The sequence below is a fragment of the Zea mays genome, chromosome 4 (genome assembly GCF_902167145.1).
Source record: "Zea mays cultivar B73 chromosome 4, Zm-B73-REFERENCE-NAM-5.0, whole genome shotgun sequence".
NCBI lineage: Eukaryota > Viridiplantae > Streptophyta > Magnoliopsida > Poales > Poaceae > Zea > Zea mays.
In genome coordinates this window covers 152,107,867-152,179,955 of record NC_050099.1, presented here as the reverse complement: position 1 = coordinate 152,179,955, position 72,089 = coordinate 152,107,867, and the positions used below count along the sequence as shown (strand labels likewise).

The 72,089-nt window shown below is 44.1% G+C and overlaps 1 protein-coding gene and 1 long non-coding RNA gene across 4 annotated transcripts; both read right to left on the bottom strand.

Moving 5' to 3' along the window:
* Positions 1-26,982: 26,982 nt before the first annotated feature.
* On the bottom strand, positions 26,983-34,528 carry LOC100192866 (uncharacterized). Of its 3 annotated transcripts, none has more exons than XM_020551269.2 (11): positions 34,059-34,452; positions 31,772-32,443; positions 31,657-31,682; positions 30,171-30,245; positions 29,440-29,716; positions 28,688-28,773; positions 28,547-28,603; positions 28,216-28,283; positions 28,011-28,117; positions 27,860-27,930; positions 26,983-27,347 (listed from the first exon to the last, which is right to left on the bottom strand). In XM_020551269.2, the coding sequence occupies exons 1-11, from the start codon at positions 34,084-34,086 to the stop codon at positions 27,243-27,245; spliced, it is 1,572 nt and encodes a 523-aa protein (XP_020406858.1). In that variant the 5' UTR covers positions 34,087-34,452; the 3' UTR covers positions 26,983-27,242. The 3 variants fall into 3 exon arrangements, with proteins under 3 accessions (XP_020406858.1, XP_035822535.1, NP_001345523.1); XM_035966642.1 differs by having other exon boundaries at positions 32,660-34,076; NM_001358594.1 differs by having other exon boundaries at positions 27,011-27,347; positions 34,200-34,528.
* Positions 34,529-34,804: 276 nt separating this feature from the next.
* Positions 34,805-36,279, bottom strand: LOC103653834 (uncharacterized). Its single transcript, XR_565747.1, has 2 exons — positions 35,135-36,279; positions 34,805-35,004 (listed from the first exon to the last, which is right to left on the bottom strand). It is a non-coding gene; the product is annotated as an uncharacterized lncRNA (long non-coding RNA).
* Between the last annotated feature and the right edge of the window lie 35,810 nt (positions 36,280-72,089).

Below are 72,089 nucleotides of genomic sequence, written 5' to 3'. Positions count from 1 at the left end.
TGTTTTCTCTGCTTCCTTTTCCTACACATGTTTAAAAGAACTTTGGTATTAGATAAAAACTATAGAAGAAGAAGGAAAATAAATAAATTACAAATTTTGATTATCTAACCTTTTTTGGTGCCATTTAAGTGACACTTCGAACTATTCTTCCTATGACCTAGCTCTCCACAGTTGGGGCATTTGTACTTTCCACGTATCATTTGCCTATATTTGTGATGTGTTCCATTTTGTTTCTTTGTTTGTCCACCTTCAAGGCAGCTCTTAATTCTATTCTTTCGCTGACGACCAACACATGTCTTGCCCAAAGGAGCACTAACATACTTTGCAAAGTCCACAAAAGTCCAAGACAATTTGTCTCTGAGTTGCTCAATTGAACCTTCATATGTTGCTTTGAATCTTTGTACGGAGTAGATCTCATCAACAAACTCCTCCGTTGAAACATTTCTACATTGTTGCGCTATGAGCACCAAAAAAACTCCTCCACTGAAACATTTCTACATTGTTGCGCTATGATCACCAAAAGGCCATGCTGACATGGCTTTCCTATATGGTCCCACTCAAGACCCGAGTAGTACCTCTCTTTGTCCTTCACAATGTGTCTTGTGTGTACATCATTGTGGTCTATGACTTCTGCATTGTAGTGGTCTCCTTTAACTTGTGATAAGTGGCCCAACCCTCTAGTTCTAGCATTCAAAATTTTCATCACATTAGGAAGTATTTTGCCTTGCATTTTATCTGCGATCCTCCTCCACCTAAAAAACAATCACATGAGATGTTGCCTAATCTTGTCAGCTATCTCGCATACAAGAAGGTCCTTATAATCTTTCACCCATTTGTTGAAAACTTCTGCTATATTATTTGTGATATAATCACATTTTATAGTAGGATTGCAAGCACTTCTGTACTATAGCAAAGGATGGTACATTGCAAACCAATTTGCACTTGCAGGAACACATCTGACTCTATCAAAGTGATGATCAAACACCTCTTTCATATAGGCTCTAGCTGCAGGAAATAAGTGCTCACGACCTACATGCCTTTTTACAAAATTTTGCACCAAGTGCCTAAAACATTCTCTCTTTCTCAGCATGTGGAAAAACTTTACTCACTACATTTAGTAATCCTTTGCTTGTGTCTGAACAAATTGCTAGAACAGGGAGGTGACTATTGCCTTATGTAGTTGCTCGAAGAACCATGTCCAATTGTCCTCAGTCTTAGAATAAAAAAAATACAAAGGCAATAGGAAACATCCAATTATGCCCATCCACTCCTGTAACAGATGGTAAATGTCCACTCCATCTACCATTTAGGGCTACTGAGTCCACACTCAGATAAGGCCTGCACCCTTACAGAAAACCCCTAATACAAGGCCCAAAAGCACAAAAAATCTGCTTAAGTACACCTTCCCTCCATCCTCCCTTACATCAATCTTGATCACACTATCTAGCATTTTCTCAAGAATAGCCTCCTTTCAACTAAAAAGCCTTCTAAAACTATCCTCCCATGTACCATGCATTTCAAGCAAAGCTTTCTTTCTACCCTTCCACATAGTATCATATGAAATGGTCATGCTAAATGTATTCTCCAACCGTTTCTGCAATAATCTTGCACCCATATTTGGTTTGGACATTAAGATAGGTAGGGTAAGACTTGCAACTAGTGAACTAGTTGGGGTTGCTGTCCTTCTCCTAGAGCTCGAGGTGCATGTATGAACATCAGTCATGGTTGTTACCTGCAAAACAAATCAAAATGATTTTTTTTCAAAACACAAATTAGGATGTAAAAAAACAAATTTGGATGTCAAAAAACAATTTTGGAAAAATAAACAGACATACAATGATAGTCGGTAATCCTTTCACATTGACACGTGCATGTATTTTCTAGGGACACTAATCTCCATGACAGAAACCTCTATACCGAGTAGTGTTAGTTGCTTCTATGCCTAGCTCAAACTCCTTGTTAATTGCATATTATCTCATGGCAAGCCTAAACTTTTAGGATGTAAAATACAAATTTGGATGTCAAAAACAATTTTGGAAAAATAAATAGACATACAATGATAGTCAGCGATCCTTTCACATTGACATGTGCATGTATTTTCCAGGGACACTGATCTCCATGACATAAACCTCTATACCAAGTAGTGTTAGTTGCTTCTCTGCCTAGCTCAAACTCCTTGTTAATTGCATATTGTCTCATGGCAAGCCTAAACTCTTTCATGTTAGGATACAAACTGCCAACTCTCATAACAGGATTCAGCTTATCATACATGACCAAAGTGTCTTCAGGAATGAACTCAGTATCATGCAAAGCAAACAACTCATGAGTAAGCATCATTACCACTACCATCATGCAATGCAGCCTGACTAACATTCTCCGACAGCAGCCCAAGTTTTAGGTATAAAACTTCCTCATTTGGTATTTTCTGCGTTTGTTCCTCCTCTCATCTATTTTTTAACTCAATGCTATCCCAATCAAGATCACTTGTTCCAGACAAAGCTAACACCAATTCCTATAGAGATGGTGACCATTTAATCAAACTGTCATCAGATACAAATGTTAATCATTCATCCATCCAATGAGTACAAAAATAGAGAATAAGGAAAACTTACATTGCAGCAAGAAGGATCAAGGGAACCTAACCCCACTGTTGGAGAACCATCACAAGCTCTTATAGCTGGCAGATCTACTTCACCACGCTCGACATCGTGCAAGGGGAGACCGACCTTGTAGCTAGAGAAACATCGGGTCGTCATCTACCGGGACGCCCGCAAGAGGAACGTCGTCGACAACGTCTTCATCACGGTCACCTCCTCGCTTGTCGAGGGCATTACCTGCTACGCCCAACATCATGACAATGGAGTTTTGGGGTAGGCGGCAACGGTCACAAACATGAGAAGGAGAACGGCGAGTGTGGGCAGGGCAGGGCAGGGGCAACTAAGAGCACCTAAAGGGGGCGAATAGGTGATCCTGCAATAATCAACTCTAAACAAGACAAACTTGGTTTATAATAAGTGTTAGTAGAACCTCAAAGTCGCCTAGAGGGGGGTGAATAGGCGGAAACTGAAATTTACAAACTTTAAGCACAACTACAAGCCGGGGTTAGCGTTAGAAATAAAACTGATTCCGAAAGAGAGGGCAAAAACAAATCAACCAAAAAATAAAGCGAATGGCACGGTGATTTGGTTTACCGAGGTTCGGTTCTTGTAAACCTAGTCCCCGTTGAGGTGGTCACAAAGACCAGGTCTCTTTCAACCCTTTCCCTCTCTCAAATGGTCACTTAGACCGAGTGAGCTTTCTCCTTAATCAAACGAGTCACTTAGACCCCTACAAGGACCACCACAACTTGGTGTCTCTTGCTTTGATTACAAGTGTCTTGAGAACAATAAAGAGGAAGAAGAAAGCGATCCAAGAACAAGAGCTCAAAGAACACGAGCAAAACTCTCTCTCTAGTCACTATTTGTTTGGAGTGGATTTGGGACTTGGAGAGGCTTTGATTCTATTGAATTGTGTCTTGTATTGCTTGCACTAGATCTTGTATTGAATGTGAAGTCTGAAAAACTTGGATCCTTGGAGTGGTGGTGGTTGGGGGGTATTTATAGCCCCAACCATCAAACCAACCGTTGGGGAGGTTGTCTGTCGATGGGCGCACCAGACACTGTCCGGTGCGCCAGCCACGTCACCCAACCGTTAGGGTTCTGACGGTTTCTATCGTTGGAGCTCTGACATCTTGGGGCACCGGACAGTCTGGTGCTGCACCGGACATGCACTGTTCATTGTCCGGTGCGCCTTCTGGCGCTGCTCTGATTCTGCGCAAACTGTCTGCGCACTGTAGCGCTTTTGCAGGTGTCCGTTGGAGTCGACTGTTGCGCTGGAGTCGTTGCTCCGCTGACGCACCAGACAGTCCGGTGAATTATAGCGGAGAGGCTCTCCAGAAACTCGAAGGTGAAGAGTACAGCCTGTACGGTCCCTGGGGCACCGGACACTGTCCAGTGCGCCAGACCAGGGTTCTCTTCAGTTTCTTTTGCTCCTTTCTTTTGAACCCTAACTTTGATCTTTTTATTGGTTTGTGTTGAACCTTTGGCACCTGTAGAATATATAATCTAGAGCAAACTAGTTAGTCCAATAATTTGTGTTGGGCATTTCAACCACCAAAATCATATAGGAAAAGGTTTGACCCTATTTCCCTTTCAATCTCCCCTTTTTCGTGATTGATACCAACACAAACCAAAGCAAATGTATAAGTGCAGAATTGAACTAGTTTGCATAAGGCAAGTGCAAAGGTTGCTTGGATTTAAACCAATTTATACTTTTACTAGATATGCATGGATTGCTTTCTTTCTTTTACCATTTTGGACCACATTTGCACCACTAGTTTTGTTTTTGCAAATTTTTGGAAAAATCTTTTCAAAGTCCTTTTGCAAAATAGTCAAAGGTATATGAATAAGATTTCAAGAAGCATTTTCAAGATATGAAATTTGCTCCCCCTGTTTCAAATGCTTTTTCCTTTGACTTAAACAAAACTTCCCCTGGATGAAAATCTCCTCTTAGTGTTTAAGAGGGTTTTACCAATTGAAAGAAGACCAAAAAAATTTTTAGATACCAATTTGAAAAATCCTCTTTTAAATATTTCATCAATTGAAAACTTCTTTTTAAACTTTGAAATTGGTGGTGGTGCGGTCCTTTTGCTTTGGGCTATATTTCTCCCCCTTTGGCATTAATCGCCAAAAACGGAGTCTTTTGAGAGCCCTTTTACTTTCTCCTCAATGGTATAAGTGATAAGAGTGAAGATTATACCAAAGTGGAGAGCGGTGCGGAGTGACGGCGAAGGGTAAATAATACTGATAGAGTGGAGTGGAAGCTTTGTCTTCGCTAAAGACTCCATTTCCCTTTCAATCTATGACTTAGTAGAAATTCACTTGAAAACACATTAGTCATAGACATAAAAGAGATATGGTCAAAGGTATATAAATGAGCTATGTGTGCAAAGTATCAATCAAAGTTCCAAGAATCAAGAATGTTTAGCTCATTCCTAAGTTTGGTAAAAGTTTTCTCATCTAATGGTTTGGTGAAGATATCGACTAATTGTTCTTTGGTGCTAACATAAGCAATCTCGATATCCCCCCTTTGTTGGTGATCCCTCAAAAAGTGATACCGAATGGCTATGTGCTTAATGCGGTTGTGTTCAACGGGATTATCCGCCATGCGGATTGCACTCTCATTATCACATAGGAGAGGGACTTTGCTCAATTTGTAGCCATAGTACCTGAGGGTTTGCCTCATCCAAAGCAATTGCGCGCAACAATGGCCTGCGGCAATATACTCGGCTTCGGCGGTAGAAAGAGCTACTGAGTTTTGTTTCTTTGAAGCCCAAGACACCAGGGATCTTCCCAAAAACTGATAAGTCCCTGATGTGCTCTTCCTATCAATTTTACACCCTGCCCAATCAGCATCTGAATAACCTATTAAATGAAAGGTGGATCCCTTGGGGTACCAAAGACCAAACTTAGGTGTATGAACTAAATATCTCATGATTCTTTTCACGGCCCTAAGGTGAACTTCCTTAGGATCGGCTTGGAATCTTGCACACATGCATACGGAAAGCATAATATCTGGTCGAGATGCACATAAATAGAGTTGAGATCCTATCATCGACCGGTATACCTTTTGATCTACGGATTTACCTCCCGTGTCGAGGTCGAGATGCCCATTGGTTCCCATGGGTGTCTTGATGGGCTTGGCATCCTTCATTCCAAACTTGGTAAGTATATCTTGAATGTACTTGGTTTGGCTGATGAAGGTGCCCTCTTGGAGTTGCTTTACTTGAAATCCTAGGAAATACTTCAACTCCCCCATCATAGACATCTCGAATTTTTGAATCATTATCCTACTAAACTCTTCACAAGTAGATTTGTTAGTAGACCCAAATATGATATCATCAACGTAAATTTGGCATACAAACAAATCATTTGCAATAGTTTTAGTAAAAAGTGTAGGATCAGCTTTGCCGACTTTGAAGCCATTAGTGATAAGAAAATCTCTTAGGCATTGATACCATGCTCTTGGGGCTTTCTTGAGCCCATAAAGCGCCTTAGAGAGTTTATACACATGGTTAGGGTACTCACTATCTTCAAAGCCGGGAGGTTGCTCAACATAGACTTCTTTGATTGGTCCATTCAGGAAGGCACTTTTCATGTCCATTTGATAGAGCTTAAAGCCATGGTAAGTAGCATAGGCAAGTAATATACGAATTGACTCAAGCCTAGCTATGGGTGCATAGGTTTCACCGAAATCCAAACCTTCGACTTATGAATATCCCTTGGCCACAAGTCGGGCTTTGTTCCTTGTCACCACACCATGCTCATCTTGCTTGTTGCGGAATACTGAAAGGGAATTAGGCTTACACCTAGTTCCTATATAATTTTGGTGGTTGAATTGCCCAACACAAGTCTTTGGACTAACTAGTTTGCCCAAGTGTATAGATTATACAGGTGTAAAAGGCTCACACTCAGCCAATAAAAAGACCAAGTTTTGGATTCAATAAAGGAGCAAAGGGGCAACCGAGGGCACCCCTGGTCTGGCGCACCGGACTGTCCGGTGTGCCACCGGACAGTGAACAGTACCTGTCCGGTGCACCAGGGGACTTAGACTCCAATTCTTCACTCTCGGGAATTCTCGGAAGCCGGCGCGCTATAATTCACCGGACTGTCCGGTGTGCACCGGACATGTCCGGTGCTCCAAGGAAAGCTCGGCCTCCTGAACTCACCAGCCTCGGGTTCGCGCGACAGCCGCTCCGCTATAATTCACCGGACTGTCCGGTGTGCACCGGACTGTCCGGTGTGCCAGCGGAGCAACGGCTCTCTGCGGCGCCAACGGCTCTCTGCGCAGCATTAAATGCGCGCGCAGCGCGCGCAGACGTCAGGGCTGCCCATACCGGTGCACCGGACATCAAACAGTGCATGTCCGGTGTGCACCGGACACCCAGGCGGGCCCACAAGTCAGAAGCTCCAACGGCTAGAATCCAACGGCATTGGTGACGTGGCAGGGGCACCGGACTGTCCGGTGTGCACCGGACTGTCCGGTGCGCCATCGAACAGAGAGCTCCCAGCAACGGCCACATTTGGTGGTTGGGGCTATAAATACCCCAACCACCCCACATTCATTGCCATCCAAGTTTTCCCACTTCTCAACCACTTACAAGAGCTAGGCATTCAATTCTAGACACATACAAAGAGATCAAATCCTCTCCAATTCCACTCAAGCCTTTAGTGACTAGCGAGAGAGATTTGCCGTGTTCTTTTGAGCTCTTGCGCTTGGATCACATTCTTTCTTTCTCTTGTGCTCTTGTGATCAACACTCGATTGTAACCGAGGCAAGAGGCACCAATTGTGTGGTGGCCCTTGCGGGGAAGTTTTGTTCCCGGTTGATTGAGAAGAAGGAAAGCTCACTCGGTCCGAGGGACCGTTTGAGAGAGGGAAGGGTTGAAAGAGACCCGGCCTTTGTGGCCTCCTCAACGGGGAGTAGGTTTGCGAGAACCGAACCTCGGTAAAACAAATCCACGTGTCACTCTCCTTATTTGCTTGCGATTTGTTTTGCGCCCTCTCTCGCGGACTCGTTGATATTTCTAACGCTAACCCGGCTTGTAGTTGTGATTATTTTTGTAAATTTCAGTTTCGCCCTATTCACCCCCCCCCCTCTAGGCGACTATCAATTGGTATCAAAGCCCGGTGCTTCATTAGAGCCTAACCGCTCGAAGTGATGTCGGGAGATCACGCCAAGAAGGAGATGGAGACCGGCGACAAGCCCACTACAAGCCAAGGGAGCACCTCATCGGAAGAGTCCCGCACCAAGAAAAGGGAGAAGAAGAAGAACTCCTCCAAGCGGAAGGAGAAAAGATCTTCCTCTTCTCACCACAAGGAGAAGAAGGAAAAATCTTCTTCTCACAAGCCACATCGGAGTGGGGACAAGCACAAGAGGATGAGGAAGGTGGTCTACTACGAGACCGACACTTCATCGACATCTACCTCCGGCTCCGACGCGGCGTCCGTCACTTCTAAACGCCAAGAGCGTAAGAAGTATAGTAAGATTCCCCTACGCTATCCTCGTGTTCCTAAACATACACCTCTACTTTCCGTCCCATTAGGTAAACCACCAACTTTTAATGGTGAAGATTATGCTATGTGGAGTAATTTAATGCGATTTCATCTAACCTCTCTCCACAAAAGAATATGGGATGTTGTTGAGTATGGTGTACAGGTACCATCAATAGGGGATGAGGACTATGACACGGACGAAGTGGCCCAAATCGAGCACTTCAACTCCCAAGCCGCAACCATCCTCCTTGCCTCCCTAAGCAAGGAGGAATACAACAAAGTACAAGGATTGAAGAACGCCAAGGAGATTTGGGACCTACTCAAGACGGCGCACGAGGGTGATGAACTCACCAAGATCACCAAGCGGGAAACGATCGAGGGGGAGCTCGGTCGCTTCCGTCTTCGCCAAGGGGAGGAGCCACAAGACATGTACAACCGGCTCAAGACCTTGGTGAACCAAGTGCGCAACCTCGGGAGCACAAAATGGGATGACCACGAAGTGGTTAAGGTTATTCTAAGAGCTCTTATTTTCCTTAACCCCACTCAAGTACAATTAATTCGTGGGAATCCTAGATATCCACTAATGACCCCCGAGGAAGTCATCGGGAATTTTGTTAGTTTTGAATGCATGATTAAGGGCTCCAAGAAGATCAACGAGCTTGACGAGCCCTCCACATCCGAGGCGCAACCGGTGGCCTTTAAGGCAACGGAGGAGAAGAAGGAGGAGTCTACACCAAGTAGACAACCAATTGACGCCTCCAAGCTCGACAATGAGGAGATGGCCCTAATCATCAAAAGCTTTAGGCAAATCCTCAAGCAACGGAAAGGGAAGGACTACAAACCTCGTTCCAAGAAGGTTTGCTACAAGTGTGGTAAGCCCGGTCACTTCATTGCAAAATGTCCTATGTCTAGTGACAGTGACAGGGGCGACGACAAGAAGGGAAGAAGAAAGGAGAAGAAGAAATACTACAAGAAGAAGGGCGGCGATGCCCATGTTTGTCGGGAGTGGGACTCCGACGAAAGCTCAAGCGACTCCTCCGACGACGAGGACGCCGCCAACATCGCCGTCACCAAGGGCCTTCTCTTCCCCAACGTCGGCCACAAGTGTCTCATGGCCAAGGACGGCAAAAAGAAGGTAAAATCAAGGTCCTCCACCAAATATGAAACATCTAGTGATGAGGATGATGATAAAAATGAGGAGGATAACTTGCGCATTCTTTTTGCTAACCTTAACATGGAACAAAAGGAAAAATTAAATGAACTAATTAGTGCCATCCATGAAAAGGATGATCTCTTGGACTCCCAAGAGGACTTCCTAATCAAGGAGAATAAGAAACATGTTAAGGTTAAAAATGCTTACGCTCTACAAGTTGAAAAATGTGAAAAATTGTCTAGTGAGCTAAGCACTTGCCGTGAGATGATTGACAACCTTAGAAATGAAAATGCTATTTTAAATGCTAAGGTTGATTCACATGTTTGTAATGTTTCAATTCCCAATCTTAAAAATGATAACGTTGACTTGCTTGCTAAGATTGATGAATTGAATGCATCTCTTGCTAGCCTTAGATTAGAGAATGAAAATTTAATTGCTAAGGCTAAAAATTTTGATGTTTGCAATGCTACTATTTCCGACCTTAGAACTAAGAATGAAATGTTGCATGCTAAGGTTGTAGAACTTAAATCTTGCAAACCCTCTACATCTAATGTTGAGCATGTTTCTATTTGCACTAGATGTAGAGATATTAATATTGAGGCTATCCACGATCACCTAGCCTTAATTAAAACACAAAATGATCATATAGCTAAACTAGATGCTAAAATTGCCGAGCACAACTTAGAAAATGAGAAATTTAAATTTGCTCGTAGCATGCTTTATAATGGGAGACGCCCTGGCATCAAGGATGGCATTGGCTTCCAAAGGGGAGACAATGTCAAACTTAATGCCCCTCCTAAGAACTTGTCTAACTTTGTTAAGGGCAAAGCTCCCATGCCTCAGGATAACGAGGGTTACATTTTATACCCTGCAGGCTATCCTGAGAGCAAAATTAGGAAGATTCATTCTAGGAAGTCTCACTCTGGCCCTAACCATGCTTTCATGTATAAGGGTGAGACATCTAGTTCTAGGCAACCAACCCGTGCCAAGTTGCCTAAGAAGAAAATTCCTAATGCATCAAATGATCATGCCATTTCATTTAAAACTTTTGATGCATCTTATGTGCTTACTAGCAAATCCGGCAAAGTAGTTGCCAAATTTGTTGGGGGCAAACACAAGGATTCCAAGACTTGTGTTTGGGTACCCAAAGTTCTTGTATCTAATGCCAAAGGACCCAAAACAGTTTGGGTACCTAAAGTCAAGAACTAAATTTGTTTTGTAGGTTTATGCATCCGGGGGCTCAAGTTGGATACTCGACAGCGGGTGCACAAACCACATGACCGGGGAGAAAAGGATGTTCTCCTCATATGAGAAAAACAAAGATCCCCAACGAGCTATCACGTTTGGGGATGGAAATCAAGGGTTGGTCAAAGGTTTGGGTAAAATTGCTATTTCACATGACCATTCCATTTCCAATGTTTTTCTTGTTGATTCATTAGATTACAATTTGCTTTCCGTATCCCAATTATGTAAAATGGGCTACAACTGTCTTTTTACTGATACTGGTGTTACTGTCTTTAGAAGAAGTGACGATTCAATAGCTTTTAAGGGAGTGCTAGAGGGTCAGCTATACTTGGTAGATTTTGAAAGAGCTGAACTCGACACTTGCTTAGTTGCTAAGACTAACTTGGGTTGGCTTTGGCACCGCCGACTAGCCCATGTTGGAATGAAGAATCTTCACAAGCTTCTAAAGGGAGAACACATTTTGGGACTAACCAATATTCATTTTGAGAAAGACAGGATTTGTAGCGCATGCCAAGCTGGGAAGCAAGTTGGCATCCATCATCCACACAAAAATGTCATGACTACCGACAGGCCGCTGGAGCTACTACACATGGACTTATTCGGCCCGATCGCTTACATAAGCATCGGCGGTAGTAAGTATTGCCTTGTAATTGTGGATGATTATTCTCGCTTCACTTGGGTATTCTTTTTACAGGAAAAATCTCAAACCCAAGAGACCTTAAAGGGATTCTTGAGACGAGCTCAAAATGAGTTCGGCTTAAGGATCAAGAAGATAAGAAGCGACAACGGGACGGAGTTCAAGAACTCTCAAATTGAAGGCTTCCTTGAGGAGGAAGGCATCAAGCATGAGTTCTCCTCTCCCTACACGCCCCAACAAAATGGTGTAGTAGAAAGGAAGAATCGAACTCTATTGGACATGGCAAGAACCATGCTTGATGAGTACAAGACACCGGACCGGTTTTGGGCCGAAGCCGTCAACACCGCCTGCTACGCCATCAACCGGTTATATCTTCACCGAATCCTCAAGAAGACATCATATGAACTCCTAACCGGTAAAAAGCCCAACATTTCATATTTTAGAGTTTTTGGTAGCAAATGCTTCATTCTTATTAAAAGAGGTAGAAAATCTAAATTTGCTCCTAAAACTGTAGAAGGCTTTTTACTTGGTTATGACTCAAACACAAGGGCATATAGGGTCTTTAACAAGTCCACTGGACTAGTTGAAGTCTCTTGTGACGTTGTGTTTGATGAAACTAACGGCTCACAAGTAGAGCAAGTTGATCTTGATGAGATAGGTGAAGAACAGGCTCCATGCATCGCGCTAAGGAACATGTCCATCGGGGATGTGTGTCCTAAGGAATCCGAAGAGCCTCCAAGTACACAAGATCAACCATCCTCCTCCATGCAAGCATCTCCACCAACTCAAAATGAGGATGAGGCTCAAAATGATGAAGAGCAAAATCAAGAAGACGAAGCACCTCAAGATGATAGCAATGATCAAGGGGGAGATACAAATGATCAAGAAAAGGAGGATGAGGAAGAACCAAGACCGCCACACCCAAGAGTCCACCAAGCAATCCAACGAGATCACCCCGTCGACACCATCCTCGGCGACATTCATAAGGGGGTAACTACTCGATCTCGGGTTGCTCATTTTTGTGAACATTACTCTTTTGTTTCCTCTATTGAGCCACACAGGGTAGAGGAAGCTCTCCAAGATTCGGATTGGGTGGTGGCAATGGAAGAGGAGCTCAACAATTTCACGAGGAATGAGGTCTGGCATTTAGTTCCACGTCCTAACCAAAATGTTGTAGGAACCAAATGGGTCTTCCGCAACAAGCAAGATGAGCATGGTGTGGTGACAAGGAACAAAGCTCGACTCGTAGCCAAAGGGTATTCACAAGTCGAAGGTTTGGATTTCGGTGAAACCTATGCACCCGTAGCTAGGCTTGAGTCAATTCGCATATTATTAGCCTATGCTACTTACCATGGCTTCAAGCTTTATCAAATGGACGTGAAGAGTGCCTTCCTCAATGGACCAATCAAGGAAGAGGTCTATGTTGAGCAACCTCCCGGCTTTGAAGACAGTGAGTATCCTAACCATGTTTATAGGCTCTCTAAGGCGCTTTATGGGCTCAAGCAAGCCCCAAGAGCATGGTATGAATGCCTTAGAGATTTCCTTATTGCTAATGGCTTCAAAGTCGGCAAGGCCGATCCTACACTCTTTACTAAAACTCTTGAAAATGACTTGTTTGTATGCCAAATTTATGTTGATGATATTATATTTGGGTCTACTAACGAGTCTACATGTGAAGAGTTTAGTAGGATCATGACACAGAAATTCGAGATGTCGATGATGGGGGAGTTGAAGTATTTTCTAGGATTCCAAGTCAAGCAACTCCAAGAGGGCACCTTCATTAGCCAAACGAAGTACACTCAAGACATTCTTGCTAAGTTTGGGATGAAGGATGCCAAACCCATCAAGACACCCATGGGAACTAATGGGCATCTCGACCTCGACACGGGAGGTAAGTCCGTAGATCAAAAGGTATACCGGTCGATGATTGGTTCATTGCTTTATTTATGTGCATCTCGACCGGACATTATGCTTTCCGTTTGCATGTGTGCAAGATTCCAATCCGACCCTAAGGAATCACACCTTACGGCCGTAAAACGAATCTTGAGATATTTGGCTTATACCCCTAAGTTTGGGCTTTGGTACCCTCGGGGATCCACATTTGATTTACTTGGTTATTCGGATGCCGATTGGGCGGGGTGCAAAATCAATAGGAAGAGCACATCGGGGACTTGCCAGTTCTTGGGAAGATCCTTGGTGTCTTGGGCTTCAAAGAAGCAAAATTCGGTCGCTCTTTCCACCGCCGAAGCCGAGTACATTGCTGCAGGACATTGTTGCGCGCAATTGCTTTGGATGAGGCAAACCCTGCGGGACTACGGCTACAAATTAACCAAAGTCCCTTTGCTATGTGATAATGAGAGTGCAATTAAAATGGCCGACAATCCCGTCGAGCATAGCCGCACTAAGCACATAGCCATTCGGTATCATTTTCTTAGGGATCACCAACAAAAGGGGGATATCGAGATTTCTTACATTAATACTAAAGATCAATTAGCCGATATCTTTACCAAGCCACTTGATGAACAATCTTTTACCAGACTTAGGCATGAGCTCAATATTCTTGATTCTAGAAATTTCTTTTGCTAAGCTTGCACACATAGCTCTTTTGAATACCTTTGATCATATCTCCTTTATATGCTATGACTAATGTGTTTTCAAGTCGATTTCAAACCAAGTCATAGGTATATTGAAAGGAAATTGGAGTCTTCGGCGAAGACAAAGGCTTCCACTCCGTAACTCATGCTTCGCCATCACTCCGAGCAACTCTCTCGTCTTTGGGGGAGAAATGAGCATCAAGGAAAAGGACTTCATCCTTGGGGGAGAGAGTAAAAGCTCAAACGCAAAAGGACTTCGTCTTTGGTATAATCTTAACTCACTTATTTATGACCAAAGGGGAAGATTGCACTTCGAGGGCTCTAATGATTCCGTTTTTGGCGATTCATGCCAAAAAGGGGGAGAAATGAGCCCAAAGCAAAAGGACCGCACCACCACCAAGCAAAAGGACCGCACCACCACCACCAAATTCAAAAACTTAGTGCTTTCCAAAAGTCTTTATCATTTGGTATCCTATTGTGTTCAAAAGGGGGAGAAAGTAGTATTTCAAAAATGGTATATCAAAACCCTCTTGAACACTAAGAGGTGGATCTCTTTTAGGGGGAGTTTTGTTTAGTCAAAGGAAAAGCATTTGAAACAGGGGGAGGAAATTTCAAATCTTGAAAATGCTTTTGCAAACTCTTATTTATTTACCTTTGACTATTTGCAAAAGATCTATGAAATGGATTTACAAAAAGGTTTTGCAAAAACAAAACAAGTGGTGCAAACGTGGTCCAAAATGTTAAATAAGAAAGAAACATTCCATGCATATCTTGTAAGTAGTTTTATTGGCTCAATTCCAAGCAACCTTTACACTTACATTATGCAAACTAGTTCAATTATGCACTTCTATATTTGCTTTGGTTTGTGTTGGCATCAATCACCAAAAAGGGGGAGATTGAAAGGGAATTAGGCTTACACCTAGTTCCTATATAATTTTGGTGGTTGAATTGCCCAACACAAGTCTTTGGACTAACTAGTTTGCCCAAGTGTATAGATTATACAGGTGTAAAAGGCTCACACTCAGCCAATAAAAAGACCAAGTTTTGGATTCAATAAAGGAGCAAAGGGGCAACCGAGGGCACCCCTGGTCTGGCGCACCGGACTGTCCGGTGTGCCACCGGACAGTGAACAGTACCTGTCCGGTGCACCAGGGGACTTAGACTCCAATTCTTCACTCTCGGGAATTCTCGGAAGCCGGCGCGCTATAATTCACCGGACTGTCCGGTGTGCACCGGACATGTCCGGTGCTCCAAGGAAAGCTCGGCCTCCTGAACTCACCAGCCTCGGGTTCGCGCGACAGCCGCTCCGCTATAATTCACCGGACTGTCCGGTGTGCACCGGACTGTCCGGTGTGCCAGCGGAGCAACGGCTCTCTGCGGCGCCAACGGCTCTCTGCGCAGCATTAAATGCGCGCGCAGCGCGCGCAGACGTCAGGGCTGCCCATACCGGTGCACCGGACATCAAACAGTGCATGTCCGGTGTGCACCGGACACCCAGGCGGGCCCACAAGTCAGAAGCTCCAACGGCTAGAATCCAACGGCATTGGTGACGTGGCAGGGGCACCGGACTGTCCGGTGTGCACCGGACTGTCCGGTGCGCCATCGAACAGAGAGCTCCCAGCAACGGCCACATTTGGTGGTTGGGGCTATAAATACCCCAACCACCCCACATTCATTGCCATCCAAGTTTTCCCACTTCTCAACCACTTACAAGAGCTAGGCATTCAATTCTAGACACATACAAAGAGATCAAATCCTCTCCAATTCCACTCAAGCCTTTAGTGACTAGCGAGAGAGATTTGCCGTGTTCTTTTGAGCTCTTGCGCTTGGATCACATTCTTTCTTTCTCTTGTGCTCTTGTGATCAACACTCGATTGTAACCGAGGCAAGAGGCACCAATTGTGTGGTGGCCCTTGCGGGGAAGTTTTGTTCCCGGTTGATTGAGAAGAAGGAAAGCTCACTCGGTCCGAGGGACCGTTTGAGAGAGGGAAGGGTTGAAAGAGACCCGGCCTTTGTGGCCTCCTCAACGGGGAGTAGGTTTGCGAGAACCGAACCTCGGTAAAACAAATCCACGTGTCACTCTCCTTATTTGCTTGCGATTTGTTTTGCGCCCTCTCTCGCGGACTCGTTGATATTTCTAACGCTAACCCGGCTTGTAGTTGTGATTATTTTTGTAAATTTCAGTTTCGCCCTATTCACCCCCCCCTCTAGGCGACTATCAAATACCCACTTGGTTCCTACAACATTTTGGTTAGGACGTGGAACAAGATGCCATACCTCATTTCTCGTGAAGTTGTTGAGCTCCTCTTGCATTGCCAACACCCAATCTGAATCTCTTAATGCGTCTTCCACCCTGTATGGCTCAATAGAAGACACAAAAGAGTAATGTTCACAAAAATGAGTGACACGAGATCGAGTGGTTACCCCCTTATGAATATCACCGAGGATGGAGTTCACGGGGTGATCTCTTTGTATCGCTTGGTGGACTCTTGGGTGAGGCTGTCTTTGACCCTGTTCTTCTTGATCATCTTCCTTATCTTGATTATTGTCATCTCCCCTTTGATCATTGTCCTTCTCTTAAGGTGGCTCATCTTCTTGATCTTCTTCTCTATTGTCTTGAGCCTGATCCTTATCTTGGGTTGGAGGAGATGCTTGATTTGAAGATGATGGTTGATCTTGTGCTTGTGTAGGCTCTTCGGATTCCTTAGGACACACATCCTCAATGGACATGTTCCTTAGAGTGACGCACGGAGCCTCTTCATCATCTAGCTCATCAAGATCAACTTGCTCTACTTAAGGTAGAGCCGGTTGATGGAGTAGCAGGCGGTGTTAATCGCCTCAGCCCAAAACCGGTCCGGAGTCTTGTACTCATCAAGCATGGTCCTCGCCATGTCAAGTAGAGTTCTATTCTTCCTCTCCACTACACCATTTTGTTGTGGTGTGTAGGGAGAAGAGAACTCATGCTTGATGCCCTCATCCTCAAGAAAGCCTTCTATTTGTGAGTTCTTGAACTTCGTCCCGTTATCGCTTCTTATCTTCTTGGTCCTTAATCCAAACTCGTTTTGAGCTCATCTTAAGAATCCCTTTAAAGTCTCTTGGGTTTGAGATTTTTCTTGCAAAAAGAATACCCAAGTGAAGCGAGAATAATCATCCACAATTACAAGACAATACTTACTCCCGCCGATGCTTATGTAAGTGATCAGGCCGAATAGATCCATGTGGAGTAGTTCAAGCGGCCTGTCAGTCGTTATGATGTTCTTGTGTGGATGGTGGGTACCAACTTGCTTCCCTGCTTGACATGCGCTACAAACCATGTCTTTCTCAAAATGAACATTGGTTAGTCCCAAAATGTGTTCTCCCTTTAGAAGCTTGTGAAGATTCTTCATCCCAACATGGGCTAGTCGGCGATGCTAGAGCCAACTCATATTAGTCTTAGCAATTAAGCAAGTATTGAGTTCAGCTCTATTAAAATCAACTAAGTATAGCTGACCCTCTAATACTCCCTTAAATGCTACTGAATCATCATTTCTTCTAAAGACAGTAACACCTATATCCGTAAAAAGACAGTTGTAACCGATTTTGCATAATTGAGAAACTGAAAGCAAGTTATAATCTAAAGAATCTATAAGAAAAACATTGGAAATGGAATGGTCAGGAGATATAGCAATTTTACCAAGTCCTTTGACCAAACCTTGGTTTCCATCCCCGAATGTGATAGCTCTTTGGGGATCATCGTTTTTCTCGTAGGAGGAGAACATCCTTTTCTCCCCTGTCATGTGGTTTGTGCATCCGCTATCAATGATCCAACTTGAGCCCCCGGATGCATAAACCTACAAAATAAGTTTAGGCCTTGTTCTTAGGTACCCAAACGGTCTTGGGTCCTTTCACATTAGAAACAAGCACCTTGGGTACCCAAACACAAGTCTTGGAGCCCTTGTGTTTGCCCCCAACATATTTGGCAACTACTTTGCATGATTTGTTAGTGAGCACATAAGAAGCATCAAAAGTCTTAAATGAAACATTAGGCTCATTTGATGCAATAGGAGATTTCTTTTTAGGCATTTTAACATGAGTAGAATGCCTAGAGCTAGATGCCTCATTCTTATACATAAATGCATGGTGAGAAACAGAATGAGACTTCTTTGCATGAAGTCTCCTAATCTTATGCTCAGGATAACCAGCAGGATATAAAATATAACTGTCGTTATCCTGAGCCATGGGAGCCTTGCCCTTAACAAAATTAGACAATCTTTTAGGGGCATTAAGTTTGACATTGCTTCCCTGTTGGAAACCAATGTCATCCTTAATGCCAGGGCGTCTCCCATTATAGAGCATGCTTCTAGCAAATTTAAATTTTTCATTCTCTATCTCATGCTCATTAATTTTAGCAGTTAGTTGAGCTATGTGATCATTTTGTTCTTTAATTAAAGCTCGGTGATCATGAATAGCATCAACATTAATTGGATGTAGAGGGTTTGCAAGATTTTAATTCATCAATCTTAGCATGTAAAATAGCATTCTCGTCTCTAAGATTGGAAATAGAAGCATTGCAAACATTTAAATCTTTAGCCTTTGAAATTAAACTAGCATTTTCAATTTTAAGGCTAGAAATTGATTCATTCAATTTATCAATCTTAACAATCAAACTAGCATTATCATTTTTAAGATTGACAAGAGAATCATCACAATTATTTAACTTCTCAACCTTAGCAAGTAATTTGACATTCTCAGTTCTAAGGTTAGAGATAGTGTCTTGGCAAGTGCTAAGCTCTTTAAACAAGTTTTCATTTTTCTCTACTTCCTAAGCATAAGCATTTTTAACTTTAACATGCCTTTTGTTTTCCTTAATAAGGAATTCCTCTTGGCTATCCAAGAGTTCATCCTTCTCATGAATAGCACCTATCAATTCATTCAATTTTTCTTTTTGTTGCATGTTTAAGTTGGCAAAAAGAGCAAGCAAATCATCTTCATCATCACTAGATCTATCCTCATCACTAGATGTCGTATATTTAGTGGAGACTCTAGATTTTACCTTCTTCTTTTTGTCGTCCTTTGCCATGAGGCACTTGTGGCCGACGTTGGGGAAGAGGAGGCCTTTGGTGACGGCGATGTTGGCGGTGTCCTCATCGGAGGAGTCGGTGGAGCTCACTCTAGAGTCCCATTCCCGACACACGTGGGCATCACCGCCCTTCTTCTTGTAGTACTTCTTTTCCTTCCTCCTTCCCTTCTTATCGTCGCCCCTGTCACTATCACTAGATATAGGGCATTTAGCAATGAAATGATCGGGCTTACCACACTTGTAGCACACTTTCTTAGAGCGGGGTTTATAATCCTTCCCCCTCCTTTGCTTGAGGATTTGGCGAAAGCTCTTGATGATGAGCGCCATTTCCTCGTTGTCGAGCTTGGAGGCGTCAATGGGGAGCCTACTTGATGTAGACTCTTCTTTCTTTTCTTCCGTCGCTTTGAATGCGACGGGTTGCACCTCGGGTGTGGAGGTGCCACCTTGCTCGACGATTTGTTTGGAGCCTTTGATCATCAACTCAAAGCTCACAAACTTCCCTATAACCTCCTCAGGAGACATTAGCTTATATCTAGGATCACCACAAATTAATTGAACTTGTGTAGGATTACGAAAAACAAGTGATCTTAGAATAACCTTGACCATTTCATGTAGTGCTTCCTCTACCCTGTGTGGCTCAATAGAGGAAACAAAAGAGTAATGCTCACAAAAATGTGCAACACGAGATCTAGTAGTTACCCCCTTATGAATATCGCCGAGGATGGTGTCGACGGGGTGATCTCGTTGGATTGCTTGGTGGACTCTTGGGTGTGGCGGTCTTTGCTCTTCATCCTCCTTGTCTTGCTCATTTGCATCTCCCCCTTGATCATTGCCGTCATCTTGAGGTGGCTTATTTGCTTGATCTTCTCCTTCATCCATTTGAGCATCATCCTCATTTTGAGTCGGTGGAGATGCTTGCGTGGAGGAGGATGGTTGATCTTGTGCATTTGGAGGCTCTTCGGATTCCTTAGGACACACATCCCCAATTGTCATGTTCCTTAGCGCGATGCACGGAGCCTCTTCATTACCTATCTCATCAAGATCAACTTGCTCTACTTGAGAGCCGTTAGTCTCATCAAACACAACGTCACAAGAAACTTCAACTTGTCAAGTGGACTTGTTAAAGACTCTATATGCCCTTGTGTTTGAATCATATCCTAGTAAAAAGCCTTCTACAGTCTTAGGAGCAAATTTAGATTTTCTACCTCTTTTAACAAGTATAAAGCATTTGCTACCAAAGACTCTAAAATATGAAATATTGGGCTTTTTACCGGTTAGGAGTTCGTAAGATGTCTTCTTGAGGATTCGGTGTAGATATAACCGGTTGATGGCGTAGCAGGCGGTGTTGACCGCCTCGGCCCAAAACCGATCCGATGTCTTGTACTCATCAAGCATGGTTCTAGCCATGTCCAAAAGAGTTCTATTCTTCCTCTCCACTACACCATTTTGTTGTGGCGTGTAGGGAGAAGAGAACTCATGCTTGATGCCCTCCTCCTCAAGGAAGCCTTCGATTTGTGAGTTCTTGAACTCCGTCCCATTGTCGCTTCTAATCTTTTTGATCCTCAAGCCGAACTCATTTTGAGCCCATCTCGAGAATCCCTTTAAGGTCTCTTGGGTATGAGATTTTTCCTGCAAAAAGAATACCCAAGTGAAGCGAGAATAATCATCCACAATAACTAGACAGTACTTACTCCCGCCGATGCTTATGTAAGCAATCGGGCCGAATAGGTCCATATGTAGGAGTTCTAGTGGCCTGTCGGTTGTTATGATGTTCTTGTGTGGATGGTGAGCACCAACTTGCTTCCCCGCTTGGCATGCGCTACAAATCCTGTCTTTCTCAAAATGAACATTTGTTAATCCTAAAATGTGCTCTCCCTTTAGAAGCTTATGAAGATTCTTCATCCCAACATGGGCTAGTCGGCGGTGCCATAGCCATCCCATGTTAGTCTTAGCAATTAAGCATGTGTTGAGTTCAGCTCTATCAAAATCTACTAAGTATAGCTGACCCTCTAACACACCCTTAAATGCTATTGAATCATCACTTCTTCTAAAGACAGTGACACCTATATCAGTAAAAAGACAGTTGTAGCCCATTTTGCATAATTGAGAAACGGAAAGCAAATTGTAATCTAATGAATCTACAAGAAAAACATTGGAAATAGAATGGTCAGGAGATATAGCAATTTTACCCAATCCTTTGACCAAACCTTGATTTCCATCCCCGAATGTGATAGCTCGTTGGGGATCTTGGTTTTTCTCATAGGAGGAGAACATTTTCTTCTCCCCTGTCATGTGGTTTGTGCACCCGCTGTCGATGATCCAACTTGAGCCCCCGGATGCATAAACCTACAAAACATGTTTAGTTCTTGACTTTAGGTACCCAAATGGTTTTGGGTCCTTTGGAATTAGAAACAAGAACTTTGGGTACCCAAACACAAGTCTTTGATCCCTTGTGCTTGCCCCCAACATATTTGGCAACTACCTTGCCGGATTTGTTAGTTAATACATAAGAAGCATCAAAAGTTTTAAATGAAATGTCATGATCATTTGATGCACTAGGAGTTTTCTTCTTAGGCAAATTAGCACGGGTTGGTTGCCTAGAGCTAGATGTCTCACCCTTATACATAAATGCATGGTTAGGGCCAGAGTGAGACTTCCTAGAATGAATTCTCCTAATTTTGCTCTCAGCATAGCCGGCAGGGTATAAAATGTAACCCTCGTTATCCTGAGGCATGAGAGTTTTGCCCTTGACAAAGTTAGACAATTTTTTAGGAGGGGCATTAAATTTGACATTGCCTTCCTGTTGAAAGCCAATGCCATCCTTAATGCCAGGGCGTCTCCCTCTATAGAGCATGCTTCTAGCAAATTTAAATTTTTCATTTTCTAAGTCATGCTCGGCAATTTTAGCATCTAATTTTGCTATATGATCATTTTGTTGTTTAATTAAAGCCATGTGATCATGAATAGCATCAATGTTAACATCTCTACATCTAGTACAAATAGAAGTGTGCTCAAAGGTAGATGTAGAGGGTTTGCAAGATTTCAATTCTACAACCTTAGCATGCAATATATCATTTTTAGTTCTAAGGTCGGAAATTGTAGCATTGCAAACATCTAATTCTTTAGCCTTAGCAAGCAATTTTTCATTTTCAATCCTAAGGCTAGCAAGAGACATGTTTAATTCTTCAATCTTAGCAAGCAAATTATCATTATCATTTCTAAGATTAGGAATTGAAACATTACAAGCAATAGAATCAACCTTAGCTAACAAATTAGAATTTTCATTTCTAAGGTTGTTTATAGTCTCATGGCAAGTGCTTAGCTCACTAGATAATTTTTCACATTTTTCAACTTCTAGAGCATAGGCATTTTTAACTTTAACATGCTTTTTGTTTTCCTTGATTAGGAAGTCCTCTTGGGAGTCCAAGAGATCATCCTTCTCATGGATGGCACTAATCAATTCATTTAATTTCTCTTTTTGTTGCATGTTTAAGTTGGCAAAAAGGGTACGCAAGTTATCTTCCTCATCACTAGCATTATCATCACTAGAGGATTCATATCTAGTGGAGGATTTAGATTTAACCTTTTTCTTTTTGCTGTCCTTTGCCATGAGGCACTTGTGGCCGACGTTGGGGAAGAGGAGTCCCTTGGTGACGACGATGTTGGCGGCGTCCTCGTCGTCGGAGGAGTCGCTAGAGCTTTCGTCGGAGTCCCATTCCCGACAAATATGGGCATCGCCGCCCTTCTTCTTGTAGTACCTCTTCTTTTCCTTTCTTCTCCCCTTTTTGTCGTCACCCCTGTCACTGTCACTAGAAATAGGACATTTTGCTATAAAGTGACCGGGCTTACCACACTTGTAGCAAACCTTCTTGGAGCGGGGCTTGTAATCTTTCCCCCTCCTTTGCTTGAGGATTTGGCGGAAGCTTTTGATGACAAGCGCCGTTTCCTCGTTGTCGAGCTTGGAGGCGTCGATGGGTGTTCTACTTGGTGTAGACTCCTCCTTCTTCTCTTCCGTCGCTTTGAATGCGACCGGTTGAGCTTCGGACGTAGAAGGACCGTCAAGCTCGTTGATCTTCCGTGAGCCCTTGATCATAAATTCAAAGCTCACAAAATTCCCGATTACTTCCTCGGGGGTCATTAGTGTATATCTTGGGTTGCCACGAATTAATTGTACTTGAGTAGGGTTAAGGAAAATAAGTGATCTTAAAATAACCTTAACCACCTCGTGGTCGTCCCACTTTTTGCTCCCGAGGTTGCGCACTTGATTCACCAAGGTTTTGAGCCGGTTGTACATGTCTTGTGGCTCCTCCCCTTAGCGAAGACGGAAGCGACCGAGCTCCCCCTCGATCGTTTCCCGCTTGGTGATCTTGGTGAGCTCATCACCCTCGTGCGCGGTCTTGAGCACGTCCCAAACTTCCTTGGCGCTTTTTAATCCTTGCACCTTGTTGTACTCCTCCCTACTTAGAGAGGCGAGGAGTATGGTCGTGGCTTGGGAGTTGAAGTGCTCGATTTGGGCCACCTCGTCTTCATCATAATCCTCATCCCCTACAGATGGTACCTGTGCTCCAAACTCAACAACATTCCATATACTTTTGTGGAGTGAGGTTAGATGAAATTTCATTAAATCACTCCACCTAGCATAATCTTCACCGTCAAAGGTTGGCGGTTTGCCTAATGGAACGGAAAGTAATGGAGTATGTCTAGAAGTGCGAGGGTAATGTAAGGGGATCTTACTAAACTTCTTGCGCTCATGGCGCTTAGAAGTTACGGAGGGCGCGTCGGAGCCGGAGGTAGATGGCGATGAGGTGTCGGTCTCGTAGTAGACCACCTTCCTCATCTTCTTTTTCTTGTCCCCACTCCGATGCGACTTGTGGGAAGAGGCTTTCTTCTCCTTCCCCTTTCCCTTTTTGCGGGACTCTTCCGATGAAGCTTTCCCGTGGCTTGTAGCGGGCTTGTCGGTTGTCGCCGGTCTCCATCTCTTTCTTGGCGTGTTCTCCCGACATCACTTCGAGCGGTTAGGCTCTAATGAAGCACCGGGCTCTGATACCAATTGAAATTCGCCTAGAGGGGGGGTGAATATGGCGAAACTGAAATTCACAAAGTTAATCACAACTACAAGCCGGGTTAGCGTTAGAAATATAATTGAGTCCGCGAGAGAGAGTGCAAAACAAATCGCAAGCGAATAAAGAGTGTGACACGCGGATTTGTTTTACCGAGGTTCGATTCTCGCAAACCTACTCCCCGTTGAGGTGGTCACAAAGACCGGGTCTCTTTCAACCCTTTCCCTCTCTCAAACGGTCCCTCGGACCGAGTGAGCTTTCTCTTCTCAAATCAACCGGGAACAAAACTTCCCCGCAAGGATCACCACACAATTGGTGTCTCTTGCCTTGGTTACAATTGAGTATTGATCACAAGAAAGAATGAGAAAGAAGAAAGCGATCCAAGCGCAAGAGCTCAAAAGAACACGACAAATCTCCCTCACTAGTCACTAATGCTTTTGTGGAATTGGGAGAGGATTTGATCACTTGAGTGTGTCTTGTATTGAATGCCTAGCTTTTGTAGGTGGTTGGAAGGTGGAAAACTTGGATGACTTGAATGTGGGGTGGTTGGGGGTATTTATAACCCCAACCACCGAACTAGTCGTTTGGTGGAGGCTGTCTGTCGCATGGTGCACCGGACAGTCCGGTGCGCCAGCCACGTCACCAGGCCGTTGGGTTCCGACCGTTGGAGCTCTAACTTCTGGGCCCGCCTAGATGTCCGGTGGCACACCGGACATGCACTATAGAGTGTCCGGTGTGCCACTTCGCGCGTGCCTGACTTCTGCGCGCTCTGGCGCGCATTTAATGCCTCTGCAGGTGACCGTTGGCGCGAAGTAGCTGTTGTCCCGCTGGCTCACCGGACAGTCCGGTGAATTATAGCGGAGCGAATTCCCGAAGCTGGCGAGTTCCTGAGACGCCCTTCCTTGGAGCACCGGACACTGTCCGGTGTACACCGGACAGTCCGGTGAATTATAGCGAAGCGTCTCTGGATTTTCCCGAAGGTGAAGAGTTCAGCGTGAAGTCCCCTGGTGCACCGGACACTGTCCGGTGGCACACCGGACAGTCCGGTGCGCCAGACCAGGGCACACTTCGGTTATCCGTTGCTCTCTTTGTTGAACCCAATTCTTGGTCTTTTTATTGGCTAAGTGTGAACCTTTGGCACCTGTATAACTTATGCACTAGAGCAAACTTAGTTAGTCCAATTATCTGTGTTGGGCAATTCAACCACCAAAATCAATTAGGAAATAGGTGTAAGCCTAATTCCCTTTCAGCGGCCTGGCCAGCACGGTTTACAAAACCGTTCCATTGGTAAAAACCGCCCCACCGGTAATGGTAAAAACCGGTAAAAACCGACCGGTTTGACCAATTCAAATCAATTTGAATTTGAACCGGTTTACCGGTGAAAAACCAGCGAAAAACCGCTCTAAACCGCCGGTTAATCGCGAAACTAACCGGTTTTGCTATTTTTTATAGAAAAAATGGAAAATTTTGACAAGATTTATTTGTAGTTTGCTCAATTCACATTGCACAGTAAATATTAATTAATCTACACAACATGTATTCACCAAAATAACATATAATATACATATGCAACCACAAACTCCAGTTCTCATGCAACAAACAATCAGCGAACTTCGCAATACTCAAATACAAGTTCTTTTACAACTCTCCAACGATGCAATGACACATAGGTCGACTTATTTCACAATACTCGCATGTTTATCTCGAGTCATAGTGATAGTACTCAGGCATATTGGAAGGATCGTGATATTATTCCAATCCATTATATTGATAGTGATAGGTCTAAATATATAAGATACATTAGCGAGAAAACAAGAACGACAAATAAATATTTATCTACAAAGCAAAAAAATAAACATACCGGTATATGTGTTTCGTGTTTATGTATTGCATGTGCACCTCACCAAGTGTTGACTTTTCTCTTGATAAGCAAATCTTAGAAACACATATAAAAGAACTAGAGCTAAGGGTTCTAGATTGAATCTTGTTTAGACGGATAGTTATTAGAAGAACCGAAGCTACTTGATCTACGGATTCTATTTTGGATAGGAAATGAAACCGAAATTGACCACTAAATGCCTAAACTGGATTTGAGCTACGAGTTTATCTTCACATATAACATCTTCACATATAGCATATAATAGTAAACAAGACTAATGTTGTCTAAATTGACCACTAAATACTCAATTTTGGCATTAAATCCGGTTTTTCGGCAAAAATTAACGGTTTACCAGTCTCAAATAACGGTTTACCGGTCCCAAAAAACGGTTTACCAGCGGTTTTCGGTTTTATGAATTTTTTTAAATTTTTTGAATTCCAAACGAATTTTGAAAAAAAAACCCGGTGGTTTACCGAAACCGTATCCCGGCGGTTTCGGTAAACCGACCAGTTTACCCTTGGTTTTTAGCGGTTTTGTAAACCATGCTGGCCAGTATCCCGCGCCGGCCGGCCCTGCGAAACAACGCGCAAGACACGGCAACCGCGGCCATCACCCTCGGCACACCGAGACCGACGCGCCAGCCCGGACGCCGCGGCTCCCTGCCCACGCCGCGCAGCTCGGCGCCCTCCTCCCCACGCCGTTGGGGGACCGCGGTATGATGCAACCGACGTCCGGAGGGATGGCGGTCGCCGTCCTCCCGTGGGCAGGTCCAGCCGCCGGGTACTACTCGGGCCCTTATTTACCATCTGATCCCCAGGCAGAGACAGTGTCATATAGAGAGGTAGAGAGGTCCCTGCATCAGATATGGTTCTTCATCTTCGTGTTCGTGGCGCTGTGCTTGCTCTTGTTCTGACTCTGGAGCAGGGCTGCGCGGCTGCGCATGTCTCCCTCTGACTGTTCGTTTCCAAGTTTTTTGAAAATATTATTTATTTTTTTTATAATTAGAGATACTTTATAGTTTATTGTTTAAAAAACCGGATAAGACAAATAGTCAAATATAATATCTAAAAAGTCAAAACGTCATCTATTCTGGGATTTTGGGAGAAGGGAATTTAAAGGGTTCGGGGTACAATACGAATATGATACGGCAGCGACGTATGTGCGTAGGGTCATGTAAATGTAGTGGAGCTTTGGTTGACTGCGTTCAAGATGCTAAATTGAAAATCAGTTTCTGAATTATGAACCTAGAAAGAAGAAACCAGTTTCGAAACTGCAAAGGACCCTTGAGATATCAGAAACCATTGTCCACATGTTCAAGTTGCCATGAATGGTATTCTTTTTGTGCATACATTGCAGACGTTTCGAGTTAATTGCTGCATTGCTGGTTACATTACGTCAGCAATGCAGCAATTACATGACTCCCTGTGCCGAAAGAACATCACCTTGATTCAAAACGGCACTTATTAAGATCTACGATCCATCTTCTGTCACCTTGTGTCACGCCACCTTTGTATACATGAACCTATCCCTGCCGATTTTCCACCTGATTAATCCGGATGAGGATGTTCCCAGAGCGAGGTTCTTCTTCAGTCCACTGGAGTGAATTCTTTTCCACATACTTCATCACCTGTCATATTCAAACAGTCAGCTCAGGTGAAGACCTAATTACACATCATGTCCCCATTCAATGGAAGACAAAGAAGGATGAAGGCAAAATTGCATGAAACATAAGGATTAATCATGGTGACAGAACACCATTATACAAGACCTGCATATTGACTATGCGCAGATATATGTTAAAGATTTAGCATGTTTTATTTATTAATTCCTGTGTTACAAAATATGTAATGTTTCCTTGACACACTTTGTCTGCAGACATTTTCTATATAGCTATGGGAAAGAGGGGTCGAAATGATATTTTTGATAAGATACTGTACAAAGTGCAAAACAGAATGAAGTAAAATGTTGGTATGAACCGTTTTACTAATATCATAATGAAGTAGGAGTTTTATGTCAATATTAAATTTTCGGATGAAAACTCAAAGTACAACCCAAGGATTTACTTCAAAATCATTCATCCAGCTAAGCGGCAGGTACGGTGCAAAAATCAGAAGTAATAGTTAGCCAGCAGATTCCCACCTTTCTTCTTCTTTGTCCCATCTTGAAACTGCTGTCGTCAATACCAATAATAACTCTCAGGTAATCAAAAGCTGCAAGCACGAAACATCAGAGAAATAAGATAATTCCCAACAGAGGAACTGATAAACTCAGAGTCATGAACCAATATTACATGGAATGTTTGCCAACTGTTTAAGATGGAGTCTCAAGAGATTAGATACATTTCCTGCATCTTGTTTGCGCAGATCAAGACAAAATTCATTTTTTGACTCTGTTTCCCTGTAAGAAACAGATAACTTGATCTTATAAGTACACATTCTGAGGCTACAAAAATAATAAACAGTCCAATAACTCCATTCGACATAAACATCACTTACCTGGGCTTGATAATCTCCCTAGCAGATTTCTCATCAGCGAGTCGAGCCATCTGATAATAGCGCTTGCCCTTGATGTCCAAAGAGTATTTCAGTTAGTAATATGTGTTCTTGAATTCTTATCTCTATGTAGCCAGCATAATAAAACAAACTGACAAAACCTTCTCATGTTTTATGTTTAATAATTATGACCACAAGTCACAACATCCACCTTTTTATTAGAATCGTGTAGCTCTAAGGTAATAAGCTGGCCAACCAAATCTTCAACATGTAATGTCCACCCATTACCCCCCCCCCCCCCCCCCCCCCCCAAAAAAAAAGGTGTGGCACTTACTTCCTGTATAAGATAATCGACTTCTTTCTGGTTACCCTCCCTGAAAGCATCAGCAGCCTGCAATTTCATAATATATTTACTGGAAACAACTTAAACAAAGGACATCATATGTGTTCTAAAAAACAAACATCATCTTGGAACCTTCTCATAGTACTGCTTCATCATAAACCAGTGCTGCTTTGCAGCCCTGCGGTAGTTCTGGTATTCGTCCTCATTCATAGACGGTGCTACATATAAACACGGACTCAAAATAAGTTAAACATTCCTCTATGATACATAGCATATATTTTAAGCTATCGAAAAGGTTGTATTATGATTGGTTTTATCTGTTCACATTAAAGATCTTACATTGTTCGTCTTCAAGTCTACACAGCAAACACGTTACAGGCTTAGGGCATGTTTGGAAGCAAAGTATTTCAAAACCATGATTTTAGAATACTATGATTTTAAAATGTCATGACATAACTGTATTAACTTTTAGGGCGTGTTCGGAGACAAAGTATTTCAAATCATGGTAATTAGCATACATGAGTCAGAAGCTAGTCATAGTAACAAACTTTGGGTTAGAGTGAAGTTTCAAATACTCCAAAAATACCAAAGTAACTACTAAACCATGATATTCAAAACAGAGTTTTTTACAAGCTAGCCAAACACCTCTTGGCAAAAAATACCATAGTATTCTCCAATACCATGGTTTAGCCCTAAAACTCCAAAAATATTTTGCTTTCAAACACCCCCTTAACTGAATATGTTGGTGCAAAAGATTGAAAATGTAAAAAACAGCAGACAACTGGACCAAGATTTTGTACTCAGTATGCTTCTCATATAGAATGTATAATAACGGAATAACCTAAATTCTGAAAACAAAGAGAGCACTAGTATGCTGAGTATACCTTTGCTACCTATGATAATGTTGATGGGAAACTCAGTAGAATATGTTGGAACGTCCTCAAGAGGTTTCAGGACTGGTTTCTGATGTGGGACTCTGTTTCGGTTTGCGCCCAATCCATATCGTTTTAATTTTGGCTCCTCCTCCAATCGTTCAGGTACAGTGAAGATTGCTTCTATCACCTCTTCTGCAGAAATCTTTGGCTTTGACCTCTGCATTCCCTCTATTGACTGTGAGCCTAAGCAACTTCCCTTTGGAACAGAACATTCCACTGCCAAATCCTGCACCATCAATATATTACAGTTCACAATCATTCCAAACAACTATACCAACCGAAACAAATGCTGAATGCATGAAAATTCATATATCAACTAGCACAGAAGTTGGCTGGCACTGAGATACCATTTTAAAATTAAAAGGACACAACGACAAATTCTATGCCGTATCAAGCTAAAAAGCATGGACCCAATCGGTATATGCTAAGATCAATATATCAGCACAAGAAATGGTGAACACTGATCAATCCAATCTGGCAAAAAAGAAATGAAGTAAAATGCTATACTCAGAGTTCAGGTCAATGAAACACCAAACATGTAATAAAGAATCACAATATGTAAAGAACAAACAGTCCTCAGAGGAATTCAGATGAATATTACAGAGCCATTAACATGTAGCACATATACAGGAATGCAGTTCAAAAGTATATACAGGTGAAGAGGGTCGAAGTAGTCTTACTTGTATCGCATTATGTTTGCTTTCGGCCTTTTTGTCTAGATCTTTTTCAGAAAATGACATCAATTCCTCCATGCTCTGCATACAACAGCACAACTCTATTAGTGGGCCAATAAGAAATGAAATAACAAATTGAAATATATATGCACAGCCATGGTTATTAAAACGTCGTTTAAACGACGATTAAGCGTCGTTTAAACGCTAAAACGTGATTAGTGGCTGGAACGTCTGCACGTTTTTCAAAAACCGCGTAGAACGTCCGTTCTGGACGTTTAAACGACGTTAAAACGCCAGAACGTCCGTTCTGGACGTTTTTGCTGTTTTGTGGACGTTCTACGCGCCTGTATACCAGTGGGCCTTAATGGGCCGCCTTTACCCACCCAGCCGGCCTGCTATCCACCGCGCCCAAGAGCAGCCAGAGGCCTTGCGCGCTCCAGCCATCGCGCGCAGACGCTCCAGCCGCCAGGAGCCGCCAGACGCCGTCGGCCGCTCTCCAGGGCTCCAGGTATGCCGCCCCCTCCTCCATCCTCCCTCCTCCATCCACCCTCCAGGTAGGCCGCTCTCCAGGGCTCCAGGTATGCCGCCCCCTCCTCCATCCTCCCTCCTCCCTCCTCCATCCGCCCTCCAGGTATGCTGTCGCCGTCGGCCGCCCTCCAGAATCCAGATAGATTAGCTGTAGTGCTGAATCCCTTGGCTGCTGATTCCCTTAGTATAACCAGTGTGATAAACTTGAATCCCTTGGGCCTTGGCTGCTGATGTTCATAAACTGCTTAGTATAACCCAGCATCACAACCCAGCAACGAATTTCAATTGCAAATTTGCAATGGCAACAAAGTGTGGCAGTGTTGCAGGCTACTGTGTGTTGCTGATGTTCATTCCACTGTGTGTTGCACTGTTGCAGCTAAAGTGTGGGCTGTGTGGCAGTGAATTTCAATTGCAATGGCAGTGAATTTCAATTGCAGGCTACTGTGTGTTGCTAATGCTATTTGGTTTGTGAACTCAACTTATGTATGAATTTATTCTATATTTGAAATTCTATGTAAAGTCTGAAAAGACGTTTCAACGTTCGTTTAAACGTTTAAACTTTGAAAAGTTGGTTCATAACGTTTTAACGTTTTACCGTTTTAATAACCATGTGCACAGCTATATTAGTAAGCCAAGAGGAAAATGTAATAACAGATGACACTATGCCCTATATCATTTGGAGTTTAATTATGTTTTGGTTGCAAAACTTGTGCGTAATAGTTGTATAAGCTTGCTTTAGGTTCTCCACCAGTCTCAGTGGTTTGCAACATGCACTACGGGAACCCTCTCGTAGGAGTGTTGTGTAACTCAATTCCTCTTAATGAAACATTTGCTAAGGCATCACCAAGGCATGTTCTCGAAAAAAAACTCTAAACGATAAAGCCTAAATGCTAAACCCTTTCACTATATTTGTGACAGTTAGGAGTGGCAGAAAATATATAATAAAAAACAATTTCATCAGTACCTTCTTAATATCATATCCACAGCTGCCTGCAAAATGAAATTTAAAACAATCAAGACATTTCTTGGTATATGAAATGAATGGGTGAAAATACAGGTCAGGTAGAAGACATGCTAACCTAGAACTTCATGGATCAATTCTTTACTGAGCTTAAATCCTTCACCAAGCATGCAAAACAGAAACTCCTCAACATCCCTGTTATTCAAAGTCTCTCTCCTCGGTGCAGAGTCAGATTCATCAGATGTCACCTTAAAATCATCCCGCATGTACTCTGGCAGTTCAACCCTAAGAGGTTTGCCTTTTTTTGATGCTCTACTCGCTGTTGTTGTAGCCCTGATAGACTCTTTTCTTAACATGCTGGAGACAGTACCAAATGCAGCACTAGACTTATGCAGATTTTCAGGCATTTTTGTGTGATCTGAATTCTCGAAATGATTTTCTTCAACTGCCTGCTCAGTACGGAGAAGAGTTCTTGGTTGGCTTGAATTGTCCATACAGTTTTCTTCAACTGCCTTGTCAGTATGGGAAAGGTTAGCCTCGACACTTGACTCAACATCTTTGGTATGAGGCAATGAATGTTGAAGGTCGTATAAGAAATCTCCAGCTTTGTTAACATCGCCATTTGCTTTGATATATGCATCAGCTATATCATCAAGTGAAAAGGAACTGCTGAACATATCAAGCAATGTACCAAGTGCCCTGGTTTCATCATCACTGGATGAGGTCAGTGCCTGGGATAGATCCATGGTGAGGACCTTCCCAAAAGGGTACCTCTTATGAACTGTCAGACCTGCCCAACAAAAGAAGTGTTTATCACATGATAAGTATGACAGAGTATAGCATTACTGTTATCACTTATCAGCACACAAAAGAATTGTAAACAAATATTGTTGAGTTGCTTAAATACATGATAAAGTGCCAATTTCATGGTAAACTTATTTATATACTACACTAAACAAGCTAACAAACTAAGCTTAGCAGAAAATGTTCAATACGATATGATAACCTGTTGTGTTTTGTAGTTCTTCCAAGGTGCTTTTTGGTTTGAGGAAATGGTGCAAGAACCACTTGTGCTGTTGTGCATAGGTATAATAGCAAAATTGAAGGTATCAAACAAACTCAAAGCAGTCTGTGCAAAGTACAAAGTATTTGCCTTTGGTCATAATTTCTGGACAGCAACGTCTAATCCTTGAAGAATTTATATGCTATTAGAAGTCATCACAGATAAGCATGAAGGATCACAGCAAAAGCATGATAAGGATTCCTCTCAAACACATTCATCAACTAATCACACATTAATGAAAACGTTATCTACGGACATAAATACTGTCAAAATTGGCATAGAATGATCAGGACCAGGAAAGGGAACATAGAGTTGCCTCCTGAACTAAGTAACATGACCGACAACCAAAATGTTAAAATAACCCCACATGTAAAAAATTGAAAAGAGAGGAAAGAATCCAAGCAACATGGCAAAATTGGACATCACTCTGTCAGTTTGTCTCTGCATGGTTCAAGCACAGGTAGATGAGCAATAAACTCCTAGTGGACAGATGATCATCACACTCCAATGCAGATGTGCAAGCAATGTTGCAGCCCTACCATACCCAAACTACAAAATACATCGGCCGGAAGAGTCGAATAAGAGAGGAATCCAAGCGTCAGAAATACTAGCATAGTAGCATGTCATGATAGAGTACGCAAATAACCAACAAATGACAGCAACCACATCTTCACGCATCTTACAAAATTAGGGCCCAACATGTTAACATAAATGAAAAAATAAACTGTGAAAAATCAAATGATCGATCAAGAGTTCAACCAAGGAAATCGCGAGTTGAGCACAAGGGCCGTAGTAAAGCAGACAGAAACGGCATTGCCCAGACTCAGTATCCTGGGCAGCAAAATGTTTACAAGTTACCCAAAAACGGGGGAAAACACTATAAGCTACCTGCTCCGGTGCGGGTGCCTTCTAATAAGAGAATCCACACCCAAACCCTCCAATGTCGAATCAAACGACCACGGGTGAACACACAACACGAGCACCAAAACTGAAATCGAGCGCAGGCTGGAAACTAAAATCAGAGAAATTACAAAACAGCATGACCACCCAGACTCAGAGTCCTTGGGCAGCAAAATGTTTACAAGTCACCCAAAAACGGGGGAAAACACTATAAGGTACCTGCTCTGGTGTGGGTGCCTTCTAATAAGAGAATCCACACCCAAACCCTCCAATGACGAGTCAAACGACCAACGGGTGAACACACAACACGAGCACCAAAACTGAAATCGGAGAAATTACAAAACAGCATGACCTCTCAACACCGATGCAGCCCCCCCCCCCCCCCCCCCCCCCCCCCAAAAAAAAAACAAAAAAAAAACAGAAACGAGCCGGAGATACCTACACTTAGCTAAACAACCGCGGGACACCATGGCGGAGCAAAGCGCACGAGATCAACCTCCGCCCCCAAACAAAGCAAGGCCGCAGTGGGGTTCTAGTGCATTCTACAAGGTTCGGGAGTGAGTGAGGGAGGGAGGGGGCTTACGGCTTGTAGGGACGACCCTCGCCGCACGCGGGCCGCTCCACAGCACACTCCGCCCCCGCTGCTGCTCGCCGCGGCCCTTTCCTGTTGCTTGTTGGTTTCGCGTGTACGCTGGGGACTTTAAAGGGAGAAAGAAGTGGTCTGGCCCACCTGGAAGTGGTGGTCGAAGTTAAATCGAGGGCGGAAGGCGTTTTAATTCGGGGATACGATGGATCCGTCGTGGTCTATTGAGGTCTAGGTGTTCATCCGTAATTCCGATTTGGGGCCCTCCCGCTCCGCCTTTCCCCCATTTTGCCGCTGTTCGTATGGTGATAGGGTGATGGCTGTCATTCGGTTTGGGTTCACTGTACCTTTAACGGTCTCAAGTTTCCAGCATGGAAACACGAGAATCAAAAGAAATTATCAGTTGTTTTCGAACGAGGGATTGTCAATAATGTCCCGATCCTCGGATTACCGATGATAAGTCTCCATCAAACCTGGGTTGGGGTCCTATTTCGATTTGTATTACTAAAGATTCTGAAATCTGGATTATATGGCATGAAAAGGAATTAAAGATTTTAAGAGTTTGCCTCACTATTTTGCATGCCTGTTTGGATAGTGTACAGATATTTTTATCAGAATCCCAAAATCTTTGACACGGCCCTTGAAAAGGATAGAAGTGTTACAAAATATTGTTGTGATCAATTCAACCCCAAGGGACACACCCCTTGGGTAGTACCCTTACAGTTGTATATATTCACAAACTCTCTACAATAAAGCAACTGTTACTGTCATTTGTCTCTGTCCTTTCTCCCTTTACCACTGAGCACTGCAAAATAGTTCAACACGTTATCAGCATTGTCTCAAAGGGAAATCAGAGGAAGAAGGAAGAACACTTGTTGTTCTTGACAAGAACAATAACAGCAATCTGCAAATCAACAGCAAGGTATGGAGCATACCATTTCCATGCGCATACGTCGTATGCACGAAGTTCTACACACTGTTGATGATGCGATGTTGGAGGCGTTCGCCACTGGGCAAGCCGCAGCGCTTCCACCAGTGCACTGTGCACGAGATCCCTAAACGCCGCGTGCAAGTGCAAAACGTGCACTTCTGCGTGCTGCATGGGTGGGCAGCGGTCGTCCCACTGCCGGTGGTGGAGTGCGGCCTCCCCACTGCATCCCCGTCACCACCGGTGCTGGTGGTTGACGCGGGGTCGTCTGCATCTGCCCCCATGAAAGTCGATTTGGCGGCACCACCGCCGCCTCCACCCACTGCAGGGGCAGTTGAACGTCGTTCCCCTTTGCCGCCGGCATCGGTGCTTGTTGGAACCATCGCTTCCCGTCGTGGACAGCCCCCTCGCGTCGTCGACGCTCCACGAGGACGCGTCATCTTCACTGGCCACCGCCCAAACGGGGTGGCCCTATCTTCCTACCCCAATGGGAGGGCCTAATGGCCCTCTGTCCGGCCAGTGGCGGTTGCCATCACGACGGCCGGTTGGGGGGAGGGGGTGGGGGAGTGGGATCGCCTGGAACATCAAGGTCGGCCTAGGCGCGGGCGAGGCCATCGCGCGGGCAAACGGTGGGACTCGGCCAAGAGCGAGCAGCACCGCGACTCGGGCCAAGCGAGTGCCACGCTAGCTCCCTAGAGCGGCCACGGATCTGCCCTATGGCGGGCGTGCCTCCCTGCGCAGTACAGCTCACAGCGCGGTCTCCTGGCGAGGCCGCGGCGGCCCAGGGTGCGGGTACCGGCCGGCGGTGCGAGGTTGCGGCGACCCGGACGCGGGCACTGGCCGGTGGTGACCCGGACGCGGGCACTGGCCGGCGGTGCGAGAACTCGGCGGCCATGCGGATGCACGGCTCCCTGCGTGGGTCGCGTGCTCGACGTGGGCAACGCCGGCCTAGGCGCGCGGTGCTGCTCCCCGGCGTGGAGCAGAAGGCGTGCTTCGGCCACGACCGCGCACCACCGCGGCTCAGGCAAGGCGCGCGGGTGCACGGAGGACTCCAGCCAGGCACACACGCTGGCTCCCTGGCAGTCAACGGCGGATGGCTTCCTGGCGGCGGCTCGGGAGTGTTCCCTGGTGGCGACGGCGGCTAGGGCGATTAGGGTTGGCAAACCCTAACCGCCCCCATTTAAAATGGGTGTGCTGGCTTCTGATGGGCCGCCTGGGCCGGCCAGCCAGGCTGGGCCGGCGTGCAGGCCACCAGGCCGCTGCCTGGTCCGCCTGGCAGGCCGCCTGGGTTACTTTCAGGAGCCCAATATGGCCTGTTTTATCATTTTAATTCTGAAATTTCAGTATAAGACTATGTTTTATATGTCATTTCAGTTCAAACTTATCTTAGTCGTCTAAATTCGTTATTTAGACTGCATATATTGTACAGACCTGTCTGTTTTATTGTGAATATAGTAGACTTTAGTTTGTGAATTATTTTTGTATTTACATTTATAATTCACATATCTCTACTTGCTATTATTTTCGCATTCTTTTATGTTTGCATATAAATATAGCATTTATTAAGTTCATACTTAATAATACTCATGCAAAATAAAATTACCTTATTTTGGATTAAGGGCATAGGGAGATAGAGTCCTAAGCAATGGCTGTGCTAAATTCTTTATAGAGTTTAGTAGCCCAGAGACCGTGCTTCAGGCAGCATTTTAAATGCCTATCTCTATGAGGTCTACATATTTCGGGATGGATACCTATACGTGCTATCCAAAATAACAGGATATGAAGTTCTTGAATATTACTTTGATAATTAATCGAGCATGGGTAGTGGAGATCTAAGCATTGGTTGCGGTTTGTTCATCCATGAACTTATCAGCCCAGAGACCGTGCTTTTAGGCAGCAAGTTTCTTGCCCACTACTAGGAGATCTACCTTATTAATTTGAGGATTATCTATACAATGCTCACTAATATTCAAAGTATTTATTCAATTAGAAGGTTTGGAACCTTCAGACAACTCATATCACATGTAATTTTAAGGTTTTTGCATTTGAACTTACAACATCACCATTGTGACTATTAATTTATGCGTAAATTAATGGATGTACATGGTCATGAATGTAGGAACATGTCAACTAAAAAGTTCGAGGCACTCACCCTTGATGGGCATAACTACCCAACTTGGGCTTCAGATATTGAAATAACTTTTGCTTCTTGTGGGATCATTGATGCTATAGCAACACCTATCACGGGTACTGCTCTAGCAAATGAAGTGAAAAAGAACACAACACTTTTCCTTTTGAGGCTTTATATCCATAAGGACCTTAAGTAGGAGTACCTTATGGAGAGATGCCCTCAGAACTTGTGGAAAGCTCTTAAAGAGTGCTATGAACAGCAGAAGGAACTCATATGGCCGTCAGCCAACCATGAGTGGAACCACCTTCGACTGCAAGATTTTAAATGTGTTGCAGAATATAATCATGCTCTTCATAGTATTTGTTCCAAATTGAAGTTTTGCAAGAAAGAGGCCTCTGAAGCAGACAAGATAGAAAAGACTCTATCTACCATGCTTCTAGAGGATAGGATATTGCATCAGCAGTATCGCTCTAGCAATTTCCAGAGATATTCTCAACCTATACACACATTGACCCAAGCAGAAAAACGCCATAAGCTTCTTCTAAAGAATGCTCAGCAGCGCCCTCCTGGGACTGCCCCTGTAACACCCTGAATTTGGGGGTATAAAATTTCTTTCTTATGATCATCCAAATTTAGGTGTTACTCTTCTCTATCTCACTCTAGCTTCACTCTCTCTCTAGTTTTCTCCCTCTCTTCTTCTTTTAATTAGAGTTAGTGGTATTAGAGAAGGATTATTTATTTTATTTTGCCCAAAACCTATGAGTCATGGAATGTTGCATCATATTGAGTCTAAATATCCTTTGAATTGTTGCATATATTTGATTTGGTTTGAATTTGAAACTTGATTTGAATTTGACTTGAAAACCCTAAAGAAAATAAATAGAAAAGCAATTAGAAATTCCCTAGAAATAGAAAATGCCATTTCAGCCTAGGTCGGCCCACTTAGCCCAGCCCACGCGCGCGAGCCCGCGCCCGCGCGCCCCCTGTGCCTGACAGGCGTCCCCGCCTGTCGGCGCAAGCCTGAGCGCGCCCTCTCTGAAAGGGAAATAGGGTTTAAGCCTTTTCCTATAAATAATTTTGGTGGTTGAATGCCCAACGCAAATAATTGGACTAACTAGTTTGTTCTAGATTATATATTCTACAGGTGCTAAAGGTTCAAAACAAACCAATAAAAAGATCAAAGTTAGGGTTCAAAAGAAAGGAGCAAAAGAAACCGAAGAGAACCCTGGTCTGGCGCACCGGACTATCCGGTGCACCACCAGACAGTGTCCGGTGCCCCAGGGGCGATCGACTCCAAACTCTTCACATTCGGGTTTCAGAAGCGCAACGGTCGGCTGCAATGCTACAGTGTGCAGACAGTTCGCGCAGAAGTCAGAGCAGCCACAGAAGGCGCACCGGACAGTGAACAGTGCCTGTTCGGTGTGGCACCGGACTGTCCGGTGCCACATGAAGACAAAGCTCCAACGGTCGAAACCGTCAGAACCCTAACGATTGGGTGGCATCGACAGCAGCCTGCCCCCAACGGTTGAATTGGTGGTTGGGGGCTATAAATACCCCACAACCACCTCCACTCCAACCATCCAAGCATTCACTACTTCTCATTCAATACAAGAGCAATAGACACCACTCCAAAGACACAATTCAAGAGATCGATCCGCTCAAAGCCTCAAAATCAACTCTAGCGCAATTAGACTTGTGAGAGGATCATTTGTATTTCCTTGTGCTCTTGTTTGCTTGGTTGGCTTTCTTCTTTCTCATTCTTGTTCTCAAGACACTTGTCATCAAAGCAAGAGCCACCAAGTGTGTGGTGGTCCTTGTGAGGGTCTAAGTGACCCGTTTGATTAAGGAGAAAGCTCACTCGGTCTAGATGACCGTTTGAGAGAGGGAAAGGGTTGAAAGAGACCCGGTCTTTGTGACCACCTCAACGGGGATTAGGTTATTTAGAATCGAACCTGGGTAAAACAAATCACTATGTTCATCCGCTTTATTTCTTGGTTGATTTGTTTTCCCTCTCATTCGGACTCGGTTTTTATTCTAACACTAACCCCGGCTTGTAGTGTGCTTAAAGTTTGTAAATCTCAGTTTTCGCCTATCCACCCCCCTCTAGGAGACTTTCAATTGGTATCAGAGTCCGGTACTTCATTAGAGTCTAACCACTCGAAGTGATGTCGGGAGATCATGCCAAGAGGGAGATCGTGACTAGCGGCGACAAGTCCGCAAGCTCGGGGAGAACCCATTCGAGGGAGTCCGGCCACAAGCATAAGGAGGAATCCGCTTCCTCCATCAAGTCACAACAGAGAGGTGACAAGAAGAAAAAGATGAATAAGGTGGTCTACTACGAGACCGACTCTTCGTCACCATCCACCTCCGGCTCTGACTCGTCGTCTGTTACTTCTAAGCGCCATGAGCGCAATAAGTACAGTAAGATGCCCCTCCGCTATCCTCGCATTTCTAAACACACTCCATTACTTTCCGTTCCCCTAGGCAAACCACCATTTTTTGATGGTGAGGACTATTGTATGTGGAGTGACAAAATGAGGCATCATCTAACCTCACTCCACAAAAGCATATGGGATATTGTTGAGTATGGAGCGCAGATACCAAAGGTAGGGGACAAGGACTACGATTCGGACGAGGCCGACCAAATTTGGCACTTTAACTCCCAAGCCACAACTATACTCCTTGCCTCCTTGTGTCGAGAGGAGTATAATAAGGTGCAAGGGTTAAAGACGACCAAAGAAATTTGGGACATCCTAAAGACGGCGCACGAAGGGGACGAGGTGACCAAGATCACCAAACGAGAGACGATAGAGGGGGAGCTCGGTCGATTCATCCTCAACCAAGGAGAGGAGCCACAAGTAATGTACAACCGGCTCAAGACCTTGGTCAACCAAGTGCGCAACCTCGGGAGTACCAAATGGGATTACCATGAAATGGTCAAGGTTATTCTTAGATCACTCGCATTTTGTAATCCTACTCAAGTTCAATTAATACATGGTGATCCTAGATACAAGCTAATGTCTCCCGAGGAAGTAATAGGAAAGTTTGTGAGCTTTGAGTTGATGATCAAAGGCTCCAAACATATCGTCAACTTGGAGCAAGGCGGCACCTCCACACCCGAGGTGCAACCCGTCGCATTCAAGGTGACGGAAGAAGAAAAGAAGGAACCTACGCCAAGTAGGATTCCTATCGACACCTCCAAGCTCGACAACGAGGAGATGGCGCTCATCATCAAGAGTTTTCGCCAAATCCTCAAGCAAAGGAGGGGGAAAGATTACAAACCCCGCTCCAAAAGGGTGTGCTACAAGTGTGGTAAGCCCGGTCATTTTATTGCTAAATGTCCTATGTCAAGTGATAGTGACAGGGGCGACGACAAGAAGGGAAAGAGAAAGGAAAAGAAGAAGTACTACAAGAAGAAGGGCAGCGATGCCCACGTGTGTCGGGAATGGGATTTCGACATGAGCTCCACCGACTCCTCCTCCGACGAGGACGCCGCCAACATCGCCGTCAACAAGGGACTTCTCTTCCCCAACATCGGCCACAAATGCTTCATGGCAAAGGACGGCAAGAAAAAGAAGGTACAAGCTAGAACCACTCCCAAGTATACTACATCTAGTGATGAGGGTAGTTCTAGTGATGATGAAGATAACTTGCTTAGTCTTTTTGCCAACCTTAACATGAAACAAAAAGAAAAATTAAATGAATTAGTAGGTGCTATTCATGAGAAGGATGAACTCCTGGATAGCCAAGAGGAATTCCTTATTAAGGAAAATAAAAAGCATGTTAAGGTGAAAAATGCTTATGCTCAGGAGATAGAAAAATGTGAAAACTTGACTAGAGAGCTTAGCATTTGCCATAACACTATCTCCAACCTTAGAACTGAGAATGTTAGTTTAATTGATAAGGTTGAAAAATCAAATGGTTGTCATGATTCAATTACCAATCTTAGAAATGAAAATGCTAGTTTGATTGCTAAGATTGATAAATTGAACGAATCAATTTTTAGCCTTAAAATTGAAAATGCTAGCTTAATTTCAAACGCTAAAGACTTGAATGTTTGCAATGATTCTATTTCCAATCTTAGAAATGAGAATGATATGTTACATACTAAGATTGATGAATTAAATGCTTGCAAACCCACTACATCTAGTGTTGATCATGATACTATTTGTACTAGATGTAGAGACATTAATGTTGATGCTATTCATGATCACCTAGCTTTAATTAAACAACAAAATGATCATATAGCACAACTAACTAGTAAAATTAATGAGCATGAGATAGAGAATAAAAAATTTAAATTTGCTAGAAGCATGCTCTATAATGGGAGACGCCCTGGCATCAAGGATGGCATTGGTTTCCAACAGGGAAGCAATGTCAAGCTTAATGCCCCTAAAATTGTCTAGCTTTGTTAAGGGCAAGGCTCCCATGGTTCAGGATAACGAGGGTTACATTTTATATCCTGCTAGTTATCCTGAGCATAAGATTAGGAGAATTCATGCTAAGAAATCTCATTCTGTTTCTCACCATGCTTATATATATAAGAATGAGGCATCTAGCTCTAGGCATTCTAACATGTTAAAATACCTAAAAAGAAAACTCCTACTGCATCAAATGAACCTAATGTTTCATTCAAAACTTTTGATGCATCTTATGTGCTTACTAACAAATCAGGCAAAATAGTTGCCAAATATGTTGGGGGCAAACACAAGGGATCAAAGACTTATGTTTGGGTACCCAAGGTGTTTGTTTCTAACGTGAAAGGACCCAAGACTGTTTGGGTATCTAAGAACAAGGCCTAAAACTGTTTTGCAGGTTTATGCATCCGGGGGCTCAAGTTGGATTATTGATAGCGGGTGCACAAACCACATGACATGGGAGAAAAGGATGTTCTCCTCCTACGAGAAAAATGAAGATCCTCAAAGAGTTATCACATTCGGGGATAGAAATCAAGGTTTGGTCAAAGGACTTGGTAAAATTGCTATATCACCTGACCATTCCATTTCCAATGTTTTTCTTGTAGATTCTTTAGATTACAATTTGCTTTCTGTATCTCAATTATGCAAAATGGGCTACAATTGTCTTTTTACAGATATAAGTGTTACTGTCTTTAGAAGAAGTGATGATTCAGTAGCATTTAAAGGAGTATTGGAGGGTCAGCTATACTTAGTTGATTTTAATAGAGCTGAACTTGATACTTGCTTAATTGCTAAGACTAATATGGGTTGGCTCTGGCATCGCCGACTAGCCCATGTTGGAATGAAGAATCTTCACAAGCTTCTAAAGGGAGAACACATTTTGGGACTAACCAATGTTCATTTTGAGAAAGACAGAGTTTGTAGCGCATGTCAAGCAAGAAATCAAGTTGGTACCCATCATCCACACAAGAACATCATGACGACCGACAGGCTGTTTGAGCTACTCCACATGGATTTATTCGAACCGATTGCTTACATAAGCATCGGCAGGAGTAAGTATTGTCTTGTAATTGTGGATGACTATTCTCGCTTCACTTGGGTATTCTTTTTACAAGAAAAATCTCAAACCCAAGATACCCTAAAGGGATTCTTGAAATGAGCTCAAAATGAGTTCGGATTAAGGATCAAGAAAATAAGAAGCGACAATGGGACGAAGTTCAAGAATTCTCAAATTGAAGGCTTTCTTGAGGAGGAGGGCATCAAGCATGAGTTCTCTTCTCCCTACACGCCTCAACAAAATGGTGTAGTGGAGAGGAAGAATAGAAGTCTATTGGACACGACAAGGACCATGCTTGATGAGTACAAGACTCCGGACCAGTTTTGGGCTGAGGCGATTAACATCGCCTGCTACTCCATCAACCGGCTCTACCATCACCGAATCCTCAAGAAGACATCTTATGAACTCCTCACCGGTAAAAAGCCCAATGTTTCATATTTTAGAGTCTTTGGTAGCAAATGCTTTATTCTTGTTAAGAGAGGTAGAAAAATCTAAATTTGCTCATAAGGCTGTAGAAGGCTTTTTACTTGGTTATGACTCAAACACAAAGGCATATAGAGTCATCAACAAATCCACTGGATTAGTTGAGGTTTCTTGTGACATTGTGTTTGATGAAACTAATGGCTCCCAAGTGGAGCAAGTTGATCTTGATGAGTTAGATGATGAAGAGGCTCCGTGCGTCGCGCTAAGGAACAGGTCCATTGGGGATGTGTGCCCTAAGGAATCCAAAGAGCCCACACAAGCTCAAGATCAACCATCATCTTCCATGCAAGCATATCCACCAACTCAAAATGAGGATCGGGCTCAAGACAATGAAGATGAAGATCAAGAGGATGAGCCACCTCAAGAGGAGGACAATGATCAAGGGGGAGATGAAGTTGATCAAGACAAGGAAGATGATCAAGAGATACAGGGTCAAAAACTGCCACACCCAAGAGTCCACCAAGCGATTCAAAGAGATCACCCCATGAACTCCATCCTTGGTGATATTCATAAGGGGGTAACAACTCGATCTCGAGTCGCTCATTTTTGTGAACATTACTCTTTTGTGTCCTCTATTGAGCCATACAGGGTGGAGGATGCACTAAGAGATTCGGATTGGGTGTTGGCAATGCAAGAGGAGCTCAACAATCTCATGAGGAATGAGGTATGGCATTTAGTTCCACGTCCTAACCAAAATGTTGTAGGAACCAAGTGGGTATTCCGCAACAAGCAAGATGAACATGGTGTGGTGACAAGGAACAAAGCCCGACTTGTGGCCAAGGGATATTCACAAGTCGAAAGTTTGGATTTCGGTGAAACCTATGCACCCGTAGCTAGACTTGAGTCAATTCGTATATTACTTGCCTATGCTACTTATCATGGCTTTAAGCTTTATCAAATGGACGTGAAAAGTGCCTTCCTCAATGGACCAATCAAGGAAGAGGTCTATGTTGAGCAACCTCCCGGCTTTTGAAGATAGTGAGTACCCTAACCATGTTTATAAACTCTCAAAGGCGCTTTATGGGCTCAAGCAAGCCCCAAGAGCATGGTATGAATGCCTAAGAGATTTTCTTATAACTAATGGCTTCAAAGTCGGAAAAGCCGATCCTACTCTCTTTACTAAAACTATTGCAAAAGATTTGTTTGTATGCCAAATTTATGTTAATGATATCATATTTGGGTCTACTAACAAATCAACTTGTGAAGAGTTTAGTAGGATCATGATTCAAAATTTTGAGATGTCTATGATGGGGGAGTTGAAGTATTTTCTAGGATTTCAAGTCAAGCAACTCCAAGAGGGCACCTTCATCAACTAAACCAAGTACATACAAGACATACTTAACAAGTTTGGAATGAAGGACGCCAAACCCATCAAGACACCCATGGGAACAAATGGGCATCTCGACCTCGACACGGGAGGTAAATCCGTAGATCAAAAGGTATACCGGTCGATGATAGGATCTTTACTCTATTTATGTGCATCTCGACCGGATATTATGCTTTCCATATGCATGTGTGCAAGGTTCCAAGCCGGTCCTAAGGAAGTTCACCTTAGGGTCGTGAAAAGAATCATGAGATATTTAGTTTATACTCCTAAATTTGGTCTTTGGTACCCCAAGGGATCCACTTTTGACTTAATAGGATATTCAGATGCTGATTGGGCAGGGTGTAAAATTGATAGGAAGAGCACATCAGGGACTTGTCAGTTTCTGGGAAGATCCCTGGTGTCTTGGGCTTCAAAGAAACAAAACTCAGTAGCTCTTTCTACCGCTGAAGCCGAGTACATTGCCGCAGGCCATTGCTGTGCGCAATTACTTTAGATGAGGCAAACCCTCAGGGACTATGGCTACAAATTGAGCAAAGTCCCTCTCCTATGTGATAATGAGAGTGCCATCCGCATGGCGGATAATCCCGTTGAACACAGCCGAACTAAGCACATAGACATTTGGTATCACTCTCTAAGGGATCACCAACAAAGGGGGATATCGAGATCGCTTATGTTAGCACCAAAAAACAACTAGCTGATATCTTTACCAAACCATTAGATGAGGAAACCTTTACCAAACTTAGGAATGAGCTAAATATTCTTGATTCTCGAAACTTTGATTGAAACTTTGCACACATAGCTCATTTATATACTTTTGATCACATCTCTTTTATGTCTACGACTAATGTGTTTTTCAAGTATATTTCTATGCTAAGTCGTAGATTGAAAGGGAAATGGAGTCTTCGGCAAAGACAAGGCTTCCACTCCACTCTAACGGTATCATTTACCCTTCGTCGTCACTCCGCACCACTCTCCACTTTGGTATAATCTTCACTCATATTACTTGTACCATTGGGGGAGAAAGTAAAAGGGCTCTCAAAAGTCTCCGTTTTTGGTGATTAATGTCAAAGGGGAGAGAATATTAGGCTAAAGCAAAAGGACCGCACCACCACCTTTCGAAAAATTTTTAATTGACATATTTCAATTTGGTATGTTTTAAATTGGTTAGTATTCTCAAATTGGTATCTAAATATATTTCCAGTTGATATTTATTAAAACACTCTTGAAAGCTAAGAGGAGAATTTGATTTAGGGAGAGTTTTGTTTAGTCAAAGGAAAAGCATTTGAAACAGGGGGAGAAAATTTCATATCTTGAAAATGCTTCTCAAAATCTTATTCATATACCTTTGACTATTTGCAAAAATACTTTGAAAAGATTTTCCAGAAGAATTTGCAAAAACAAAACAAGTGGTGCAAGCATGGTCCAAAATGTTAAATAAAAGAAAGCAACCATGCATATCTAGTAAAAATATATATTGGTTTAATTCCAAGCAACCTTTGCACTTACCTTATGCAAACTAGTTCAATTATGTACTTATACATTTGCTTTGGTTTGTGTTGGCATCAATCACCAAAAAAGGGGAGATTGAAAGGGAAATAGGGTTTAAGCCTTTTCCTATAAATAGTTTTGGTGGTTGAATGCCCAACACAAATAATTGGACTAACTAGTTTGCTCTAGATTATATATTCTACAGGTGCTAAAGGTTCAAAACAAACCAATAAAAAGATCAAAGTTAGGGTTCAAAAGAAAGCAGTAAAAGAAACCGAAGAGAACCCTGGTCTAGCGCACCGGACTGTCCGGTGCACCAGGGGCGATCGACTCCAAACTCTTCACCTTCGGGTTTCAAAAGCGCCGCTCCGCTATAATTCACAGGACTGTCCGGTGTGCCACCAGACTGTCCGGTGCACCAGCGGAGCAACGGCTAGGCAGCGCAATGGTCGGCTCCAACGGTCGCCTGCAACGCTACAGTGCGCGGATAGTTCACGCAGAAGTCAGAGCAGCCGCAGAAAGCACACCGGAAAGTGAACAGTGCTTGTCCGGTGCGGCACCGGACTGTCCGGTGCCACATGAAGACAAAGCTCCAACGGTCGAAACTGTCAGAACCCTAATGGTTGGGTGACGTGGCTGGCGCACCGGACACTGTCCGGTGCGCCCATCGACAGTAGCCTGCCCCAACGGTTGAATTGGTGGTTGGGGGCTATAAATACCCCACAACCACCTCCACTCCAACCATCCAAGCATTCACTACTTCTCATTCAATACAAGAGCAATAGACACCACTCCAAAGACACAATTCAAGAGATCGATCCGCTCAAAGCCTCAAAATCAACTCTAGCGCAATTAGACTTGTGAGAGGATCATTTGTGTTTCCTTGTGCTCTTGTTTGCTTGGTTGGCTTTCTTCTTCCTCATTCTTGTTCTCAAGACACTTGTGATCAAAGCAAGAGACACCAAGTGTGTGGTGGTCCTTGTGAGGGTCTAAGTGACCTGTTTGATTAAGGAGAAAGCTCACTCGGTCTAGGTGACCGTTTGAGAGAGGGAAAGGGTTGAAAGAGATCCGGTCTTTGTGACCACCTCAACGGGGACTAGGTTCTTTAGAACCGAACCTCGGTAAAACAAATCATCGTGTTCATCCGCTTTATTTCTTGGTTGATTTGTTTTCCCTCTCATTCGGACTCGGTTTTTATTCTAACACTAACCCCGGCTTGTAGTGTGCTTAAAGTTTGTAAATCTCAGTTTCCGCCTATCCACCCCCCTCTAGGCGACTTTCACTCTCCCTCTCTCTCTCTGCCTCGTGGGCCAGAGCTGTCGGCACCGTTCTTTCCCCCCTCCCATCTGCGCCCACTCTCTCTCTGTCCCGCCGTCTCCACCAGTCAGCCGTTCTCAACCTTCCGCCCACGATCTCCCAGCCGTGGACGCGCCCACGACCGCGCGTTCTCCGGCCATGTCCGTGCGCCCGCGCCCCTTTTGAGCCCTGCGCCCTGCTCTCCCACCTCTCCTCTCTCATTTGCGCCCTCTGCCCAACTCTCTCGCCCTCTCTCTCGCTCTGCCCACGCGAGCAGGGAGCTCCGCCACCTCCCGCCGATGACCACTGCCTGTTCCATGGCCGCCATTGCGCCCGTGCCCCGTCCAGCACCATGGTGAGCTTCGCCTTATTGTCAGCTGCTCGGGACACCGTTCGGTGTGCCCTTTCCTTCCTTGCTGCGTCCGATCCGCGCTCACCGGAGCAGCTTTTGCGCAGCCGGAGCCCCGCCACCGTCGACCAGAGGCTCCATCGCACCCCCGCCGTTCTCCAAACGTCTCGGAGTTCACACTCGAGGTGAGCACCCTTCCCATGCCTTTATTTCGCCAAGTAATGCCCCAGCGCCCGCACAATTGCTCACCAGAGATAGCTGCGTCGCCGCGGAACCTTTTCCACTGCGGTCTGCGTTCTCTGGCGCCCCTGTGCCGGTTCTACGCCACGGTCGTGTTCGCCGTGTCGCGCTGAACGTGTCTAACCCTTTCCCTAAGCCACCAGAGCCCCGCCATGGCCAGCCTTCTCGTCTCCGGCGAACTCTCGCCGCGGGGCCAAGCGGCGCCACCGCGCCCAAGCCAGCCCCTGGACGTTAGATCTCGGCCATCCATCCGAGATCGGATGGTTTAGACTTAACCCGAGTAGATCTAATCCTAGCCCTTCGATCGGGATCTGACCGCCCCTCTCTCATCCCCCTCACCCGCGTCTCTGCCTCTAGGCCCGGATGGTCAGCCTGCCCTGGCTCGCTGACGCCCTGGCCCCGCTTGTCAGCCGCGTTCGCGCGCCCGCTCCCGCACGATCTAATCTGGGCCGTTGATCTCTGATCCGATGGCTGAGGTTACCCCGTACCCCTTCGCGTGTGAGTTTTGCTTAAGAACCCCCTGGTTTTAGGAAATCAACCCGCCGTCCTCTGTTTTAGCGCGTAGGCCCCTGGTTTGTTTTAATTAGGCCCCTGGACTTTTATTTAATTACATATTTAGCCCTAATTTCATATTTCAAACTTCAAAACTTGTTTATTTCATATATTTTTCATATGAACTCCAAATTTAGTGGTTCAAATTGCAAAATGTTCACAAGATTATTCTCTGTCCAAATAAAATATGACCAACTATAATCTGTATACTTTATTTTTTACACTTAGAATATAGAATTAAAGTATATGTTGATTTACTTATTTAATGAAATAAATAAAAGGAGAATCCTAGGAGTAAAGTATATTTAATCTTGTGAGATTAGTGTTATGCATTACGTGGATTAATTTTTGGTTTCACCTTTAGGCCTTAATGAGATAAATAGAATTAGGTATGTAATTATGGATAACATTTAAAGGATAATCAAATTCCTAAATGAGAGTAGTTCATCTTGTAATTTCAGCTTTTCCTTGTTTAATCACTACTTAACCTTTTTGAGCTATGTTCCAACACTTAGAGAGTAATTAATCCCCAATTAGGATTAGTCTATTTTATAACTTGACCTCATTCCCCTTTACTTAATACTATACCTTTTTGAGTTGTGTGCCAATGTTTGTACATGTGTGATGTGATGTTCATTTTTGCCTTCCAAATGTATTGAATGTGTGCTCGCTTTACTTAGACAACGAGCAGCTCGTGGTTCCTGAGTGTGTTGCCGAAGATACCTCTAAGCAACAACTTGGTGAAGGCAACTGTCCTCAGACCTATCATGTCCTACTTTACTTTATAATTCACTGTCCCGCATTACATTATTGAAACTTAAGGTTTGACTAGTCTGTATTTACCTTACCCTTGTTTACCTTTTTTTGGGTTAATCATGGTTAGCTTATGCTATTGCTTTAACTTAATCGATGAACATGATGTGATCTTTTATGATACGATGATGTTATCCCGATGGGGTTCTTGTGATTACTTTAGGGGGCTTAGGCTGTTTCCTGAGTACCTCTCCGTAAGGACCTATTTGGGGAGTGACAACCCGGGATAACAGTGCAACCATGAGGGTGGAATGGGACGCCCTTAGCTGATTAGTTAGAGGAACCAGAGGAGTAGTTGGCTTCGTCGTAGGGCCGTCAATGGGGTTCAGGCACAGTACTTGCTCTGCTGAGGCTGGTTGCAGAGGTTCTTTGATTTGGTTTTGTTAGTCACCCTTCCTCTGGGGAGATGTACTATGTTTATCAAACTAGAGAAACCTAACGGGCGACTATGACCTCTGGGAAATCTTTGTAAACGCTACATAGTGAGACCCTGCTAGGTCACCTTGGTAGTGATCAATGGGGAGGCTAGAACCCCAGGCAGAATGGGAATCATGACTTGTGGGTAAAGTGTGCAACCTCTGCAGACTGTTAGAAACTGGTATATCAGCCGTGCTCACGGTTAAGAGCAGCCTTGGGATCCTCTTTGATTAGAAGGACTTTGATTACTTTTATGATGATGACTAACAATGATGATTATAATCCTGATCTCTGGTATTTCCTCTTGGAGGGAGTACTTCTGGATAATAACTGGGTTTATTACTAAAATCTGGCTCTACTTATATTAATAAAACTTGACCAACTAAAAGCAACTGCTAAACCTTAACTCCACATATAGCTAGTCCACTTTAGCCAAACGGGACATTTGCTGAGTACGTTGATGTGTACTCACCCTTGCTTTACAAACCACCCCACCCTAGGTATTCTCCACTGTATTAAGTGCTCAGGAGGAGATGTTGGCAACATGGAGGACTTCGAGGAGTTCCAGGACTATGACGAGTTCTAGTTTACTTTAGTGGCAAACCCCGAGTCAGTTGCCTGTGTAGGCTTACCATTCTACGTTTCGTTACTCCACACTTTGATGTTATTGTTCAACACTATAGATATGTATTAGACTCTGTGGATGTCTCGCACATCTTGATGTAACTAAGTACCTTTTCGATATTTAATTCAAGCATTGTGTGATGATGTCCAATTATGTAATCGCTGTGTACGTGAGTTCTGATCCTGGCACGTACATGGTTCGCATTCAGTTTACCTTCCAAAACCGGGTGTGACATAAGTGGTATCAAAGCCTTGCTGACTGTAGGACCGCTAACCTAGACTAGAATGGTCGTCCTAAGGACCATAGACCCCTACTCTTACCTTGACCTTAGTGTCTTTTCAAAAGTTGGTTATCTTGACCAACTCTATGTTATTTACTTATCTCAAAAGTTTTGTCTCACTTTTTTTCTGTTTGCTTTCTGGTCTCATAGTTCTACTCTTACTCTTGTGCTTACGATGTCTTTTGTAGATGGCCCATATCAGGTGCACTGCACATAAGTCTGTGATCCCCTTTTTGCCTTCTCGTCTGGCGGAGCGTCCACTGCGTCGCACGATGTCAGGTCAGTCCAGCCACCTGGAGAGACTGCATCGTCGCCTACACGAGGAGCAGGAGCGCCGATGCTAGGAGCAGGAGCAGGAGTAGGAGTAGTAGGACTCTTCCCCCTCGCCTCAACGGGAGGTGGAGTCTGAGAGGCCGCCTTCCCCTGCACCTCAGCCAGAGATTCCCCCTGCACCACCATAGGGCATCCCGGCTGCTGGAGGAGACCCTGACGGAGACGGAGACAACGACGACGCCGGTGGCAGTTCGAGCCACGGCACGGAGCGCTCGGAGGAGCCGGAGCCGGAGGGGTGGATCGCTAGACCCATCACTCGTGACGCTGCTCGCGGGTGTCACTTCCACGACGCTCTCGATATCCTGTTGCGTTGGGCCTTCGACCGACACACCTGGTCTATCGAGTATCGTTGTGTAGTCTACCAGCATCGTCGCGGGTTATACCTGGACCAGTGGGAGGCTACTTGCTTGGTGCGCCGTCCGGACGATTATCTCCGGGGTGCAGAGGCCTTCTTAGAGCACTATTCTATCACTGAGAGGGACACTACCGAGGCAACCATGCAAGATGCAGCACGACAGGCACATTCTTAGTATTGCTCGTTGTTCAGCGGGGTAGTTGACGACCTTGACCTGAAGTACTACCCTCGTCGTTCGACTGGCAGTGCTAGAGGTGTGATTGTCTCGCTAGTTGGTGAGGGCAATCCCAGGCTGAGCAGCATGGTCAACCTGGCCGCCGTACTCAACACAGAGCTGGACCACGCCCTTGACAAGTTGGGCAAGGTTCGAGCAGAGGTTGCGGAATTTTGTGCTGAATGCACGGCACACCACTATCTTGATGGTGGTTCTCCCGCCCCTGTCGGGATTCAGCACCCTTACTGCTCACCGCCCCATGGTCGCTTCGATTATGGTACCCCAGACTGCAGGACCAGCATAGATTTAGATCCCTAGTCGGTGGAGTCCGAGTCTGTAATAATGCTTAATTCAGTGTCTTAGTCTAGCCAGTCTTAGTTAGAGTTAGTTTGGTTATATTTTGTTGGATGCTTGTCATGATGAACATGTAATGAAGTTGGATCTTTGTAATGATTGTCACCAAGGTGCGAGTGTCCCCTGCAACTTGGTGTAGTTATTAATAAAGTCAGTTATTTAGTTGGGTAATCCATTTATTTCCACTTTCCTCTTTATCTGAGAAGTTGTCAGTGAAGATGATCAATTGTTCAATGCTTTGAAGATTTCCGTATATCTTTTCTTATGCTGAAAGACTGCAGAGTTAGATCTGATATGTGTGCGATTTCTACAGATGTCTGAGAACAGCCGCAGAGGTGCGAGGCGTGCCCAGCTAGAACAGCAAGCACCCCAAGAGGAGGTAGCTCCGCAGCAGCATTTGCCACCGCCAATGACTATTGAGCAGATGTTCTTGATGCAGACCCAAGCAGTTCAGGCAATTAGTCAGACTTTAGCAGCGATGCAGCAGGTGCAACAGTAGCCACCCCCACCTCAGCCTCCAGTGCAAGTCCGGATGCCACAAGTGCCTAGAGACAAGCGGGCAGAATCATGAGGGGCCATCCCCCTGTCTTTGCCCACTCTGCTGATCCCATGGACGCGGAAGATTGGCTGCGTACCGTGGAGCGTGAGTTGCACACTGCCCAGTGCAACGACCGTGAGAAGGTGTTGTATGGTCCCCGACAGCTAAGGGGTGCAGCACAGTCTTGGTGGGAGTCTTACCTTGCCACCCATGCCAACCCTGAATCCATTACTTAGGAGGAGTTCAGGGACAACTTCCGTCGCTACCATGTGCCCGAGGGACTGATGATAGTGAGGAAGGAGGAGTTTCTTGCCCTGAAGCAAGGCCCCCTGTCCGTCAGTGAGTACAGGGATAAGTTTCTGTAGTTGTCATGCTACGCCCCAGAAGATGTTAACACAGATGCCAAGAGGCAGTACCGCTTTCTGAGAGGATTGGTTGATCCCCTCCATTATCAGCTGATGAATCACACTTTCCCCACCTTCCAGCATTTGATAGACAGCGCCATCATGACTGAAAGGAAGCGTCAGGAGATGGAGGATAGGAAGCGCAAGATTGGTGGACCTCAGGCCAGGAGTAGCGGTCGTCCCCGCTACTCAGGCAACTCACTCCAACAATTCAAGCAAGGTCACCAGCACCAGCACCAGCGTCAGCACCAGCACTAGTACCATAGGCAGTTTCCTCAGCAGCAGCAGCAGTACCGTCAGAACACTCAGCTAGGAGGAAATCAGTTCCAATGTCAGAACAACCAGGTAGCTCGCCTTCCTGCCCTAGCAACCAACCAGAATGGCCAAGCAGCCCCAACACAAGTAGGAGGTCGTGCATGCTTCTACTATGGAGAACAAAATCACTAGGCGAAGAACTGTCCAAAGAAAGCAGCCCAGCAACCACCGACAGTCAATGCCCCAGCAAGACAAGGAGCACCACAGCAAGCACCAGGAGTCCGTGGTCAGGCTTACAACTGTGGAAAGGTGAACCACCTGGAGGCCGAAGCAATCCAGGATGCTCAGGACGTGGCAGTAGGTATGTTTTCAGTCGAATTCTACTCAACAAAAGTACTATTTGATATTGGTGCCACACATTCTTTTGTTTCTACATCTTGGGTAGAATCACATAACATCCCCATAGAACCAATGATCCTGCCTCTAAGAGTTAATTCAGTTGGGGGAAAAGTTCAGTCCAATAGGATTTGTCTGAATCTAAGGATTGAAATAAGGGGGATAGATTTCCTCGCTAGCCTAGTAGTAATGGGAACTCAAGGGTTAGATGTCATCCTAGGGATGGATTGGCTACATAGAAATCAAGCCACTGTCAGTTGTGACAAGAGAACAGTTAAGTTGGTGTCCCCATCCGGAAAGGAAGTAGTAACCAAAATGTACTTACCTGAACTAGAAGAAGGAGCCTATCACCATTTATCAGTAGATGACAAAGAGTCCAATCAGATTGAGGCAATTAGGATTGTGTCCGAATTCCTCGATGTATTCCCTGAGGAGTTACCAGGTATGCCACCTGAAAGGAAAGTTGAATTTGCCATAGAGCTTATCCTAGGCACCGCCCCTATTTCCAAACGAGCCTAAAGAGTGTCCAGACAAGAGTTGGTGGAACTCAAGAAGCAAATTGATGAGTTGTTGGAGAAAGGCTACATCAGACCAAGTACCTCACCTTGGACAACCCTAGTATTATTTGTGGAGAAGAAGGATGGCACGAAGAGGATGTGCATCAATTACAAAGCTTTGAATGAAGTCACTGTCAAGAATAAGTACTCCCTACCTCGAATTGAAGATCTATTCGATTAGTTGAGAGGAGCTAGTGTGTTCTCAAAGATAGATCTGAGGTTAGGTTACCATCAGCTCAGAATCCGACCTGCAGACATACTGAAGACAACATTCATCACCAAGTATGGACTATATGAGTTCATGGTTATGTCATTTGAGTTGACGAATGCGCCAGCTTACTTCATGTATATGATGAACAGTGTGTTCATGGACTACCTCGACAAGTTCGTAGTGGTGTTCATCGATGATATTCTTGTGTATTCCCAGAATGAGCAAGAACATGAGGAACATTTGAGGAAAGTACTTCAGAGGCTACGAGATTGCCAGTTGTATGCCAAGCTTAGTAAGTGCGAGTTCTGGATCAGCAAAGTTCTATTCTTGGGTCATATTATAAACCGAGATGGACTAGCTGTGGATCCAAAGAAGGTAGCAGCGATTCTGGACTGGAAAGCACCAAAAGATGTCCGAGGAATCAAGAGTTTCATTGGAATTAGGGATGAAAACAGTTTCGGAATTTTTCGGAATTCCAGAAACCGATTTTGAAATTTTTCGATCTGATTCACCAGTAACAGTATTTTTCAAAAACGGAATCGGTTTTTGGAATTTTCTATCGGAATCGGTATCGAAATCGGCGTGGTGTTTTACCGACCGTTTCCATCGGTTACCGGTATTTGTCGGAAATTACCGGATTTGTGTCTCGAAAATTTCCGGAATTGTGTCTCAGAATTTTTTCGGAATTTTTTTCGGAATTTTGCAGCATGTGATTTTTTCGCGTCGCCTGTACATTTCTGGATAAGGATTACTTATTTTTGTATTTTTTGGACGCTTTAAGATTTTTTTGGGGTTAGATGGTGTTGGAAGGCAATTGAGATTAACGATTTGGTCTCTCGAACGAATCCATCATTTTCTATGCACATGTTATGTATTAGTAATATATAATGATAGAGAGCCGACAGTCTGTCTTTTTCACACACTAGATTTTAGGGTTTTCCTGTGAGGCTTTGAAAAAACCCTTTATGTGAGGAAAACATATTTCATGAGTAAGCATGCCATGTCAACTAAATCGAGTGGATATTGTGAATTGTGAACTTTGAGTCTGTGAACTTGTGATCTTTATGAACTTGTTATATTGTGAACTTGTGATCTTTGTAAACTTTTTATATTATCAATTTGTGATCCTTGTGAACTTGTTATATTGTGAACTTGTTATATCATGAATTGTGAACTTGTGGTATTTGTGATCTTTTGTCAATTTTGTTTTATTGTGAAGTTTGATACGTTTACCGATCGTATTTTAGATTTCGACCGTTACCGGTGTATTTTCCGCACCGAACTTTCGTTTCCGATGTTTCCGAAATACCGATATCGTTTCCGTTTCCGGAGTTACCGTTTTCGATTTTGTTTTCGATAAAAAATATGAAAACGGTAATGGTTTTAGTGTTTACCGACCGTTTCCAACCGTTTTCATCCCTAATTGGAATGGTCGGTTATTATCGGCGTTTCATTGAAGGTTTCTCCAAGATTGCCAGACCAATGACAGCTTTGCTAGCAAAGAAGGTTGAGTTCAAGAGGACCCCAACCTGCTAAGAATCATTTGAGATGTTGAAGCAGAAGTTGACAACAGCACCGGTGTTGGTTCTGCCAGATGTTCACAAGCCATTCTCAGTATATTGTGATGCCTCATACACCGGACTGGGATGTGTGTTAATGCAGGAAGGGAAAGTAGTTGCATACTTGTCCCGACAATTGAAAGTTCATGAGAAGAATTACCCCACTCATGATCTGGAGCTAGCAGCAGTGGTTCATGCATTGAAGACCTAGAGACATTATCTTTATGGGCAGGAGTGTGATATCTACACGGACCACAAGAGCCTCAAGTACATATTCACTCAGTCAGAGTTAAACATGAGGCAGCGAAGATGGCTAGAATTGATCAAAGACTATGAGCTGGAGATTCATTATCACCCAGGCAAAGCAAATGTGGTTGCAGATGCTCTGAGCAGGAAGAGTCAAGTCAATATGTTGGACGCTCACATGATGCCGTTCGAGCTAGCAAAGGAATTCAACAGGTTGAGTCTCGGATTTCTGAACAACACTCAAGGAGTGACAATTGAGTTGGAACCCACCCTAGAGCAAGACATCAGAAAAGGTCAGAGGGATGATGAGAAGATCAACGAGATCCGGTAGCTAATCATCGATGGTAAAGGTCCAGATTTCCGTGAAGATGCAGAAGGAGTGGTATGGTTCAAGGATAGGTTGTGTGTTCCCGACATCACATCGATCCGGGAACTGATTCTCAAGGAAGCTCATGAGACAGCGTATTCTATACATCCTGGTAGCGAGAAAATGTACCAAGACTTGAAGAAGAGATTCTGGTGGTACGGTATGAAAAGAGAGATAACAGAGTATGTGGCCAGATGCGACAGTTGTTAGAGGATCAAGGCAGAACATCAGAGACCCACAGGTTTGTTGCAGCCATTGCAGATTCCTTAGTGGAAATGGGATGAGATTGGGATGGACTTTATAGTTGGTCTGCCCCGCACTCGAGCCGGTTATAACTCCATCTAGGTAGTAGTGACCGTTTAACAAAGACGGCCCACTTCATACCAGTCAAGACCACCTATAATAGTGCGGTGTTGGCAGAGTTATACATGTCTCGGATTGTGTGCTTGCATGGTATTCCAAAGAAGATAATATCGGATAGAGGCACCTAGTTCACTTCTCATTTTTGGCAGCAGCTACATGAAGATTTGGGCACTCACTTGAAATTCAGTTCAGCTTACCACCCGTAGACAGATGGCCAGACTGAGAGAACCAACCAGATTCTTGAGGATATGTTGAGAGCTTGTGCTTTGCAAGACAAGTTAGGTAGGGACAAGAGGCTAACGTATGCAGAATTCTCCTACAACAACAGCTATCAAGCCAGCCTGAAGATGTCACCATTCGAAGCACTTTATGGGAGGAATTACAGAACTCCATTGCATTGGGACCAACCCGGCGAAAGACAGGTATTCGGCCCGGAGATTTTGCTTCAAGTTGAAGAGAATATCAGGATGGTCCGGGAAAATATGAAGGCAGCGCAGTCCAGATAGTGAAGCTATGCTAACACCAGAAGAAGGGAACTCAGTTTTGAAGTGGGAGACTATGTCTACTTGAAAGTGTCACCCATCGGAGGAACCAAAAGGTTTGGAGTCAAAGGCAAGCTAGCCCCTCGCTATATCGGGTCGTATCAGATTCAAGCCAAACGTGGAGAAGTGGCTTATCAACTTAGCTTACCAGAGAACCTGTCCGCAGTGCATGATGTGTTTCACGTGTCTCAGTTGAAGAAATGCTTGCGAATACCAGAAGAGCAGTTGCCAACGGAAGACCTTGAAATTCAAGAGGATCTGACATACATTGAGAAGCCAACGCAGATTCTGGAGACAGCAGATCGGGTCACTCGAAGGAACACCATCAGAATGTGCAAAGTCAAATGGGGCCATCACTTAGAAGAAGAAGCAACCTAGGAAAGAGAAGATGATCTGAGAGCCAAGTACCCTGAACTCTTTGCTAGACAGCCCTGAATCTCGAGGGTGAGATTCTTTTAAGGGGGATAGGCCTGTAACACCCTGAATTTGGGGGTATAAAATTTCTTTCTTATGATCATCCAAATTCAGGTGTTACTCTTCTCTATCTCACCCTAGCTTCACTCTCTCTCTAGTTTTCTCCCTCTCTTCTTCTTTTAATTAGAGTTAGTGGTATTAGAGAAGGATTATTTATTTTATTTTGCCCAAAACCTATGAGTCATGGAATGTTGCGTCATATTGAGTCTAAATATCCTTTGAATTGTTGCATATATTTGATTTGGTTTGAATTTGAATTAAAAACCCTAGAGAAAATAAATAGAAAAACAATTAGAAATTCCCTGGAAATAGAAAAGGCCATTTCAGCATAGGTCGGGCCACTTAGCCCAGCCCACGCGCTCGCGCCCGCGCGCCCCGTGTGCCTGACAGGCGGGCCCCGCCTGTCGGCGCAAGCCTGAGCGTGCCCTCTCCCTCTCTCTCTGTGCCCCGTGGGCCAGAGCTGTCGGAGCCGTGCTTCCCCCCCGCACACTCTCTCTCTCTGTCCCGCCATCCCCACCTGTAAGCCGTCCTCAACCTTCCGCCCACGATCTCCCCGCCGTGGACGCGCCCACGACCATGCGTTCTCCGCCACTTCCGTGCGCCCGTGCCTCTTTTGAGCCCCGCGCCCTGCTCGCCCACCTCTCCTCTCTCATTCGCGCCCTCTGCCCAACTCTCTCGCCCTCTCTCGCTCTGCCCACGCGAGCAGGGAGCTCCGCCACCGCCCACCGACGACCACTGCCTGTTCCGTGGCCGCCGTTGCGCCCGTGCCCCGTCTAGAGCCACGGTGAGCTTCGCCTTACTGCCAGCTGCTCGGGACACCCTTCGGTGTACCCTTTCCTTCCCTGCTACATCTGGTCCGCGCTCACCAGAGCAGCTTTTGCGCAGCCGGAGCCCCGCCGTCGTTGACCAGAGGCTCCATCGCACCCCGCCGTTCTCCAAACGTCCCGGAGTTCGCACTCGAGGTGAGCACCCTTCCCATGCCTTTATTTCACCAAGTACTGCCCCAGCGCCCGCGCAATTGCTCACCGGAGTTAGCTGCGCCCCCGCGGAACTTTTTCCACCGCGGTCTGTGTTCTCTGGTGCCCCTGTGCCGGTTCTACACCCACGGTCGTGTTCGCCGTGTCGCGCTGAACGTGTCTGACCCTTTCCCTAAGCCACTAGAGCCCCGCCGTGGCTAGCCTTCTTGACTCCGGCGAACTCTCGCCGCGGGGCCGAACGGCGCCACCGTGCCCAAGCCAGCCCCTGGCCGTTAGATCTCGGTCGTCCGTCCGAGATCGAATGGTTTAGACTTAACCCGAGTAGATCTAATCCTAGCCCTTCGATCGGGATCTGACCGCCCCTCTCTCGTCCCCCTCACCCGCGTCTCTGCCTCTAGGCCCGGGTAGTCAGCCCGCCCTGGCTCGCTGACGCCCTGGCCCTTCTTGTCAGTCGCGTCCGCGCGCCCACACCCTCGCGATCTAATCTGGGCCGTTGATCTCTGATCCGATGGCTGAGGTTACCCCGTACCCCTTCGCGTGTGAGTTTTGCTTAAGAACCCCCTAGTTTTAGGAAATCAACCCGCCGTCCTCTGTTTTAGCGTGTAGGCCCCTGGACTTTTATTTAATCACAGATTTAGCCCTAATTTCATATTTCAAACTTAAAAACTTTGTTTATTTCATATATTTTTCATATGAACTCCAAATTTAGTGGTTCAAATTGCAAAATGTTCACAAGATTATTCTTTGTCCAAATAAAATATGACCAACTGTAATCTGTATACTTTAATTTTTACACTTAGAATATAGAATTAAAGTATATGTTGATTTACTTATTTAATGAAATAAATAAAAGGAGAATCCTAGGAGTAAAGTATATTTAATCTTGTGAGATTAGTGTTATGAATTACATGGATTCATTTTTGGTTTCACCTTTAGGCCTTCATGAGATAAATAGAATTAGGTATGTAATTATGGATAACATTTAAAGGATAATCAAATTCTTAAATGAGAGTAGTTCATCTTGTAATTTCAGTTTTTTCCTTGTTTAATCACTACTTAACCTTTTTGAGCTATGTTCCAACACTTAGAGAGTAATTAATCCCCAATTAGGATTAGGCCATTTTATAACTTGACCTCATTCCCCTGTACTTAATACTATACCTTTTTGAGTTGTGTGCCAATGTTTGTACATGTGTGATGTGATGTTCATTTTGCCTTCCAAATGTATTGAATGTGTGCTCGCTTTACTTAGACAACGAGCAGCTCGTGGTTCCTGAGTGTGTTGCCGAAGATCCCTCGGAGCAATAACCTAGTGAAGGCAAGTGTCCTCAGACCTATCATGTCCTACTTTACTTTATAATTCACTGTCCTGCATTTGCTTTAACTTAAGGTTTGACTAGTCTGTATTTACCTTACCCTTGTTTACCTTTTTTTGGGTTAATCCTGGTTAGCTTATGCTATTGCTTTAACTTAATCAATGAACATGATGTGATCTTTTATGATACGATGATGTTATCCCGATGGGGTTCTTGTGATTACTTTAGGGGGCTCAGGCTATTTCCTGAGTACCTCTCCATAAGGACCTGTTTGTGGAGTGACAACCCGGGATAACAGTGCAACCATGAGGGTGGAATGGGATGCCCTTAGCTGATTAAATAGAGGAACCGGAGGAGTAGTTGGCTTCGCCGTAGGGCCGTCAATGGGGTCCGGACACAGTACTTGCTCTGACGAGGCTGGTTGCAGAGGTTCTTTGATTTGGTTTTGTTAGTCACCCTTCCTCTGGGGAGATGTACTATGTTTATCAAACTAGAGAAACCTAACGGGCGACTATGACCTCTAGGAAATCTTTGTAAAGGCTACATAGTGAGACCCTGCTAGGTCACCTTGGTAGTGATCAATGGGGAGGCTAGAACCCTAGGCAGAATGGGAATCACGACTTGTGGGTAAAGTGTGCAACCTCTGCAGAGTGTTAGAAATTGGTATATCAGCCGTGCTCACGATTAAGAGCAGCCTTGGGATCCTCTTTGATTAGAAGGACTTTGATTACTTTTATGATAATGACTAACAATGATGATTATAATCCTGATATTTGGTATTTCCTCTTGGAGGGAGTACTTTTGGGTAATAACTGGGTTTATTACTAAAATCTGGCTCTACTTATATTAATAAAACTTGACCAACTAAAAGCAACTGCTAAACCTTAACTCCACATACAACTAGTCCACTTTAGCCAAACGGGACATTTGCTGAGTACGTTAATGTGTACTCACCCTTGCTTTACAAACCACCCCACCCCAAGTTGTCCCCACTGTATTTAGTGCTCAGGAGGATATGTTGGCAACATGGAGGACTTTGAGGAGTTTTAGGACTACGACGAGTTCTAGTTTACTTTAGTGGCAAACCCCCAGTCAGCTGCCTGTGTAGGCTTATCATTCTACGTTTCGTTACTCCGCACTTTGATGTTATTGTTAAACACTATAGATATGTATTAGACTCTGTGGATGTCTCGGACATCTTGATGTAACTAAGTACCTTTCCGCTATTTAATTCAAGCATTGTGTGATGATGTCCAATTATGTAATTGATGTGTACGTGAGTTCTGATCCTGGCACATACATGGTTCGCATTCGGTTTACCTTCCAAAACCGGGTGTGACAGCCCCACTGCCTGAGGTGCATTTCAATGTGCATAAGACTGAGAATAAGAAAGGATTCAAGAAAAATTTTAAGAATCCTCCTGGACCTCACAAATTCAATAAGTGCAAATTCCACAAGAAAGGGAAAGGAAAGGGCAAAGGCAAGCCTCTACCATCTAAGGGAAATAGAGTTTGCCTTAGATGTGGTACTGAGGGCCATTTTGCTAGGGACTGCACTTGCCCTAAGCACCTTGTTCTTTTGTATCAACAATCCCTAAAGAAGGAAAAGTCTAATAAGCCTGGTTTTGAGGCTCATTTCAATTCTGCTGAAGCATCAACTGAGGTTGGAAGTTCTTCACTGGCTTTTACTGAACTGAAGAACACTCTTGCTGAAGAGAACCTCAATGCTATTGACAACAAGCCTCTCCTTCTACAGGAAGATGAAACTAATGATATGATCATCGAGTATATGTCAAAGGATCCATTTGGAGATTTGGCATAATCTCTCATGCTTGGAGATTTGATTCATGATCATTGTGGCTTGTGTGACTGTCCTATACTGTCTTTATAATGTTGTTGTAATAAGTAGAGGTATACAATCTCATGTTCTGAGATGTAACATACTCTACAGACCAGTGTTGGGTCCTGTGAGTAGTGCGAACTCATTGGTTGAGTCGCCATACCATTATTGTAATATTGTTTCGACATTGTGATACTTAACATCATGTTATGTATAGTACTAAGTTGCATCACAATTTCTTATTCAGAATTTTTTCTTTATTCATAGATGCATAATGATGACAACTCGATGGAAGAGGAATTATGCCTTGTGGACAGTTGTACCACAAACTCTATACTCAGGGAGATCAAATACTTTTAGACTCTTAAGAAAAGAGATGAGAAAGTTTTGACCATCGCCGGACGCGATGCAGTGATAGTTGGCTCTGGACGAGCAACTATTACCCTCCCCATGGGTACTGGAATTGTTATCGAGGATGCATTATTGTATCCTGATTCTACTCGTACCCTCCTGAGTTTTAGAGATGTCTGGCAGAATGGCTTTCATATTGAAACCCATGATGAAAATCAAGAAGAGTTTCTCTTCTTGACCAAGTCGAACAAATATGGCAAACACATATGTGAGAAAATTCCATCACTCACGTCTGGGTTGTATTATACATATATTAAGACCGTTGCACATGTTGTATAAAAGGTAATTTTCCAAAATGTTGATCCATTCTAGATTTGGCATGATCGACTTGGTCATCCAGGCATAGAGATGATGAGGAAAATTACAGGCAATTCTATTGGTCATAATTTGTCTAGAACAAATTTTCCTAAATCTAAAGATTTTATTTGCACTGCATGTGCAACTGGAAAACTTATTTTGAGACCATCATATCTCAAAATTAAAGCTGAACCGCTTAAATTCCTTGAACGAATTCATGGAGATATTTGTGGGCCAATTTCGCCAACTTCTGGGCTGTTCAGGTATTTCATGGTACTGATTGATGCATCTACAAGATGGTCACATGTGTGTTTATTATCAACACGCAACCGTGCATTTGCCAAGATAATGTCTCAAATTATCAAGTTAAAGGCAAATTTCCCTGAACATCGGATTAATTCAATCTGGATGGACAATGCTGCTGAATTCACATCTCAGGCATTCAATGATTATTGTATGGCGCTGGGTATTCAAGTACAACACTCGGTACCGTATGTCCACAACAAAAACGGTTTGGCTGAGTCACTAATCAAGAGGATTAAACTCATTGCAAGGCCATTATTGATGAATTGCAAATTGCCTTCGTCGTGTTGGGGTCATGCAGTTCTGCACGCTACTGATCTTATACAACTACGACCAACTGCATATCATTCTACTTCCCCAATACAAATGGTACGTGGAAATCCTCCAAGTATTTTCCATTTGCGTAAATTTTGATGTTGTGTATACATTCCAATCTCACCACCTTAGAGAACAGCTATGGGCCCACACAGGAAAGTGGGGATCTATGTGGGATTTCAATCTCTGTCGATCATTAAGTACTTAGAACCCTTGACAGGGGATCTGTTTACAGCCTGTTTTGCTGACTCTATTTTTGTTGAGCAACATTTTTCGGCATTAGGGGAGACTTTAAGTACCAAAAGGAATGCCAAGAAATAAATTGGAATACTCAAAGTGTTCCAGGTACCGATCCACGTACTACAGAAACTGAACTACAAGTTCAGAAGATTATACATTTGCAGAGACTTGCAAATGAACTGCCAGATGCATTCACTAATTACAAAGGTGTCACTAAATCATTCATTACTGCTAGGAATGCACCAGAAAGAGTGGAAGTACCGAGTAAAACCACTCAACTCCTAGAGAGGAGAAGTATGGTGAATAAGCGCTATTCTGTTGCTAAGAAGCAAAGAACAATAGTGAATGTAAACAGACACCAAAATGATACAATGTATCAAGTGGATGGTGATGATCCACGACCTAGCTCAGATGTGCACATAATCGAGGCTGGGACATCGGAAAACCCTAGACACATCAATTTGGGAAATTCTGATGAGTCTCTAAGGAGTGATGAAATTGCCATCAACTATGTTGAGACTGGTGAAACATATGATAGAAAAGCTAATGTCAACATATATTTCTCTGAGAAGATTGCTGAGGACCTTCAAAATGATCTAGATCCTAAGACCATGGTAGAGTGCACTAAGCGCTCGGATTGGATCAAATGGAAGGCATCAATTGAAGCGAAGTTAGCCTCGCTTTACAAAAGAGAAGTTTTCTCGGCTGTAATGCCTACACCACATGATATCTTCCCTGTGGGATATAAGTGAGTTTTCATTCGGAAACGAAATGAAAATGGTGAGGTAGTGAGATACAAAGCAAGGCTAGTAGCACAAGTGTTTACGCAAAGACCCGGCGTTGATTTCAACGAAACTTATTCACCAGTTATGAGTGCAATAACATTCCGATATTTAATATCTTTGACAGTACAAAATCGTTTATCGTTGCAGTTGATGGACGTAGTGACCGCATATCTATATGGGTCACTTGATTCTAATATATATATATATGAAAGTTCCTCATGGAATAGATGTACCGAATCCAAAGGCAAAGCGCAACACATATTGCGTGAAGTTGCAGAAGTCATTATATGGCTTTGAAAGTCGCCTAGAGGGGGGTGAATAGGCGAAACCTGAAATTTATTAAATTAAGCAAACACTAAGGTCGGGGGGTTAGCGTTAGAATTAAATTCAAGTCCGAAAGAGAGAGGAAAACAAATCAAACAAGAATCAAGGCGAGTGAACACAATGATTTGTTTTACCGAGGTTCGGTTCCAAAGAACCTAGTCCCCGTTGAGGAGGTCACAAAGACCGGGTCTATTTCAACCCTTTCCCTCTCTCAAACGGTCACTTAGACCGAGTGAACCTTCTCCTTGATAAATCGGGTCACTAAGACCCCGCAAGGACCACCACACACTTAGGTGTCTCTTTCTTTGATTACAAATCACTTGAGAACAAGAATGAGAAAGAAGAAAGGCAATCCAAGAAACAAGAGCGCAAAAGAACACGAACACACTCTCTCACAAGTCACAGAATGTTTGAGTTGAATTCTAGGCTTGGAGAGGGTTTGATCTTTGGAAATGTGTCTTGGAGTGAATGCACTAGCTCTTGTATTGAATGTGATCTCTGAAAAACTTGGATGCCAAAGGTTGTGGTGGTTGGGGGGGTATTTATAGCCCTCAACCACCTTGGTAGCCATTGGGGAGGCTGGTGGCAATGGGCGCACTGGACAGTCTGGTGCATTCTGGACATCAACTGTTCATTGTCTGGTGCTTCTCCATGTCAGCTATCTGTTAGGGTTCTGGAGCAGTTGACCGTTGGCGCCTTTGTTTTCTTGTGGCACAGGAAAGTTCGGTGCCCTTCTGACTTGCTGCTCTGACTTCTGCGCTGCACTTTGCATTTGGCAGAGTCGACCGTTGCGTGCAGATAGCTGTTGCTCCGCTGGCACACCGGACAGTCCGGTGAATTATAGCGGAGCGTGCCTTCGTTTTCACGAGAGTGGCTAGTTGACAACTGTACAGTCCTGGTGCACCGGACACTATCCGATGGCACACCGGACAGTCCGGTGCGCCATTCTTCAGCACACTCAAGTCCTTTTGCTCCTTTAAAATTGTGTCCCTAACTTGATTCTTTTATTGGTTTGTGTTGAACCTTATGCACCTGTAATACATGAATTCTAGACAAACTAGTTAGTCCATGTGTTTGTGTTGACTATCAACCACCAAAATTAGTTATAGGAAATGGTTAACCCAATTTCCCTTTCAATCTCCCCCTTTTTGGTGATTGATGCCAACACAAACCAAAGCAAATATAAAGTGCAGAAATGTAACTAGTTTGCATTTAGAATAGGCATACGTTACTTGGAGTTAAACCAATTGAAAGTCTCACTAAGTATGAATGGATTGCTTTTCTTTTATTTAACATTTTGGACTACATTTGCACCACTTGTTTTGTTTTTGCAATTCTTTTTGAAAAATCTTTTCGAAGTCTTTTTGCAAATAGTCAAAGGTATAGAAATGATATTGCAAGAAGCATTTTTAAGATTTGAAATTTCTCCCCCTGTTTCAAATGCTTTTCCTTTGACTAAATAAAAACTCCCCCTGAATGAAATTCTCCTCTTAGCTTTCAAGAGGGTTTTGAGATGGATATCAATTTGAAATTTTACTTCACAAATCAAGTGAAACATAGATACCAATTGATACCAAATACTAATTTGAGAATACATCAATTGAAATAGATACCAATTGAAAAATACCAATTAAAACTTAATTTTGAAATGGTGGTGCAGTCCTTTTGCTTTGGGCTTAATACTCTCTCCCCCTTTGGCATTAATCGCCAAAAACGGAGACTTTGAGAGCCCTATAGAATGTTCTCCCCATTGGTACAAGTAGATAAGAGTTAAGGATTATACCAATTGAGAGTGTGGAGGAACAACGAAGGTTACTTGATATTGTTAGAGTTGAGTGGAAGCCTTGTCTTTGTCGTATCCTCCAATTCCCTTTCAATCTAAGACTAAGTATAGAGACATACTTGATAATACATTAGTCTTAGTCTTGGCACAAGAATAGTAAGAAATATGCATTTGTACCAAAAGAAAGAGACATGATCAAAGGTATACGTTGGTCCTTGTTCTCAGATGCAACAAAATTGTTAATGATAAAAGACCTTCGTCCTTTGAAACATTATCTCCTTTCGGGTATAATGGTCTTGAGACGAAGGTCATGAAGGACATACCTTCATCATCTCGATAAACAAATATAAATGAAGGTACATGAAATACAAAAGAATGTAAATAATGGTGATATATCGACAAATTATTTACATTCCCATTTCATAAACATAAATAAATATTCACAATATTTATATTACATTGTTACCTTCGGCTTGCCGAAAGGTGAAAATGTGAGAGTGACGCGAGAGCGATATCGGTGCAGCGTCAACAGTACAGGGGTACTATTCATCTAATTATAGGCACGTGACGCAGCCCGGACAAAATTACATTCATGTCCCTGATAACTAATTATAATCATAATGCGAACTATTAAGGACTACATAGTTTTTTCCTCTCTAAGTCGGTATCGCCATTCGCCTTTATCATAATACCAAGCCGAAGCTCTTTCAGTCGTAGCTTCGGCTTTTGTCCGCATCATCTTCGGCTTATATCTTCATGTCGCACCTGCCTTTGCACTGTCTTGCCTAAGGTGTTTTTGCCTTGAGGACCTTCGGCGGAGAAGAAGGCCCCCAACAGTAGCCCCTTCGCGGTGCTAGATCATTTTTTCGTAATGAGCTCAATCCGCAAAAAACACGAAGGCTTTAGAATGCCGAAGGTTCGAAAAACACCTTCCCTGAGCTCGTTGCCGAGAAACGATTATAATATTTCGGACGCCGGATGGTCCACCGCTCAGTAGTGCGAGCAATATGGCGGTTCGCCTTCTCCCCCTGCATCACTATATAAACAGATGGGTTGGTGAGGAGTTACCACAACATTAATTGCCATTGCACTGTTGTGCTGTTAATTTTTTTAACCATAGCCAAAGCTCTCTGTATTACACTTTCGAGCAAACGCTTCGTCACGGGTGATTAGCTTCGTCTTAGAGAAAACATAAACACAAATGGCCACAGTTCGATCCACTGCTAGGGTGTCTCGTGAGGGAGACGAGGCCGAAGCTACCGAAATAGCGCCCATTTCAGAAGTGATGAAGCAGTCAGGTCTTGTTGTGCCAGAGGAGGCTGTTGCCGAAGGTACCTGGATTGCTGAAGTTGAACAGATCACAGTTGAAGGAGGGAGTGAGAACGAAGATGAAGAGGATTACACTATTCTGAGCCCAGCGAAACCCAACCACATTGAATTTGGTAAATCTACTATGATGGCACACGATATGGTTATGATGAAGAAATTGGGCTACTTTGGGGAAGCCGAGAGCAAACTTATCTGATTTGCTGGGGAAGAGGTGATTCAAGATCCAAAAGACGATGAAGTCATAGTTTTTAAAAGCTTCTTCAGGGCAGGACTTCGTTTCCCTCTGCATGAGATGATTGGAGAAGTTTTGAAAAACTTTGAGATATACTTTCATCAGCTGACACCCAATGCAATTGTTAGACTTAGTGTCTACATATGGGCTCTCCGAAGCCAGGGTATGAGTCCTAATGCCGATGCTTTCTGTCGGGTGCACGAGCTGCATTACCAAATGAAGGCTAGAGCAGATGGTCTTCATGAGAACTTTGACTGTTACAACTTTGCGTATCGAAAGGACACGAAGGCTCCGGTTCTCAGCTATCGTACAAAGTGGCTGACCGGTTGGAAAAGCGAATGGTTTTACATAAAGGCAGACGAGAAAAGAAGGGAGAAGCTAATGACTATGGTCATGAGTCAATTGAAATTGAGCTTCGGGATGACAAGGCCCTTGTGCTATATGCAACTTGGCTCCCCATGTTAGGTGGCCGAAGTAGAATTCAGAGTGGTAGCGGCCGAAGTCAGCACTAGAGATCTAGTGCAAGAGTACTTGGAAAATAGAGTATTTCTGACCTCTAGTGGCTAGGGAATGCCTAAGAAGAAGGATGGGGGCAAAAAGCACGAACTTGTTCGGCTCCCCTACCGATTTAAATTTGAGAAACAATTCAAGAAGCCATGCAAAGAGTGGTTAGAAATGATTGAAACAATGTGCAATGAAATTCTTGGCAACTACACTAAAAAATAGGACCAATTAATGACTATTGCCTTCAGCACCCGGCCAAAACGAAGGCTGAATCGAGTGATGGACGTGTTAAATTTCGAATATCCAGACTATGAAAGGCTTGACAAAGGGGCCGAAGGGGTGAAAAGGAAAAGAATTGTCAGCATCCTGAATAGGCAAGCTGCTAGGCTAGTAAAGGAGGATGAGAATATTTTGAAGAAGTCAAAATCAGCTCCTGAGCCGAAAGCGGCAATATCTAAAAAGCAGAAGCTTGACATGACTCCCTCTGCTGAGCTGAAGGTGGATGAGACAAGAGAAGAAGCTCCCTCAATGCCCTCTGCTGCCAAAGTAGCAGAAATTTTAAAGGTAACGACTGATTCCTTGCCCATCAAGCTGCTAAGTCCTCTGAGACTAGAACTGACGAAATTTTTACAGAAGAAAGATCAACCTTCGACCGCAAAGGAGAAGGCTGAAGGTCAAAAGAAACGAAGAATTGTCAACGTAATGCAAGCTATTGAGCGAACACTGCCTTTAGCCTCGGCGTCCAAAATGGTGACTGCTGCAAGTGCCGAAGCCGAAACTGCTGCTGAAGCTGCAAAACTTGCGACAACAATGTCAGGAATTGACAAACTCATATCAGATATGGTCGCAGAAGAGACAGTTGTGACTGCAGAGGAAAACATGGCCGCAGTGCCTGACAAAGGGAAAAAAGTTGTTGATACTTTTTCGGGAGAAAAAGGTTTTGACCTTCGGCACCTGGGTGGTCAGGAATTGTCTGAGGCAGATAAAGAGGAGTTAAAAGAATATGGAATATCTTGCGGCTATCAGCCGGGATCTATGCTCTTTGGCGGGGTTGACGAAGAAATTTTGGGATGTATGCGCGACCACGCCGGGGCAAAAATAATCGGCACTCTGTCTAAGAGTGTTGGTTTCCCTAAGCTAGAATCTGACATTAGTGGTTACCGACGGCAACACATTGTCGGCAGCCTATTTTACTCCAATTTCAAGGTGAAATCTGTGACTAGATTCTTGTTATCCTTGTGATGGATTAAAATATTCTAACCTTAACTTGTTTTTGCAGAGCATGCTGCTAAGTGAGAGCACCTAGAGGGGGGGGTGAATAGGTGATCCTGTAAAACTTGAAACTTAAGCCACAAAAACTTGGTTAAGTGTTAGCACAATAATTGCCAAGTGGCTAGAGAGGAGTCAAAACACAATAACCACAAGAAATCAGTCACAGAGATGGCACGGTGGTTATCCCGTGGTTTGGCCAAGACCAACGCTTGCCTACTCCACGTTGTGGCGTCCCAACGGACGAGGGTTGCAATCAACCCCTCTCAAGTGGTCCAAAGACCAACTTGAATACCACGGTGTTTTGCTTGCTTTTCTCAATCCCGTTTGCGAGGAATCTCCACAACTTGGAGCCTCTCGCCCTTACACTTGAAATTCACAAAGAAACACATAGCAAGGGAGGATTAGCAACACACACAAGACACAAGAATCAGAGTGTCAACACGCACACAAGTCGCAACAAGAGCTCGCAACACAACTCAATGAGTTCACAACTCCACTAGAGCTCTATATGCTATTACACTGAAACAAATGCGCGGAATCGATGTCTTTGTGCTTAGGAATGTTGTAGGAATGCTTGGTGTTCTCCTCCATGCGCCTAGGGGTCCCTTTTATAGCCCCAAGGCAGCTAGGAGCCGTTGAGAGCAATCTAGGAAGGCTGATCTTGCCTTCTGTCGACTGGCGCACCGGACAGTCCGGTGCACACCGGACACTGTCCGGTACCCGATTTCCTTCCAAAAACGGTGCAGTCGACCGTTGGCTGCCTGAGAGCCGTTGGCGCACCGGACATGTCCGGTGCACACCGGACAGTCCGGTGCCCCCTTCTAGCCGTTGGCTCGGCCACGTGTCCCGCGCAGATCGCGCGGCCGACCGTTGGCCCGGCCGACCGTTGGCTCACCGGACAGTCCGGTGTGCACCAGACAGTCCGGTGAATTATAGTCGTACGTCGCCGGTGAATTCCCGAGAGCGGCCAGTTCGCTCGAGCCAACCTGGTGCACCGGACACTGTCCAGTGCACCACCGGACAGTCCGGTGCTCCCAGACTCAGCAAAGTCTTGGCTGCTCGAGCCAAGGCATTTTCAATTGGATTTTTCCTGTTTCCAGCACTTAGACACAATACATTAGTCCATAAAACAATGTACTAAGTCTGAGAAACATACCTTTATCCTTGATTTTTACTTTGTCCACCTTTTTACACTTAGGCACTTGTGTTGGACACTAAATCACCAAAATACTTAGAAATGGCCCAAGGGCACATTTCCCTTTCAATCTCCCCCTTTTTGGTGATTTATGCCAACACAACATAAAGCAAGTAGAACAAGTACAAAATCAATTCAACTAAGAACTCAAAATTGTTTTGATTCAAATTCGACATATATGGATCACTTTATGCCACCACTAGGTTTGTTTTTGCAAATCAAACTCAAATTCCTATCTCTAAGTCAATTCCACTTGTAGAGACATAAAGAGAGGTTTTCCAAAGAAATTTGATCAAGGATTTCAAAAACTCCCCTTTTTTCCATAATCAACACTTCTCCCCACAAGAGGCCAACTTTTGACATAAGAGACAATTAAAAGAGTTTTGACAAACCAAAAGCTCTAATCTACTATTTTGAAAATTTCTCAAGTGGTAGCTGATCCATCTATTGCTTTGGCCTTTATTTTCTCCCCCTTTGGCATCAAGCACCAAAACGGGATCAATCTTGGCCCCAGAACCCCATTGCCTCACCAAAATCTTCAATAAGAATACAAAGGCAATAAGAGTACATGAGATGAACTTGGAATACGTTACCCTCTCATCGGAGTGCAGTGGAAGTCTTTCATGGTCCAAGTCCACCTTTTCCCTTTCAAACCTCCTTTTAGACTAAAACAAGCAAACTCAAGCATATGGTTAGTCTCAAAGGGTCAAGTTGTAACACAACTCCCCCTAAATATGTGCATCACTTGCACAAGGACTTGTGTGGTCCGGGAAGTGTTTGTACAACTTGAGCACCATAGTAAACAACAAAATGCATAAGGAACATGATCAAAGGCATAAACTCATGTATGCTATAAATCAATCCAAGTTCCGCGAATCTAGGACATTTAGCTCACTACGCAGCCTGCAAAAGGTCTGCTCATCTAGAGGCTTGGTAAAGATATCGGCTAGCTGGTTCTCGGAGCTAACATGGAACACTTCGATATCCCCCTTTTGCTGGTGGTCTCTCAAAAAGTGATGCCGGATGTCAATGTGCTTTGTGCGGCTGTGCTCAACAGGATTTTCCGCTATTCGGATAGCACTCTCATTGTCACATAGGAGTGGGACTTTGCTCAGATTGTAGCCAAAGTCCCGGAGGGTTTGCCTCATCCAAAGTAGTTGCGCACAACACTGTCCTGCGGCAACATACTCGGCCTC

Bases quoted from the DNA above. Each gene is read 5' to 3' on its own strand.
- LOC100192866 (XM_020551269.2), bottom strand. From the start codon at position 34,086: ATGGTGTCCCGCGGTTGTTTAGCTAAGT. The intron at 28,284-28,546 runs GTAAGTGCCACA...TTGGACATCAAG, and splicing joins TCGATTATCTTATACAGGAA to GGCAAGCGCTATTATCAGAT. The intron at 27,931-28,010 runs GTAATATTGGTT...TCGTGCTTGCAG, and splicing joins ACAGTTGGCAAACATTCCAT to CTTTTGATTACCTGAGAGTT.